At 31.7% G+C, this 72,089-nt stretch overlaps 6 protein-coding genes and 1 non-coding gene across 33 annotated transcripts; 4 read left to right on the top strand and 3 right to left on the bottom strand.

The window, feature by feature from the left end:
- Window positions 1–24,149: 24,149 nt before the first annotated feature.
- On the top strand, window positions 24,150–26,220 carry LOC137817340 (exocyst complex component EXO70H1-like). The gene has a single exon (XM_068620628.1). It carries the CDS (start codon window positions 24,285–24,287, stop codon window positions 26,064–26,066), a length of 1,782 nt encoding a protein of 593 aa, XP_068476729.1. The 5' UTR covers window positions 24,150–24,284; the 3' UTR covers window positions 26,067–26,220.
- A 2,401-nt stretch (window positions 26,221–28,621) lies between these two features.
- LOC137817339 (large ribosomal subunit protein eL37x-like) lies at window positions 28,622–29,440 on the top strand. The gene is made up of 4 exons (XM_068620627.1): window positions 28,622–28,759; window positions 28,838–28,973; window positions 29,042–29,143; window positions 29,224–29,440. Exons 1-4 carry the CDS (start codon window positions 28,757–28,759, stop codon window positions 29,268–29,270), a joined length of 288 nt encoding a protein of 95 aa, XP_068476728.1. The 5' UTR covers window positions 28,622–28,756; the 3' UTR covers window positions 29,271–29,440.
- Window positions 29,441–35,471: 6,031 nt separating this feature from the next.
- On the bottom strand, window positions 35,472–36,253 carry LOC137817338 (large ribosomal subunit protein eL37x-like). Its single transcript, XM_068620626.1, has 4 exons — window positions 36,159–36,253; window positions 35,945–36,080; window positions 35,774–35,875; window positions 35,472–35,692 (listed from the first exon to the last, which is right to left on the bottom strand). The coding sequence occupies exons 1-4, from the start codon at window positions 36,159–36,161 to the stop codon at window positions 35,646–35,648; spliced, it is 288 nt and encodes a 95-aa protein (XP_068476727.1). The 5' UTR covers window positions 36,162–36,253; the 3' UTR covers window positions 35,472–35,645.
- Window positions 36,254–47,041: 10,788 nt separating this feature from the next.
- On the top strand, window positions 47,042–49,191 carry LOC137817332 (3-ketoacyl-CoA synthase 12-like). Its single transcript, XM_068620594.1, has one exon. It carries the CDS (start codon window positions 47,285–47,287, stop codon window positions 48,704–48,706), a length of 1,422 nt encoding a protein of 473 aa, XP_068476695.1. The 5' UTR covers window positions 47,042–47,284; the 3' UTR covers window positions 48,707–49,191.
- An 8,918-nt stretch (window positions 49,192–58,109) lies between these two features.
- Window positions 58,110–69,467, top strand: LOC137817334 (probable NOT transcription complex subunit VIP2). Of its 27 annotated transcripts, XM_068620613.1 has the most exons (17): window positions 58,202–58,349; window positions 58,479–58,657; window positions 59,010–59,148; window positions 61,459–61,531; window positions 61,645–61,826; window positions 61,962–62,010; window positions 62,125–62,337; window positions 63,777–63,986; window positions 64,068–64,169; window positions 65,132–65,220; window positions 65,338–65,532; window positions 65,715–66,134; window positions 66,216–66,268; window positions 66,353–66,394; window positions 66,694–66,838; window positions 66,963–67,052; window positions 68,334–69,467. In XM_068620613.1, the coding sequence occupies exons 3-16, from the start codon at window positions 59,131–59,133 to the stop codon at window positions 67,026–67,028; spliced, it is 1,857 nt and encodes a 618-aa protein (XP_068476714.1). In that variant the 5' UTR covers window positions 58,202–58,349; window positions 58,479–58,657; window positions 59,010–59,130; the 3' UTR covers window positions 67,029–67,052; window positions 68,334–69,467. The 27 variants fall into 27 exon arrangements, with proteins under 27 accessions (XP_068476720.1, XP_068476715.1, XP_068476697.1 ...); XM_068620612.1 differs by lacking the exon at window positions 58,479–58,657 and having other exon boundaries at window positions 58,192–58,349; XM_068620611.1 differs by lacking the exon at window positions 68,334–69,467 and having other exon boundaries at window positions 66,963–67,555.
- On the bottom strand, window positions 61,487–61,570 carry LOC137817344 (small nucleolar RNA snoR35). Its single transcript, XR_011081952.1, has one exon. It is a non-coding gene; the product is annotated as a small nucleolar RNA snoR35 (small nucleolar RNA).
- On the bottom strand, window positions 68,375–71,514 carry LOC137817337 (ankyrin repeat-containing protein At5g02620-like). The gene is made up of 5 exons (XM_068620625.1): window positions 71,380–71,514; window positions 71,059–71,156; window positions 70,249–70,818; window positions 69,752–70,161; window positions 68,375–69,343 (listed from the first exon to the last, which is right to left on the bottom strand). The coding sequence occupies exons 3-5, from the start codon at window positions 70,583–70,585 to the stop codon at window positions 68,453–68,455; spliced, it is 1,638 nt and encodes a 545-aa protein (XP_068476726.1). The 5' UTR covers window positions 70,586–70,818; window positions 71,059–71,156; window positions 71,380–71,514; the 3' UTR covers window positions 68,375–68,452.
- Window positions 71,515–72,089: the final 575 nt, after the last annotated feature.

The following is a 72,089-nucleotide window of genomic DNA, read 5'->3' as shown; positions in this document are numbered from 1 at the left end:
TAAAATTAATTATAATATTCATAAGTCAATCAAAACTAGTTAATGTGTAGACACAAAAGAAACTACTCTTTGAAGCTTTGATTTCATTCATAGTTTCTTCCATAATTTCAATGCTTATGTGAGTTCACCATGGGATATATTAAGGACAGGCAGTTGGTGATGCAGACTATAATGTCCAACAGACAGGCAATCATTTCTAAATGAAAATTCTATAATCATGATATGATAATATACAATAACTTTTTTTTATTTAATTGTGATGATTAGTTCTAAGTTATGTTTGATTTACTGGAGAGTTCCATTAGACAATTTCACTGTATAATGGAATTGAGTAAATATTGTTTATTAGAAATCGTTTAGTAATATTAAAATGATAATCTATAATGTATATTGTTCTAACAGTCTTAAACAATTTACTTAAATGATTTTGTATTCCAATCCTTAGATTTTATGTATATAGAGATAGTTAATGTAATGATATTTTATATATTGTTGTTTGTCTATAAAATCTTTCAATATTAATAAAAATGTTTTCTTTCAATATATTTTATATTTTCTTATTTCATTATTGTTGTGAATCCAACAATTGACTCTATCGGTGGAAATTAGAAAAAGAAAGTCAAGAAGTTGAAGATATGACTATCAAGTTTGATATTGAGAAGTTTATTATTATATATGGATACATTTAAAGACATGTTGTAGTTTGCGAAGGAATACCATTATTTTTTAGGAAATGCAAACTTCAATAGGGACTTTATAAGGAGCCTCAGAAGTTTCAAGAATCTAAAGAGAATAATTGGTTGAGTCTAAATATGTTGAAGTCAAAGGAAAACAAAAAAATTGAGTTTAAGTGAAAGAAGTTAAATCAATATTCATTAGATGATCTAACACAAGCTACCACAAGAAATGTCACTTCAAGTCGAGTTATCCATATAAGAGGAATGAGAAAGGCAATAAATCTCAGTTCAAGAAAGAGTATGTTGATGTTGTTATAGCGTTTGATAGTTATGAGTCTGCAGGAATGTTGGTGGCATCTAATTCTGATACACAGAGGACAGACTCAAGATGTACTTATCACAAGTATCATACGAATGAGTTCTTTGAGATCTTAGAAACTGAAAAAATTTAGGATGGTTCTTCTTGGAAACAATACAACCTATAAGATACAAGACATAAGGTTATCAAATTAAAAATGTTAGAAGATCGTGTAAGAAGTGAACTTTAAACCTAACTCAACCTCATAAAATCAGCTTATAAGGTGAGGTTTGCACCCACTTATATACAATGAAATGTCCTCATCTCTAGTCGATGTGGGATCTTCAACACACCCCCCTCACACCGAGGCTACCAACTCGTGCGTGGAGATATATGTTATGGGTGGTCCGAGATAGCGGGTGACCTGATGAACCCAACAAATTCTCGCTAAGATGGGCTCGAAAATGACTCTGATACCATATAAGAAGATGGTACATCGACTAGAGATGAGGACATTTCATTGTATATAAGTGGGTGCAAACTTCACCTTATAAGTTTGTTTTATGAGGTTGATTAGGCTTAAAGTCCACTTCTTAAATATGGTATCAGAGCATCGATCTTGGTGTGACAGCCTCTCCATTTTTATCCGCTAAATAAGACATCATGTCTGGCAAAGAAGACACCAGTAACGAGTCCGATAGAAATCTCGTACAAGGCTTCACTACCGAGCAAAATTCAGCAATTGGCAAAGGCTATTTACTCGCTCAATAATAACGGTAAAAGTGTCATGTAGCGCTGCAGGTTTGCTTGCCCATAACTCGTCTATTAATTATGCTTTTACAAAACCATGGATTTTGGATAGCGGAGCAAACAATCATATTGGCATCTGATTCACAATTTTTCACACACACTTCATCATCATTTATTCCAAATGTTAATCTGCTCACAAACTCAACTGCACCCATCTCATCTACGGGCACAATTAAATTCAATGACAAATCACTCTAAAAATGTTCTTTGCGTTCATTTTTTAATTTAAATCTCATGTTCGTTAGTAAGATAACCAGATCACTAAATTGTTATGTCGTTTTTACTCCACATGGTTGTGTTTTGCAAGACTTGGCTACGGGAAGGATGATTGGCCCGGGTAAACAACACGGAGGCTTAACTACATGTCCCCTCTTACAAACCAAGCCCACGCATCTCAAATTTCGAATGACCCTAATTTATGGCACAAGCGCCTCGGACATCCTTCTTCGGCGTAGTATTTTTCCCAAAGCTAAACAAACAAGGCTACCCTTTCCTTTAAGCACAATAAAATCTCATTCTCCATGACATTTGGGGTCCTCATAAAACCCCAACTCATTTTGGAAAAAGTTTTTTTCTCACTATAGTCGATGACTATACTAGATGTACTTGGTTATTTCTTATGAATAACAAGTCTGAACCCAACATCTCTTAGAATCATTCATTACTTTTGCACAAAATCAATTTCAGGCATCTATTAAACCATCCGCGTTGACAACGGATTGAAATTTTTTTCTATGTGTAACTTTTTTCTCAAAAGGGTATTGAATGTTAACACACTTGTGTCTACACTGAGTAGTAGAACGCAAACATAGACATTGTTGTTTCACCTAAGCAAAAAAATTTGATCCACGCGTTCCACAGTGCATCTTCATTGGTTATACTCTCAATAAAAAAACAAACAAATTATTTGATATAGATGCATGCACTTTTTTACAAGTAAGGATGTCATCTTCCATGAAAGTGTTTTCCCATTCTGCCAACAGTCTTAGACGCAATCCTTACCTCCATTACAAGGTATTTTGCCCACTATTGACATTGACTTACCCACTCATGTCCAACATTCACTCAATCAACCTTCTTCTCCTACTCGTCACAATGCACCTGAACCTCCATCAAACCAACATTCTTCTCCTACTCGTCATAATGCACCTGAACCTCCAGCAGACCTACCTTATTCTCCCATGCCAAGAAGTCTAGCACCCATTACCGAAACTTCTCCAATCGACATTTCTGTTTGACGATCCAGTCGCCCATCAACCCCACCTTCCTAGCTTCAAGACTACGTAACGGGATCCCAAGCCAATCATTTAACCACTGCCCAAGACCGGCCGAATGGAACCAGACATCATATGCATAATTTTCTTTCTAATTCACGATTTTCTTCTACACATAGTGCATATCTTGCTAACATCACAACCACCAAAGAACCTCACACTATGCTCAAGCTATCCTTTATCCAAATTGGCAAAAAGCAATGGACGAAGAGTTTTCTGCCTTATTGCTAAATCAAACGTGGACCTTGACACCGTTACCCGGTGGGCAGAAACCCATCAGATGCAAATGGGTCTATAAAATAAAGTACAACTCAAATATCAGCGCCGACAGATATAAGACGCTCTTTGTCGCAAAGAAGTACACTCAAATTGAAGGTGTCGACTATTCTGAAACTTTTTCACCAACAACAAAATTAAACAACTTTGAGGTGTCTCCTCACCATTGCAGCAACCAGTATTTGGTTTACTCACCAGCTAGATGTGCAAAATGTCTTTTAACATGGCACATTGCATGAAATTATTTACATGGATTTGCCACCCGGGGCATCATCGACAGGGAGAACATTGTATGTCGACTCAACAAATCCCTTTATGGTCTCAAACAAGCATCCTGAACATGGTTTTCAACATCTTCTCATGTGATTAAGACAAACTACTCTGTATTCACGAGACAAATAACTCATCATTTACTGCATTTTGATTTATGTGGACGATATTCTTTTGACAGGAAATGATTTGACATAAATCCAGTGTGTTAAAGACTGTCTATTACAACAATTTCTCATTAAAGATCTTGGAGACTTAAAATATTTTCTAGTGATTGAATTTTCCCGTTCCAAAGCTGGTATTTACATGTCACAAAGAAAATATGCACTTGATATTTTGCAGAATACAAGACTCACAGGTGCTCGTCCAGACAAATTTTCAATGGAGCAATACCTAAAACTCACACCAGACGATGGAGAGTTATTAAAGGATCCAGTCAAATACATGCAACTTGTGGGACGACTGATATACCTCACGGTTACTCGGCCTGACATAGCATTTTCGATTTGGACCCTAAGTCAATATATACAGGTTCCACGGAAACCTCATTGGGATGCCGCAATTCTAGTCCTAAAGTACATCAAAGGATCATCGGGACAAGGATTGCTATTGCCATCCGAGAACAATCTGACAATGATAGCTTATTGCGACTCATACTGGGAGGTTGTCAGACAACTCGGAGATCAGTATCTGGGTATTGCATTTTTCTTGGTTCTTCTATCATCTCATGAAAGTAAAAAAAAAAAAACCGAAAGCAGAATACCGCGCGATGACCAATACTTGTTTGGAGATAGTTTGGTTGCGATATCTGTTACAGGATTTAAATGTGTCATATAACTTGTCAGCTCAACTTTTCTGTGACAATCAAGCGACATTACATATAGCAGCAAACCCAATATTTCATGAACGCACAAAACACATTGAAATAGACTGCCACATTGTGCGAGAAAAATTACAAGCCGGGATAATCAATCATTCATATGTACTGACACAGTATCAGCTCACAGATATTTTACGAAGTCATTAGGCAATGAACAATTTTGACGCTACGACACAAGTTGGGTTCATGATCTTCACCTACCAACTTTAAACTTGAGGGGAGTATTAAGGAAATAATAATTATCAAATTATACATAATTATTGTATGCAATATTGTACGCAATTATATGCAATTAATTTAATAATGATAGAATTCATGATTAGCGGATTATACCTAATTAGCGGATTATACCTAATTAGCTTGTAACTTGGAGTTTTTCCTACTAATTTTGTTTAATTATGTATTACTCGATAATACCTTAATTTAATTACTTAAAATAAATACAAAGAACCAATATTCATAATTTGTATCTAAGTTCTAAATTTTTCAATAACCTATAATGCATTTTGAATACAAATTTATGCAACCTATAATGCATTTTGAATACAAATTTATGCTCCTGAACTAATTAATATAGGAATGTCTAATTTGATCAGCATGGAGATATGAAATAATTGGAAAGATATAATCTACCCTATTTGCATGGAAGTTTCACATAATTGTGTACTTTTTCGATGTTCATCGGATGAATGTCATCCTTTTCTATGTAACACAAGTGAGTTACATTCAAATTGCTTTGAACGTTTTAAATGAACAAAACGTCGAATGCAAATTCCATAAATAGAGAGTCAACGAGAAAAAACGTAATTGTGATGAGGAACATTGTACTTTTATTGGAAGTTACTCTGAGCTACAACACATGCTCAACTGGAATACCACAATGTTTTATACCAGATTATGATGCAATTAACCCCTTAGGAATGACATTCATTTTAACATGTGGTTAGTATTGTTCCTTTTTTTTTTCTTCAATTTTATTATTTCTGTGCTTGTCTTTCTGTTTAATATATATGAGATTTTAAGGAATTGTTAAGTATGTATGTGAACCCATCTAATGTTAGCCTTATACAGGGGTATTTAGGGTATTCATCAGCTATAGTTAGTTTCTGAATATACTGTATTGTTGTATTCTATAAATATACCCTTAGTGGTATATTTTCAAATAATACAGAATTACTGTTTTTTGCTTCTTAAAACTCTGTTTCTTCTTCTCTGTTTTCCTTACATGGTATCTGATAGCTGTCGTTTTGCTGTCAAATTAATATGATTCTAGCGTAGACTTGTCTAACACTAGAGAGATGATAGTATAATTGTGGACAAATGTCCCCAAGTCGTCTCCCAACGAATCCAATAGTAAAATCAATTGACCAGGGTTTAAAATCTATCTGCAAGCAATAAAAGTTAGCAATAACAATAAAGAGAAAAAGGGGGTTTGAGATAGTTGTGCATAAAATATAAAAGAGATTAAAATAGAAAATAAAAAGCGGTTGATCCCCAAGTTCTTCCACCATTGAATTCTTCACAGGTTCTCTAAAGATTAATCTTTTCTCAATCCTCCAACAGAGCTAAACCAGATTGAACATGCGCCGATCTGATTCAACTGAAACTCACCAGTAAAGCATGCGTCTACTAGTTTAATCAATACCCATTTGTTCCATGTGTATACTCCATGGGAATGCTTACTCCTCTCCCTTGAATCATGCGCCCAAGAAATTAATTAGAACATGCGAACTAATAAGAACCAAAGTTTAAGATAAGGAAGACTCTATCAATCATGCGTTCAAGTACAACCTCTCACAAAACCAGTTTTCCAGGAGATTAGACAATAAAAACAACTGCTATAGAGAATTAAAAATCGAAACTTTTATTGAACAAAACCTCAGAACTCAATGGGGATTACAAAAGAATCAACCAAAAGGTTTAGCCTTCCATGCGGAGGCAAACAAAAGAATTACTAAGAAGAAAATAACTAAGAAAATCCTATGAAGCTCTCCCCTTTTATCCTTGATGCTTGTGTCCTTTTATAGGCTTTTCTGCTCCAAGGATCTTGGGAAAATATTGCAGTTTAGATTTTGTAAACAATTTTACTTTCCATAATTCTTTTTATTTTGCAGAAGATTTGCTTCCAATTCTGTTTCTGGAATCTTGTAGCTTTTATTTTCTCTTTTTCTCCTCAGAATATTTTTTCTGTTTTGGTTCAAGAAGCACTTGGACTTTTGCATATTTGGCCATTCACAAAGGTAGATGTTCCTTGGATAATTTACTCTAAAAGACAAAATTAACAATAATAATAGTTAAGGCCCAAATAAACCCAATTATAAGAATATTAATTAAACAATGGATTTATTTATTATTATAGTCCAATAATCTATGAATAAGGCTAGTGAGTGTGAATAATATATGCTCATCAAATACCCCCACACTTATCCTTTTGCACTCCCGGGCAAAACATTCTAAGGTTTAAAAGAAAAGAAAAAAAATGCAAATAACAAATAGAAATTCTAAGAATTCATAATGAAAGACATGATATAATTTCAAGAAATCAAGGAATCAAGAAAATGTGAATGAAAATTCCTATATTTTAATATACAAGCAGTAATTAAAATCGAAGGTTGAATCAAAATTGACAGAACTTTACTGGACACTCTCCTACTCTCAAGTGTTTAGGGTTTGTATTTACACTCAGCACCCATGTAGACAACACTACCATATGCTTACAGACTCTAATATTCATAACAATCGAAAAAAAAACATGCAATCAAAGATCAAGAGGTCTTCATAAGGGATGTAATGAGGCTAAGGTAAAGGTAGGTAAAAAGTGGGAAATAGGCTTAAAACCATAGAAAAACAAGGAGCAATAGAGCATAGGTCTAAAAAACAAGTGTAAGTATTATGACAATTCAACTCCTCTTTTTATTTCAAGATATCATTTTTTTTCATATAGTAGACAGTCAATCCAATGTATTAGAGGATCCAGTCTTATTTTCTTTATTTTGCTTTACTTTTCTTTTTCTTGTTGTATTCCTTTTTTTTCTACCCCTTTCTTTTTTTTCCTTTAAAACTGAAGAGGTAAATTATGAAAATGAGATACACCCCCACACTTATTCAAAATCTATTCCCAAATGATTTCAAAGTCCTTTATCTTCTAAGGTAGGGACAACATGGTTTTTCTGTTTTGAGGCTTGTAATGAGGGTTAAAATAAGAAAAAGGCCATAGGCTCAAGGGCTAACAATGGATTATCATAAAGGTAGGCTAATATGGCTAGTGGGTTAATTTAAACAAAGAATGCCTCAATCATATCAATTCATGCACGTAAATCACAATTGTAAAACAAAGAATCAAGCTAGTTCTAGAGTATAAGCAATCATGAGTGAAAACACACTAAAAGAGTATTAAATGATATATCAATTAAGGCTCAAAACTCCTAGGGACATTCTATCAAAAGATTCAACCCAAATTTTCTATAACCAACTCATTTATCAATTTTTAAGAAATCCAAAAAATATCAAGAAACCAAGATTTTCAAGAATTATAAAACATGTCAGCCATTAGACAATCCTAAAAGCTTATTTATTTTAACAGAACAAAAAAAAAATATAATAAAAAACAAAAAGTATAATCCTAAACTATGATTCTCCTCCCCACACTTAAATCATTACATTGTCCTCAATGTAAATCACAAATAAATGTGTATAATAAAGTGAGGAGAAGTACTCCCTCATTCAGCTTGAGGAGTGGCAGTCGCAGCTGTTTCAACATCCCCTCTACAGTATAAGCCAAGACTCTTCATCCACAGTGGTGTAACACTATTAGCTGGGAGCATCTAACAAAGCATGCAGTACCTTGGTAAACTATGTAACAAAATATTATGATGAAGAGCCTTGAAATAGTGGATGGAACTGGGGTAGGTCTGGAGGGCGTGTGAAATGGTACAGTTTCTTCCATGAATGGATGATGGTACTTTCTAGAGTATAGATGGAAGACAAAAATTTATTCATCATAGACGATCTGATATGGTTAGCTGTTTGAGGATCGTCTAAGGGTGGTCTAAGGCTAGACAGTCTAGCTAGGGTAGACGGTCTAGTTGGGGTGGGAGATGGAATGAAATGTAAGTTAGGAGGTGGTGGTGGCTGGTAAAGGCTGCTTTCAAACGTTCCAATTATGATAGAAGGTGTAGCCAGTGGAGATGATGGAATGAGTGATATGGGCTTCACCTTAAATAGTGGAGGTTGTACTCTTTGAAGCTTTAAGGATGGAAGAATAATATCATCTTTTCTCCACTAGCAGTGTCTACTTGAAGGATGGGTAACATTGCTCTTCCTCTTCTTGTATTACCTCCAAAACTATGTCAGAGCCATCTGCTAGTGCACAATCTTTTTCAGTAGATTCGCAAGTATAGCAGCATCAACAACTTCTCTATCAAGACCTGCATCACAAGAGTTAGTGCATTCTATCTCAACATCTGTACATTTAATTGGATTGGAGAAGTTAAAATCTCCTAGAAACTCAAACACATTTTCATCCTCAGTGTTTATGTGATGCACTAAATGATCTTCACATGTCACAACTTTTAATTCCTCATGATTTAGCAATGATTTCTCCTCCATCAGTAGAGGTTGGACAGTAGCATTCAATGGTGTAGCAATCTTAGGTTCAGCTAGCTCAGCTTCATGCAAATCATTCGGATTAACTTTAAACAGTTGATATGCCCCACTTCTTTTCGAGAGTGTCTATGGCAGAGGTAGGTGCTTCAAGGTTAGACATTCCATCAGTGTCTGGATCAAGAGTTATATCTGGATCATGAGGTGATTTCATCTCTTGAACATAATCTGCAATCTCTCCAATCATTTGATCAGTTTTCTCTCTTCTTGCTATAACATCAGCCTCCTTTTGCATTAGAATTTTTTTAGCCTCCCATTCTTGATCATATTTCATGTTCATCTCCTCCATCCGCCTCACCAACTCTCTAAAGTTGGTTCTTCCTTTTGAATTGCAATTTTTAGCCGCCCATTCTTGATCATATTTCATGTTGACCTCCTTTATTTGCCTTGGTTCTTCCTTTTGAATTGATTTTTCAGCCGCCATTCTTGAAATTTTGTGTTACTCTCCGTCATTTTCCTCATCAACTCCTCTAAAGTTGGTTCTTCAAGATTACGAGGAGTATTATCAGTTTGCACAAATGGTTGAAAAGATGTTGCTTTCATCAAAATAGTTTTGCTGATAATATGGTTGTTGTTGAGGTTGCTCATAAGACTGTTGACAATATGGATTATAACGTTGAGGCTGCTGAAAGTGAGGTTCACATTGCTGCAGAGGTTGTTCATATTGCTGATAATATGAATTATAATGTTGAGGCGGTTGAAAGTAGGGTTCACATTGCTGCAAAGGCTGCTCACATTGTTGATAATATGAATTATAATTTTGAGGCTGTTGAAAGTAGGGTTCACATTGTTGTAAAAGCTGCTTATAAAACTGTGAAGATTGCTGCAAATATGGCTCACAATGATTATCATAATTGTAAATTTGTTCAGCTAATTTCCGTTCCATTTTAGAATTGAAAACAGGGGAGATATGTAATGGACACCAACACCTATTAGACGCCTCAGAGCAAACTTTTTTTTTTAATTGAAAAGCAAACCAAGTAAACTCCCAGGAAAGAGAGGTGAGTCACAAGCGGACAAACTTAAAAACCAAGTCTTTCCTAGCCAGAGTCTTCCCTGAATTGCTTTCAATTTAAAAACTTAAAGAGTAGCAACTGAAGTGTCTACCCTAAATGCAAAATCCTATAAAAATAAAAACTAATGCAAATGCTACACTTAATGCTTTAAAAAAAATAGTTAGAGAGAAAAAAAGAAAAGAAAAAAAAATATTATGTAAAAATAAATAAAATATAGAAAATAAAAACAGTAAACAAAAACAAAAATAGAAATAAATAAAGATGACAAAACAAAACAAAAGAAAAAACAAAAAAAAAAAATAAAAAAAAAAAAAAAAAAAAAAATAAAAAAAAAAAAAAATAAAAAAAAAAAAAAAAAAAAAAAAAAAAAAAAAAAAAAAAAAAAAAAAAAAAACAAAAAAAAAAAAAAAAAAAAAAAAAAAAAAAAAAAAAAAAAAAAAAAAAAAAAAAAAAAAAAAAAAAATAAAACAAAAAAAAAAACAAAAAAAATAAAAAAAAAGAAAATAAAAACAAATCAAAATAAAATAAAATAACAGATATCCTAAATATTAGATTTTTTATTTTTTTTATTTTATTTTTCGTTTTTTATTGCTATAATAAATAAATAAAAACTAAAGGAAGAAAATAAAGGTTAAATATGCAGAAAAAAAAATTGGGAAAAAAAAATTATGCAGATAAGAAAGAAAAACCTGATAACCAAAATCAAATTGGAATTCCCCGGCAACGGCGCCAAATTTGATAGTGTCGTTTTGCTGTCAAATTAATATGATTCTAGCGTAGACTTGTCTAACACTAGAGAGATGATAGTATAATTGTGGACAAATGTCCCCAAGTCGTCTCCCAACGAATCCAATAGTAAAATCAATTGATCAGGGTTTAAAATCTATCTGCAAGCAATAAAAGTTAGCAATAACAATAAAGATAAAAAGGGGGTTTGAGATAGTTGTGCAAAAATATAAAAGAGATTAAAATAGCAAAATAAAAAGCGGTTGATCCCAAGTTCTTCCACCATTGAATTCTTCACAGGTTCTCTAAAGATTAATCTTTTCTCAATCCTCCAACAGAGCTAAACCAGATTGAACATGCGCCGATCTGATTCAACTGAAACTCACAGTAAAGCATGCGTCTACTGTTTAATCAATACCCACTTTGTTCCATGCGTATACTCCATGGGAATGCTTACCTCCTCTCCCTTGAATCATGCGCCCAAGAAATTAATTAGAACAATGCGAACTAACTAAGAAACCAAAGTTTAAGATAAGGAAGACTCTCAATCATGCGTTCAAGTACAACCTCTCACAAAAACCAGTTTTCCAGGAGATTAGACAATAAAAACAACTGCTATAGAGAATTAAAAATCGAAACTTTTATTGAACAAAACCTCAGAACTCAATGGGGAATTACAAAAGAATCAACCAAAAAGGTTTAGCCTTCCATGCGGAGGCAAAACAAAAGAATTACTAAGAAGAAAATAAACTAAGAAAACCCTATGAAGCTCTCCCCCTTGATGCTTGTGTCCTTTTATAGGCTTTTCTGCTCCAAGGATCTTGGGAAAATATTGCAGTTTAGATTTTGTAAACAATTTTACTTTCCATAATTCTTTTTATTTTGCAGAAGATTTGCTTCCAATTCTGTTTCTGGAATCTTGTAGCTTTTATTTTCTCTTTCTTCTCCTCAGAATTTTTTCTGTTTTGGTTCAAGAAGCAACTTGGACTTTTGCATATTTGGCCCATTCACAAAGGTAGATGCTTCCTCTGGATAATTTACTCTAAAAAGACAAAATTAACAATAATAATAGTTAAGGCCCAAATAAACCCAATTATAAGAATATTAATTAAAACAATGGATTTATTTATTATTATAGTCCTAATCTATGAATAAGGCTAGTGAGTGTGAATAAATATATGCTCATCAGTATCCAGAGCTAATTTTTTTTTCTTCAGCCATGTCTTCCGCTACTACGTCTTCTTCTTCTACATCTTCCACCATCAATTCTTCATCTTCCTCTTTTCCCATGGGGTCTCTTCTACCACATCAGTTCACTATTCCCATCACCCTAAAACTGGATAATGACAATTTTCTTCTTTGGAAGCAGCAAGTTCTGGCTACAATTAGGGGTCTTAATCTTGAACATTTTCTTGACGGTAGTGGTGTCCCTGATCGGTACCTACCGTCCACCACTGGTCAACCTCACAAACCTAACGATGCCTATCTTCATTATACCCAACAAGATCACTTGATTGTTGCCTGGCTCCTTGCGTCAATGACGTCCACTGTTCTTACGAAGATGGTTGGTCTCGAGAAATCCACTGACATTTGGAAACGCCTCTGCACTTCATACGCATCTCGTACCAGGGCCACAATCAAGAAACTGAAGCTTCTTCTCAAAATCCCCAAAAATGATAAGTCTGTATCCACTTATCTTCTGGATATAAAGAAAACGGTAGATAATTTGGCAGCGGTGGGTGCTGATATCTCCACTGAGGAACACATCGAAGCGATTCTTAATGGGCTCTCCGATGAGTATGATGGTTTCATTACATCAATTTTATCACGCACAGATCCATATAGTGTTGATGATCTTGAAGCCTTGCTACTTGCTCAAGAAGAGCGTTTTGAAAAGCACAAAACGCAATCGTCTCTTCTCCAGGCCAATACTGTTTCGGGAAATATCAATGTTACAAACCCTACAAATTCTCGTTCTCGGTTTAACCCTAATTCTTCTCGTGGTGGCCGTATGCCTTCAAGAAACCATGGTTCTTCTCGCTCCAATCGCTTTACCAATACTCGTATTCCCAACAACAATGCTTCAAATTTCAATATGCCTTGGCACACCGTTAAACATCCGTGCCAGATTTGTGGCAAAATTGGTCATACAACGCTTCGTTGTTGGCACAGGTATGATCCATCTGAACAACATTCCTTCACTGCTAACATGTCTCAATTTCCTTCTCACCCAGATGAACAATTCTCAATTCTTGGAGCACCATCCACTGTATCTGATCCTCTGTGGTACCCTGATAGTGGGGCATCTCATCATATCACAAATGATTCAGAAGTCTTTCTAAATAAATCCTCTTATCAAGGTGCTGATCAAGTTCGAATTGGTAATGGTACAGGTATGCGTATTGCACATATTGGTACTGCGAAATATACTTCATCACACACTAATACGGCTTTTATCTTACGAAATCTTCTTCATGTTCCTCACATCACAAAGAACTTACTTAGTGTTTCTCAGTTTGCCAAAGATAATAATGTCTACTTTGAATTTTTTCCTAACGATTGTTATGTGAAACATCAGGTAACCAAACAGACTCTGCTTCACGGAACTGTTAAAGATGGCATCTATGTGTTTCCTGAGCCTCTTCTTTCTGTTTCTGCTAATGCAAACAACACTGTTCTTAAATCTGTAAATTATGATATACAGCTTTGGCATGCTAGACTAGGCCATTGTAACTACAATATTGTTAAAACAGTTTTACAAAACTGTAATATTCAATTTGATGGTTGCAAACAGTTTTGTGATGCATGTGTATTTGGCAAAGCTACTCAAATGCCTTTTAAAGCCTCAACTACTGTTTATAATTCTCCTTTGCAATTGATCTATATTGATATTTGGGGTCCTGCACCCATTCTTTCTTCCACTGGAGCATGCTATTATATCTCTTTTCTTGATGCTTTTTCTAAGTATACATGGTTGTATGTCTTACATAGTAAATCTCAGGCTTTCTCTATTTTTAAACAGTTTAAGTCTTTAGTTGAAAATCAAACTGGTAAGCGTCTTCAGGCTATACAAACTGATAATGCTAAAGAATTTTTATGTTTTAAATCTTTCCTGCATGAGCATGGTATTCACCATAGATTAACATGTGCTTACACTCATGAACAAAATGGTGCCATAGAACGTAAACATAGGCATGTGGTTGATACTGGTTTAACCATTCTTGCTGCTGCTGTTTTACCTTTAAAATTCTGGGCTGAAGCGTTTCATGCTGTTGTTCATATTATTAATATTTTACCTACCTCTGTGCTTAACAATAAAAATCCATATGAAACTTTATTTGGTATTAAACCTGATTATGCTCACTTAAAACCTTTTGGTTGTGCATGTTATCCTCTTCTACGTCCATATCATAAGAATAAATTCAATTTTCGCTCTACATGTTGTGTTTTTCTTGGGTATAGTTTACAAAACAAAGGCTATATGTGTTTATCTAATACTGGAAAATTATATGTATCTCGCCATGTTGTTTTTAATGAAAAATTATTTCCTTACTCTCTCCCTGAGTACAATTTTAACATCTCTTCTGATTCTGTGGATTTTTCTTCTCATACTCCTTCTATGCTTATGCTTTTACCTGCTCCTTCTCATAACACTTTACCTGTTCCAGCACCAGTTTCACACACTACACCACCTATATCTCCAGAACCTGTTTTTCCTTCTTCTATTATTAATGAGGTTTCCCCTGATTCTCCTATAATGGAAAATGCTCATCCTATGATAACTCGGTCCAAAGCTGGAGTGTTTAAACCTAAGACTTATACAACTACTGTCTCTTATGCTCATGAACCAGTCTCTCTTAAAGCTGCCTTATCATCCTCATCTTGGTTACCAGCTATGCAAGATGAATATCGAGCTCTTCTTCAAAATAGAACATGGAGTCTCACTTCTCTGCCCTCTGGTGCTAAAGTTGTGGGTTGCAAATGGATTTTCAAAAACAAGTTCAATGCGGATGGCACTTTTCAACGACATAAAGCACGGTTAGTGGCAAAAGGCTTCACTCAATCTCCAGGTTTGGACTATAATGAAACTTTTAGTCCTGTTGTCAAACCTATTACCATTAGAGTTGTGTTATCTCATGCTGTTTCGAACAATTGGCCTGTACATCAAATTGATGTAAATAATGCCTTTTTGAATGGAGATCTCACAGAAGATGTCTACATGAATCAACCACCAGGTTTTGAATCCTCTGATCCTACTCTTGTTTGTAAGTTACATAAAGCTATATATGGTTTAAAACAGGCACCACGATCCTGGTTTACTAAGCTAAGTTGTACTCTTGAAGATCTTGGTTTCCATTCTACAAAAAGTGATACTTCTCTGTTTATTCAGTTTACTAATACTTCTACGATATTTGTGCTCATTTATGTGGATGATATAATCATCACTGGATCATCTATGCATGCCATTAAATCTATTATTTCTCATTTAGGTTCCAGATTTGCTCTTAAGGATCTCGGTCCGCTGCATTATTTTCTTGGCATTGAAGTTTCAAAGGTTGCCGATGGAAGTCTTCACCTTTCTCAGACTAAATATATTAATGATCTTTTGCGACGTACTGATATGACCACTGCAAAAGCTCAACCAACCCCTATGTTGTCTACTCTTCGCCTTCAACAGGATGGCTCACTGCTGTTTCCGATGCTACTCTATATCGATCTGTGGTAGGAGCTTTACAATATATTCTCATCACTCGACCCGATTTATCTTATGCAGTGAACAAAGCATGTCAGTTCATGCATAACCCACAAGATCATCATTGGAAAGCAGTCAAAAGAATTCTACGCTACCTTGCTGGTACCACCAATCACGGCCTCCTTATCAAACGCAATTCTCATTTCTCCATCCTTGGTTTTGCTGATGCAGACTGGGGCACAGATCTGGATGATAGAAAATCAACAACAGGATATGCGGTTTTCCTTGGTTCAAACATTATCTCATGGAGTTCTCATAAACAAAAAGTTGTGTCACGGAGCAGTACAGAAGTTGAGTATAGAAGCATTGCGGCAGTCTTAGCAGATATTATATGGCTTCTGGCCTTACTCAATGAGCTACACATTCCCCCTTCATTGCCTAAGATTTTTTCTGATAATTTGGGAGCTGTTCTCTTAAGTGCTAACCCAATTATGCACTCCAGGACCAAACACTTTCAACTAGATATGCATTTTGTTCGAGACTATGTTCAAAAGAAGAAAGTGTCTTTGGTTCACCTTCCTGCACGATATCAAGTAGCTGATGTGCTTACCAAACCCCTCTCTAAGTCAGCTTTTACTCATTTCAGAGATAAACTTATGGTAGTCATTAATCCCACCATAAGTTTAAGGAGGGATGTTAAGTATGTATGTGAACCCATCTAATGTTAGCCTTATACAGGGGTATTTAGGGTATTCATCAGCTATAGTTAGTTTTCTGAATATACTGTATTGTTGTATTCTATAAATATACCCTTAGTGGTATATTTTCAAATAATACAGAATTACTGTTTTTTGCTTCTTAAAACTCTGTTTCTTCTTCTCTGTTTTCCTTACAAAAAAGATTAATAAATCCTATGAACGTAGGGACATAATATATGAAATGGTGAGACATAAGAAATTGAGCTTGCGTATTTATAGTTCCCTCCCCCACTTGTTAAGTGTTAAAAACTATATATAATAACTTAACTTGGAAATTCTTATTAAACATCAACAACAGGTAAATAAAATTATATAAGCTTACTTGTAAATTTAATCTGTATATATGTATGTTCTGTCTAAAATAAATTATATTTGGTTAATATACGATTTATTGAAATTTAATGATGTACATAACATTTATAAAAGGAGAGATATGAAAAAGAAAAACACGAGGATGGATAAGAGTGATTCAAAATTAAACATTGATTATTACTTGGTTCAATGAAAAATTAGTTATATATATATTTTATAATAAAAAAAATAATTTAATCATATCTCTCTTTTATTTTTTATATATATAAACATATATAATAGTTATATTAAATGAAAATATTTTTGTGTAATTCTTCAATAATAACAGGATTTTTAATATATTTGTTTTTGATAGGTGTTTTTATTTTTTAATTTTATATCTCTTTCAATTTATTTCTAAGTGTTCTAGGAAGAATAAACATGTTTTTTAATATTTAAAAAAAATAACTATTCACTTTATTATAATTTTTAAAAAGGCATGTAGAAAGTATTATATATTTCAAAATATAATTTAAATACACAAATTACATCAAATACATATAAATATTTACAAAAGAAAAAACAAGATTTATTTTTCGTTCTAATAAAGAAGCGGAAAAAGGAATGAAAGAAGATTCATGAGAAGAACAAAGATGAAGAGAAAACTAAAGCACTTAAATGAAAAAGGTTGACACTTGAAAAGTTTTTTAAAGCTCGGACTTGCTAACGCTCAGACTTGGAGCAAGTAGAAGTAGATGGAAATATAAAAAAGTTCGAAATGGACTCCTAATTATAGATTTTTTAAAACGAAGGAACGAAATGTTGTCTTTTTTGACATCGTTAGATTCGTTTAAATCAAAGGGAGCACAACGTTCAAACTCGAATGGACATGGTCTGATAGACAATTAGATCTCTTCAATCAAAAAGTGCAAAACTCAAACGACGCGTTGAGTGACGCATATCCTATTTCTGACACAACATTTAATGCGTCAAAGTCACTTCATACCTTGAAGTGCTCAACAGTTACATCTAGACTCTTCTGAAATAAGCTTCATCGAGCTTGGGGGCAAGTATATCGATCGAGGTCGAGTGAGCCGTGTCACTTGGTCTCAATTAACCAACCGACCAGGTGATCAACTACATTAAAGAACAAATTGATAATAAATGACAAGTAAGGAAACATCCTATAAACTCGAGGCACACCTCCGCCAAATCCAAGTGACACCCCGAAAAATCAGCTAACACTGATTCACTAAAGATAGGCTCCAGATATGCCTTCCTACAAATTCGAGTGACACCCTAAGAAATCAACTAACACTGATTTATTGAAGATATGCTTCAGATGTACTTTCCTACAAATCTGGGTGACACCCTGAGAAATCAGCTAACACTGATTTATTGAAGATATGCGCCAGATATGACCTATCAATCAAATAACCCATTGTCAAACACGGTAAATAAGGAGTAAGGTACACTTTTATCAGTTTTACATCATACACTTTCAATACAAAGTACGTATTAGATTGTGGGAGAACCTTATGCAGGTTTACTCCCCACTGACCGCTAAGGAGTTGAAGGGTTGAAGTCTGAAGGAGTGGAAGAACTGAAGAACTAAAGTATAAGGAAGCACGACTGAAAACACGAGTATTAGGAGAGCAACCGACACCAACAACCATTATTACAACCAAACTTAGGTATTATTTAGGCTCACTTTGTCTATACAAGTACACTAACTAAAAAATAATGCAATCGAACAAATTAAAAGAAAAATTGAAAAAAAAAATATAAAGATGATGGAAAAATGGTATAACTCCACATTCATAATTATTTATCTATTATTTTTATACTATTTCCACATTTAGGAGAAAGAGGAGAAAATTATAAGTAATGAAAGAAAGATGACAATGAAATGATAAAGCAAGTGGGGAAAAATAATAGTTGACTATTAGTGTATTTGTATCCATTAGATAACTTATTATGAACCCAAGTGTAATGAAGCACACATTCTTGACCACGTAGCTCCAAATAGGTACAAAATGAGAAGGAGCTACACAATAGGAACAAAATTCCTTAAAGGAGTGAAATGGTCCAATTCAATTAACACCAAAACCTTAATTACCATCTTTTACTATACCAAATTCCATTTTTTAAATATGTATAACACTCTCATCCTATCTCTTCTCCAAATTCAAGTTCTCAGTCAACTATTCCAACTGTTTTTTTTTTTGTAGTTTCAAATATCATTTTATATATTTTATTTATTTATAAAATAGTAACAATAAAAAGAGAGTATGACTCTAGGGTTGGTACACAACAAAGACTCATTTATTCCTTCTTTCCACTATTTTTTTTCCTAAATAATAATCTTGAACAGTTTTATTTTCACATACAAAACAATAAAAATAATTAATTTTTAGAAGCAATAGAAGAAGATGAAATAGTATAAGAATAAATATAATAACACCACTCTCTTATATTCCCAAATTTTAAAGTATTTGATTTTCACTTTTCATATTTAGAGAAGTATATACAGTTTCTAATGTTGTTAATATGAACAGTTTCATATTAACCCCTTATCACCATTGTTGTTGTGCTTGTCTTTCAAACCTAGCTACTGAACTCAAATTGTATAGATCATAATTATAAGTACCACTTGACACTATTTATTGAATAGAATAAATTATTCCAATCTTCTTTAATTTTACACTTCTCACACTAAACCTCCCAATTTTTTTAAATTTGCCCAAAATCTCTCTTATTTTATAAATATTTTACACATTATTTTTGTATAAAAGCAATTTCACAATAAAAAAGCATATTATAATTTTTTTAAAAAGATAAAAAAAATGTAATCAGGTATAAAAAATAGTAAATAGTCATTAAAAAAGAGAGAGAAGATATAGAAATATAAATTAATGTACATCCAATTTAAAAAATAATAAAAGAAGTCGTGTTTATTCAAAGGAGTCTAACAATTTATTAAATGTTTGTTCAATTCCATTAATTATTTGCGAACCATTTTGATGTTAACAACATTTAGGTTTAAAAGGTGTTTAATCTTGGTTCTGGTCATCCATTCTAAATTTAATTAAACATATCAACATTATATATTATATGAACAAGACAATTATTAATAAAATTTAAGTTTAAAATAAAAAATAATTAATTATTATATTGATTAAATTATATACTGTTTTAAAAATTAAAAAAAAATTATTAATATATAAATTAATTGGTAGCTAATTAAATATTAATTTAAAATATTTATTAATAAAAACTAATTTAAATATTATTTTTTTAAAATTTTTAAAATAATATTTAACTTAATTAATATAACGAATAGTTTTTTTCTATCATTAAAAATAGTTTTTATTTAATGTTTTTTAATAATATATATTATATATTTTTAACATATTTTTTTATACGTTATCCGTCCACTTGTGTCTAAAATTATATATTTATAACGGATGCTATTCTATTACAATAAAAATAAATAAATTTATTAAATTATTAATAAGATTCAACGAACTAATATTTCAAAAAATATTTTTAAGAAATAAATAATAAAACATTAACTCACATGATTTAGTATTTATTGATTTTTTCTTAAATTATTTTTAAATAATCCCTATTTATTCTTTACTACTAATTAATAATCTTTTAATTTTTATTAAATTTATGTTAACTTTATTTTTTATCATTTAAATATAGATGTTTTCATTTTTTAATATTTCAAAAACTATTAATTATATATATTTTATATAAAATATAAAGAGTTTGTATAATATTTAAGAATAAGAAAAAAATATGGTATTTGGTGAAAATCTATAATAAGAAAAATTTTGTGCATGTATTCTAAATAAAATAGTTTTTAATAAAAAAGAAAATAGATGAGATGTTAGAGTAATTTATTTTGATAAATCATCACTTCCAAAGGATTTGAAAATATTAAATCATGATAATAATATTATGATAGTTTAAGTGAAATTGAAATAGAGTTTGAGATGAAGAGGTTTTATATTTTGTAATGGAAAAAAATAGAGATTTCACAAAAGTGGTCAACCATTTTTGAGTAAAAGGTAACCATCAACAAAAATAATTAATATGTAACAAATATAGTGATGCAATATTTTACATAAAATAATAATAATAATAATATGCAACAGCTATGATGTAGTAAAATAAAATACTATACAATAATACAACCAAAGGAGGATGGTAACATCCAAACGATAAGTTCCATTCTGACTGCTTCATAACATTATTATTCATATAAATCTTATCTCTCTTCCTACTAATATCAATTCATTTTTCTATGCATTCTAAATTTTATAATATGATTGAAATGTAGTTGTCCTTAAGTGGGAAATACTGAGTCCTAAACATATTCAAAACAAAAATAATAATAAACCCGACGGCACTTTCCTTTTTATAAATATTATTTTACTCAAATTTTGCAACATCTTAGTTATGCAAAAAGAAAAAAAAAATATAATTTGAATTATGTTCTCTCATAAGTTTGGTTGACTTCTCTCTTATAATTACGAGGTGGACTTTAAGTCTAAGTCAACCCCATAAAATGTGGGATCTCCAACACACCTCTCACGCTGAGACTGCCAACTCGTGCATAAATTACGAAGTGGACTTTAAGCCTAACTCAACCCCATAAAACCGACTCATAGGGTTGAGGTTTGCACCCACTTATATACAATGAAATGCTCTAATATCTAGTCGATGTGGGATCTCCAACACTTATCTTAAATACATATGACACTACAATACTCGTAACCATTCCAAATCAAATAAAAATACTCATTTACTTCAATTTATATATTCAAAACTTTGAAATTTCTAGATATTATGCAAAAGAACTGATGGAAAATTATACATGTAGATTTATAAACACATATAAATCTTGAAATATATATCTTTCTTTTAATTAGAATAGTGAAAGATGTGGAACAAAGATATTATAATTTATTTAGTATGAAATTATGTATCTTTTAATAAATATAATAATTATATTTATGTTTAAGATGTATGAAATTAATTTTTATTTTTATTTTTTTCATTTTAGTGTAATAAACAAACAGACTCGTTCAGATGTAGTTACATGTGATGTATTAGATGAAAAACATTATTTTTGTTGGTATTATTAACTCTTAGACATAGGTAACACATATAAACATAATATTATTTCTATTTTATTACCTTTATGATCTTGTGAGTAAGATGTTCTAGGTCTTTATTTCTATTATAACTTTACGTCGAATAGTATTCTAATTTGACGTAAAATAATTTTTTTATGTCAAATATTTGTTCGAACGAGAATATTAAAAGTTGTAAAAAGTCATAACTAATAGATGTAAAAACCTCTTTTACATTAGTAAATGTTTTGTCTTAATAATGATTATCATATTTGAGTGTCACTCCAACCATCAACACAATCCAATAATAAAAAAACTCATTTTTAACTTATCTAACATATTTTAATAATCATATTAAAATTAATTTCTATTCGAAATTATATATATAAAATAATTCAAGCTAAATATAAATAGTCAACACTTAAATTAAGTTAAAAATAACATAAACAAAGTCAACCACACTATATCACCAATAACTCTACAGTTCCAAATTTAGAAAAATATTAATTCAACTTCACAATATTCAACATATAAGTACATCTAAATCATCTCCCCAATTACTAGTAGGTTGCTTGGTTCAATATCTAAAAACTTACAAAGTAATATCTAAAAACTTACAAGGTAAGGTAGAAAATAATTTCCAAAACTTAACTTATAAAATCAACAAATGCACTTGTTGAGATAATAGAAACTTCTTATTGCTGAGTTGACTTAGATACATTAAGTATGAAAATCCCAGATATTGAGAGAAGAAGAAAAATATTAATAAAATCAACTCCAAATTAAAAACTTAGAACTTACCTTTATCAATATCATAATTAACCTACCTAACTTATCTAATAGTGAAAAAGATGAACAATTAATCAATCAAAAGTATAAAAAGTTCAGGAATTTAAAGAGATAAAACGTATAATTAATAAATAATATATTTTTTAAAATACATTTTTATTTCCATTTAACGTAATTCTATTATCAGAACTTGATTAGTTATTTAACGTATATTAAAATAATATTTTCACTTGATACCCAAACATATATTTTTAAACTTACTTCTTTGAATGATTATTATTTGAAAAAAAAAATCCTTTTAAGCTTCAATCTTTTTTATATGAAAAATATTAAAACATGAAATTTACTAACTATAGTCATCTTAATAAGCTAGATGTAAAGGAAGATGTATAAGGCTTGGGAACTTAGAGTACATATATATTATTAAAAAACTAAAAGAAATGTAGTTTACTATAAAATAAAGGTTTTTTCTGATGTTCAATTCCCTAGTACTTAAATATTGAAAGTACGTGTTATATAATCGTGTCTTCATTTTTCTCTAATTTTAATAATAATGGTGGAGTTGATATTAATATTTGTTTTCGAGTGGAATTAAAGATCAAGTTAAAGATTGTTTTCTTAATGTGGATCGGTTTTGAGTTAAGATCAAATGAAATATTATTTTTTTACTTGATCAGTTATTTTTTCTTTCTTATTTTTAAAATAGTAGTTGTATTCTCATTTAACTCTCTTCCTTCTTATTTTCATGGACTCTAAGTTCAGATGATACCTATAAAAAAAACACTATAATACTTAATTGAAATTTTGATATTTGACACTTGATTATTAATATGAGATACCCGGTTCTAGAAATTTTTGTCTATTTATATGATTATCATGAGTCATTTGTTATTGGACCAAATTAGAGTTTTGGATTATGATTAAGAGTATATTACCTAATGTTTTATTATTGATTACTCTTATTAATTTTCTATTTGGACATAAGGAATTTGATTCTGTGGATGGGCTATGATTGGATAGTGCAATACTTTTTTGCTAACTTTCACTACAATAAAAAAAATTATTTAAACACTGTACAATAGTTTTAACATTTGTATTATTATTTTTCTCTCTTTCATATGACAAATTAACGAGTGAACTTTTTACTCTACCTATTAAAAATTACAAAGTAGTTTTGATATGAATTAATTATTTTATTTGTATTTAATATTCTTAACTTATTGTGAAATCTAAGAAAAATGGAAAGTTTGTGTATAAATAGATACATTTATTGAGTCATTAATAATATAACTACACAACCTTCTTAATTTGTTTAATTTTATGAATATGAGGTATTTTATTAACTATATATTTGTTTAATTGATATTATGATGAAATGTGGATAAATATCCGATGTTGGGACGCTTTAGAAATTAATTAGAAAGCAAAAATGGGAATTGTGAACCAGGAGATGCCCTTCCTCCCAGGTCATTACATTAGGTAAGAAGAAAAAAAGAAAAACAATATTCACGTTTCTGTTTCGACAGTTCTACCGCGTTTGGTTTGCATATCGCTATCCTCATGCCTTTACTTCCCTCGTGTTCATTCACATCTATAAATACGCGCCAAGCTCAACTCAAGACCACCAAAACACGAAGCCAAACGCCAAAAACGAATCAAAAAAGCAAACTGGTTTATTCGTTCCAGTGGCGTTTGGCTTTCCCGTTTCTCAACTGAAATGCCGAAAGTGGGACTCAAAAGGTTGTTCTTCAAAACATCACCATCGCCATCTTCCGCAAAGACCTTCTCCAACTCGTTAATGGACGAAAACATTGAAACTGCTCGCTCTATCATTTCCAAATGGGACCTTATTACCCCTTGTCACAAAACTCCTTCTCTCTCTCTGTCTCCTGCAATGGTTCCTCTTTTCACCAACACGCGTCACGATGCCAAACAGTACCTGAAGGCCGTTACGAGTCTGCAGTCCACTATGCAGAACCTCGTCGCACTCGATTCCTCCTCCGATAGCATCGTTCAATCCCAATTCCTAATGAAACTTGCCATGAAGAGACTCCAGACCGAATTCTACCGGATTTTAAGCGAAAACAGGGACAATCTCGATCCTGAATCCGTCACTTCTACCGATCGGCAGAGCAGCAGTGTCTCCGAAGACGATGATAGTTTATCCGAGGAGGAGTTCCGTTTCTCCGGCGGCACGGTATCCACTGTCGTGATGGCGGATTTGAAATCCATTGTGGAGTGTATGGTTTCCGCGGGATACAGCAAAGAGTGCATCAAGATTTACGTCATGATGAGAAAATCGATCGTCGATGAGGCGCTGTATCGTTTAGGAGTGGAGAAGCTGAGTTTCTCTCAGGTTCAGAAGATGGACTGGGAGGTTCTGGAGTCGAAGATTAAGTGCTGGGTGAACTCCGTCAGGGTTGCCGTCCGAACTCTGTTTCACGGCGAGAGATTGCTCTGCGACTACATCTTCGGTTCGTCGGAGAGGAAGATCGCGGAGTCGTGTTTTGCCGCGATTTGCAGAGATGGCGCGGTGACGCTGTTCGGGTTTCCGGAGAACGTGGTGAAGGGAAAGAAAACGCCAGAGAAAATGTTCAGGACGCTGGACTTATACAACGCGATCTCTAGAAACCGGCCACAAATCGAATCCATCTTCTCGTCGGAATCAACCTTCTCCATCAGATTGCAGGTGTGCGCTTCTCAGGCGAGGCTCGGCGAGGCCATTCGGACTATGTTAATCAACTTTGAATGCGCGATTCAGAAGGAATCCTCGAAGATTCCCGTGCCTGGAGGTGGAATCCACCCGCTCACGCGCTACGTCATGAACTACATCGCGTTCCTCGGCGATTACAATGACGCGCTCCCCGAGATAGTCGCCGACTGGCCGCAGAATCCATTGCCGGAGTCTTACTACCGCAGTTCCCATGGCGAGGGAAAGAATCGCTCGTCGGAGTTAGCTGAACGGATCGCATGGCTGATATTGGTGCTCCTCTGCAAACTCGACGCCAAAGCAGAACTGTACAAGGAGGTTGCGCTCTCTTACCTGTTTCTCGCAAACAACATGCAATACGTCGTCGTAAAAGTGCGAACCTCGAACCTCAAGTGCATCCTCGGCGAGCATTGGTTATCGAAACACGAACCGAAGGTGAAAGAGTACGTTTCCAAGTACGAGAGCGTTGCCTGGGGTAAGGTTTTCACGACACTCCCTGAAAATCTGACGGCGGAGCAAGCGAGGGTGATTTTCGAGAATTTCAAGATCGCAGTCCGTGAAGCGTGCAGGGCACAGTTCTCGTGGGTTGTACCCGACCCGAATCTTCATGCCGAAATAAAAGCATCCATAACCGATAAGTTAGAACCAATATACAAAGTGTTTTTTGAGAAATATCAATTCGGGTCGGATGCGGATTTCAGGTTAGAAAATGATCTCTCGGTTATTTTATCGGGTTGTGTTTCATCGTCGCAGACTACTCCTTCTCCGCTTTGCTTGAAACACCGGTGATGTTGGAGACGCCGTTCGGCCCACACTTGTTTTTTTTGTTTTTTTGTTAACGGTAAAGACAAGTATGTGGCTGGAGTGGAATCTTATTTATTTTATTTTACTTTTTCCAATTTAAGGAATAAGTGATAAATGAATAATACCCCCCATTTTCTAATTTAAACTCTCTTTTTTTAAATGCTAATTGTTTTTTTTATAAGTAAATGGCAACGAAAAATCATATTTACGTGGAAAAATAATAATATAAAAAAGTCTAATTTATTAACAACATTAAGATATTTGTTACTTTAAAACCCTTACCAATTTATTGCAACCATGATTAAACTATATCAAAATATATGACTTAATTTTTTGTCAATAAAATATAGAGGTTAAATATTAATGAGTAAGTAGTTAAGGTTACAGATATTTATTTTTGAAGTAAACCACGGAGTTTGAACCTTAAAAATAAAATAAAATATTTTTAAAGGATTCTTAAAACTAATTTGTCACATGTATATATATATATATATACATGCTAATATAATATATAAATTTCTATAAAATTATTTCACATTATTTTACTTTATTTATTGTATTTTAAGAAATTATTTTTAATTTGACTATATAATTTAATAAAAACTTATCTTTATTTGTATAACTTATTAGTGGTTATGAGGAGTTTATGTTCTGACTACATTAAAACATTGTAGTTAAAGATATAAGAGTATAAAGTGAAATTGACAAAAACACATAAGTGCAACTATAATTTATCTAATATTTATATGATTAATTTTAATAAATATGTATATTCTCTTTCTTAATTTCTGTAAGTGCATTAAGTATAACAAAAGGGTGGTATTTATTAGGACACAAGATTGAATAAGGTTTTTATACTTTGTTAAAAACTGAAAATATAAATCAATATAAAAAACAAAATTGAATTTTAACCTTCTGCAGTGATGAATAATAATGGTGATGAAATAAAAGGGACAAAAAGATGGAGAAATTGACACTTTCTCTTCTTTAATTATGTCAACAAAACTCTGAGAAAAAAAAAATCAGAACATTTCTCCCCTCAAGACTTTAATCTCTTCCAAATTATGATTTTATATTTTAAAACAATTAACTTTGTTCAGATATATCTAAAAATATGTTTAGTTAAATTTTTCATATTTTAAAAGTATTTTTTGAATTTGAAGTAAACAAAAAATTTATAATGGAAATTAAAAAAAAAAAACAACTTCTCTTATTTCCATAAGAACATAATTTACTCTAATAAACATAAATATAAATATTCTGACTTTATACTGTAGAAGAGTTTTTTTTTCCACAGCTTGTTTAATTGGTTTAGAATTTGTGAAAAGTTACTCTGAAAATTTAATAAGGCAATAGGGATGGGTGTACCTAACAGTTCCATTTTGCTTGGGGTAGGAGGGATTAGTTTAAATTAAAATAATTAAATAACATTATTAAATTAAAATAAATTAGGTAACTTGATGCAGTTTAATGATTATTAATTTGATTTGACTCCAACGATGTGTTTTAATTTACAAGGCATCTGTAACTTGATGCAGTTTAATGATACAACCTGTTCTAACTTAGCAAATCCAAGGCACCTGTGTTTTCTCATTTTTGTATCATTCTTTGTGTCTGATTGTTGTTCTCATTGTCCCCTCTTTTGTTGACAGATTTATTAACGAGAGAATGGATCAAGTTCGTGCAGACAAGAATGGATCAAGTTCAGTCACCTCAAACAAAGACAATGAGTCATGATAAGTTCCTCTGCGGTAGATTCCTGTAACAAGTTGAGATTCAATTCATTTAGACAGGAATTACCTGAAGGAAAAATATAGATCTCTAGCACATTGCTCATACAATTGCCGAAGGTGAATCATCTGCATATACGTGCATACCATACGTGTGATATGAGTGTCGATATTCGATATGTGTATTTGACACCGACATGTCATTTAAGAGAAGTGTCATAGAAGATAGAAATCACTCAGCAATTGAGCTCTCAAACCTAGACACACCTCCTTGATTGAGAGATTGATAGAAACTGTTATCAAATTTCTTCTTGAATAGGCGTTGGGACCTAGAGAATGATTCTTCTATTACTCCCTTCGTTCGGTCGCTGTCACTATTGAGAAGACACTCCGACGATCAAGTCAATAAGGATGTCGGCACTCGGTTGTAGATAATGACGTACCTGATTTTTGGAATTTGTGTTATTTATATTACTTTAATGGTCATTCGTTGGTGGACTGGACTAGGAGGCTGGTTCGTGTTTAGAGTTGTGCTAAACAACCCTTAATTATAAATTAACTCTGCTGACTTTGTCAACCCATAACACGCTGTCATGAATCGGTCGACCACAAGTCATCACGTGATCTTCTCGTTGTGGTCGAGTTCCTGACCGACTCATTAAGTCTGTCGTGCCAGTACAAAATCAATTTGAATCGAATAGGGTTCGAAAGGAAAACCTGCGAATTATGGCGCTCCTTCTTCAGCTACCATTTTCATTTGTCTTACGAGTCAAACACTATTCGTTTCATTTTCTATTTCTAATAACTTCACCCTCTTTATTTGTTTTTGACACCGCTATATGTTTGGGCCGAAGGCCCAAACTAAAATTAACATTACGCACTGTGCCTGCACATATATAAATGCTCTCCTTCTGCAACAATTAGGGTTTGTGCTCTGCTGCTACAATGGTATCGTCTCTTTTCGCTGACTTTCTATAACCTGATACAATCTGATTCTGATGGTGTTTGGATTTTGCATGAGTGTAGGGGAAGGGAACAGGGAGTTTCGGTAAGAGGAGAAACAAGACCCACACCCTCTGCGTGAGATGTGGCCGTCGCAGCTTCCACCTCCAGAAGAGTCGGTGTTCGGCGTGTGCTTTCCCAGCAGCGCGCACTAGAAAATGTAACTGTTATACTTTTTAAAATAAGCGTTTGTTTGAGGATTCGGTTTTGACTCGTTGATGGTTTCAGATAACTGGAGCGTGAAGGCCATTAGGAGAAAGACCACTGGAACTGGAAGGATGAGGTACTTGCGTCACGTGCCTCGCAGATTCAAGAGCGGCTTCAGAGAGGGTACTATCGGTTAATTGTTAGAGTATTTTAATTTTGGGCATTGATTTCGGGTTTTTGTTAACGTGGGGATTTTGAATCAGGTACCGAGGCTGCACCCAGGAAGAGGGGAGCTGCTGCCAATGCCTAAGCTTTGGAAGGTAGCAATTTTTCTGGATCATTGAATTGTAGGAGTTCAGGCTTTGGTGTTGTGCGAAACCCTGTGGAACATTTTTTTTTGCTGTCATTTTAATCTCATTTGATATATATGGATTGTATTTTAACTTGAGGATGATGCTAAGGAATTTTGGTTTGATATTTTTTCTCACGTCTATATTTTAGTTTACAACTCAGGCCTTACTTTTGGTATTGTGGTTCGTAGTGAAATATAATTAACTAGTTTTGGTGATTATGCTCATGGGGTAGTTTGGATTATGGCCTTGGCTTTGATTTTGTTCTTACATACATTGGTTTTAGTATTGGGGTTCGCAATGAAATATAATTAACTAGTTTTGGTAATTATGCTAATGAGGTAGTTTGGATTACTGCCTTTACTTAGGTTTTAGTTATTTGACTGGAATATGTCTGCCCTAGTATAAACAATCCTGAAACAAATCGCTTTCCTGATGTAAAGTAATGTTTGAAGTTTTGGTTGCGTGAAGTAGCAGATATTCTGGACTAGGTTTCACTTGTATACATTAGGTATTCATGTGGTTGGTTTTGTGGTATTCTGGAAAGTTCCTGTTTTTGTCCTTCCTATTATCTGTTTAGCTTGACCGAGTTTCGGTTGAATTCTCTATAGGAGATTTTGAGATTAAAATATGCCACTATTTTGATGATTTATCAAAATGTCATTTGGTTTGTGGTTATAATCTCAAATGGCTTGCCTGTTAGTAATCATCGCTTCTCAATCTCCACCTATAAAACTATAGGAGATATACGTAATTTTTTCGAAATAAGATTATAGATGTTTTAAGAAGTGTTTCTTTATTTTATTTATGTTTTTCTTTCTCTAGTAACTAACAATGGCAATGTATAATGCCAAACTATGTCTACCATATTTGCGATTTTAATACCATTTCCTTGAGTTATCTAAAATTGATTTTTTATCCTAATATTATGGTATCCTTTTTTTTTCATTTGTTTTACTACTTTAAATGTTCTTAGTATGGTCCTATTTTTTAAAAAAACTTAGTTCAGTTCTTTTCGTCTGATGGATGACGAAGGTGTTATAATAATGTCATGTGTTATAACAAGGAATAATATGTCAACGTGAGCAAGTCTTAATGCTATAAAATTTATAATGCTTTAGAATTTATGTTGCCACTGTTTCGCGTCCCTACAAATTCAGTGCCTCTTTTAGCTAGATTATATATATATAGATGCTAGCACAATTATTTTTTACGATAGGTTACTCTTCAGTTTAGCAGTGTAAAAAAATAAGGCAAATTCTTCGTGTATCTCCATCCTTTCTCCAAGCACCTCTAAACTTTTTTTAATTTCAACAATATCAGAATGTAGTGTCTTTTTTTTATTTAGGGTTTAGGGTTGGTAGTTGATGGTAAACGTTGGTAGTTCTGGTAACTTTTTTTTTAGTGTTTTTACCAGTGTTTTTTTTTTTCATTTTTTGAAAGTCATAAAGTCTAGAAAGAGAGGTGTAGAAATAATGTGCAAAATTAAAAAAAAAAGTATTTTCACTCTGAAAAAGACTAATACAAACTCTTACACAGTCCTCAAATAATAAAATTATTTTCTTAAATATTGCGGCGGTAAAAAAGTGAAAGTAAAGAGATTAAAGTATTTAAAGAATTGAGATTATTTAAAAATTGAGATTATGTCATCGTCATTTAGGTTACTTTAAATTTTTAAAAGGTTAAACTATTTTTTCATATTAATATGAAGGTGCAAAAATAAAAGTATGAAGAAAGAATTTGCCATATAAAGTGGGTGAAGTTATGTTACCGCAACGAAAAGGGAAAACAATAGAAATAGAAAATAAAAATAATAAAAGAAAGAAGTAAGTTGTTTCTTCTTGCACCCTAATCAACCTCATATTTTGGGTTTTATCGTCGTTTTTCTCTCTCCCTGCTTTCTCATTCTATCTCTGCTCGCACTGTCTCTCCTTATGAGCCCCTCCTTCACTCCCTCCAGCCTCACCGGTGAGAAAGTCATCATCATCGTTTCAGCCACCAACCCTTTCACTCTGTTTTATTATATACACTTAGCGAGAAGAATGTCTTTTGATACCATACCGGTATGGATAATAGGGGTGAGTAATGTTGATCCACATCGATACACGATGCTTACTTCACTCTTGGTTGTCTTGTTTTTAAGTCTTTTTTTCTCTTCGCGTGCCTCGGTCGGCCGGCGGGAGTACCTGCGATTGCACTCCGACGCTCAAGTCAACAATGATGCTTAGTGAGAATTCTCCGATCACATGAAAAACGTACCTTTTTTTCCTTTCAGAAGTCTCTTTAGTAGGTTGACTTGGGCCTTGACCGTGTAGGCTAAACAACTGATGGCTAGAGACATGCTTAGTGACCTTTGAGTTGTGCCTGATGGTTTCCTGAAATCCAGAGAATGTTCCAGAGAATGTATTTAACTTTTTCAACAGAGGTTATAACTGCTCGTTCCACATGTAGCCACGTTCTTTATTTAATTAAGTCATTTAACGTAAATCTTTCGATCGTCCGGTGCCGACCTGTACAGATATATCTAGGACATGAATTATATATAACGAATGGATCGTGACAAGTGGGCATATATCTCTTACTAATAAAGATGTTGTGTTCTTTGGGGCTAAAGGTAAAGTGGGAGAGGTGAAACTTTCTCTTGAAATTGAAAATGTGTAGTTTTTCTTATTCTGTAGTTCGTTTTAGTGTAGAGCCAAATGGTCAATCCTGGTTCCAGTGTCCTCAAAAGCCGGTTTTGCAATTATAGATCAATGATGTGAAATCTTTAGGTTTCGTTCTTAATCAAGGCTTAGGAAAACGGATCACAAGATTGCACGTAACACGATGTATGGTTAGTTGTTTTTCTTCACAGTATGATAGGGGGTTGCCATTGGAAGTGTTCATAAATTGTACTGTAACATTAGTTTAGTTTTTATGCAACAGAGTTAGAAATGTAGTTGAATTTGTTAGTGATTAATTTTAACGATGGTTAATAATTATTTTATTATATTTAAGTTTCTCATGTTTTTTGTAAGGCTATATTTTTCTTGATTTGTTTTGTAGATGCTAATGGAAACAATTTCTTTGCGAAAAACAAAAAATATAACATTAATTTTAATGTCATATCTTTTGTTCTTCACAATGAAATTGTTTCCATCAACAGCTACAAAACAAACTAAAACAACCTAACCTTACACAAAAATATAAGAGAGAGAAATTTTCATATAATAAAATAATTATCAATCATCGTTAAAATTAAGCACAATAAATTCAACTACATTTCAACATAACAACTGCATTTCAATATAATACTACTTCATATAAACTAAACTAATATTACAGTTTATGTCCTCTTCTAATTGCAAATCTCAATCATATTGTGAAGAAAAAATACTAACCATACAACGTTTATATGTGACACATAAATAAAATGAACAATACCTGATTTTTTAGATAACATTTTCTTGGTTTGTTTTGTAGGTGTTGATGGAAACAATTTCTTTGCGAAGAACAAAAGTTATAATAATGTCATATCTTTTGTTCTTCGCAATGAATTTGTTTCCATCAACAACTACAAAACAAACCAAGAAAAAACCTTACACAAAAATATTTTCTTAAGAGTAGCCGAAGCGATCTACATTGTCAAAAGCATTTACAAGAATCATGAGATCATAACCCTCACCTGTGTATTCAACACCAACGACATGCGATCTTCAATGTTTTCTCTCTCTACTCCGTTTGGAAAAAAACTCAGTAAAAATGAAAGAGAATAGATCAAAAACAAAAAATTACACAAAATATTCAAATGTATACTCGCATAATATTGACACAAAAACGCATAGAGGGAGAATGAAAAAGAGAAAAGAAAAGTGCACAAATATACGAAAAAACAAATTTGCAAAGAAAAGAAAGAAAAAATGATAGATGAATAAATATAATGATAAATAATATATAATCATAACAATTGTAACAAAGAAGTTGGGTAAAGTGAAGAAAAGAATGTGCATACCTAAGAAGAATGAAAAAATTCTTTTTGTTGAAAGCATGAAACTTTCTTCTTTTTTTCTGTATCTTTTTTGTTATGGAGAGAAGTTTTTGGATGGTGTAAGTGATTTTTCTCAACCATTATAAAAGAAATGAAGAATGGAATTTGAAGAAAAATGTTTGGTTGAATAAGAATGGAGTTGGGATGATACAACAAAAAATTAAGAATAAGAATGGAGTTTGAAGAAAAATGTTCAATTAAGTAAGTGAAAAAGAGGAATGACTCCATACAATTTACAATTAATCCCCAATTCATAATTAAAAAATTTAAAATTTCAAAAAATTAAATTTCAAAATTCAAATTTAAATTTCATATTTCAAATTTTAAAATTCAAAATTTATAATTCAAATTTAAAATTTTAAAATTTTAAATCTAAAATAAAGAAGACACAAAATATCTCCTTTTATATATTTTTAAAACAATAAAATAAAATATAAGGATAAAATTAAAATAAAATGATATTAACATATAAATCTCTTTATATATAGGGATAGATATACAAAGAAAGTCATTTGAAAATTTAGAAAAAAATCTCTTCAATTTTTTATATAAAGTCACAACTAAAGATTATCAATGTTTGTTACATGATTACACCATTTTAACATAAATTAGTGACAAACTGAGTTGTTAGATCAATGAAGAAAAAGAGATAAACAATTGTCCCAATGGAGTTGCGACAATTAAAGTTTTTGAAAATTGAAATAATATCTACAGTTTACTTGGATAACTTGCACTTAAATATGAATCTTATTAAAGCCTTTCTAACACGCGCGCGCGCGCACACACATATATATATAAAATCTTCAGAGTTAACAATTGATAAAGTTAACTCATCATATCAATCTTTTTAGCGTGTAGGCCTTCGTATTTTTAACAGTCGCCGAGTTTAAGCGACCCAAAAAACATTGGCAACATATATATTCAAAATAATTATAAATTTTATGGCGATCAATTTGTCTAAAGAACTATACAACTCAATTTGTTAAAAAAAAATAACAATAGAACTTTTAAAGTAGCAAGAGCAAGGTGAAAACTAAAAATACCGTAAGTATTAAGATTAAAAAAAACCTATTTAACGTAACATAAGAAACCATATACATTGCCATTGTCAATTATTAGAGAGAGAAAAACATAAAAAATTGAAGAATCTCTTATTTATCCTTCCATCACCTTTCTTGAGAAATTAAGTATAACTCTTATAATTTAATAGTGGAGATTGAGAAGCAATGAATACTACAATAGGTTAGGGTACAAATATTTCAAGAAAAAGTAAGATGAATTTAAGAGGATAATTATGACTGTTGCTTCTTCTTGTTTCTTGTGGATACTGTTATAATGGCATAATTATTTGGGCAAGCAACCCAACAATGACTATGAACAACGCAATTTCTTAAATTGTGTCCAACAACTAGGGATTATTAAGAGTAAATTTTTCAGCATTTGTAGAATTTTACCTGCGAAATTGATTAGGAAAAGCAAAAAATATTCGTATAGCTAAATTATATCTACTACAGACTTGCATATTCTAAAAATTCTTCTATCATGGAAACATTATAGAGTGAGACATGGTTGTGGGGAATTTCGAACATTCACGGTTTTGTTATCTCTCTCGTACCTATTGAGATGACTTGATGCATTTCTTGTTGAAACTATTCTAGCCAGCTTGGATGTCAAGCCATTTAGATTGCATAACAACAAACCGATAACCTTTTGATAAATCCTATAAATAGTGGCATATTTTAATCTTCAATAGTCAAACTAAAAAGATAACTTCAAATCAGATTCTTGGAAGGAAAAAAACAAGAAACTATCAAGAATACCAGAAAACCCACCACATGAATGGCCAATGAATACAACCACAAGAGAGACCCCAGTCTAAAATATCTGTTCATTGACGCAACCAAAACTTCAAACATAACTTGACATCAGGAAGGAGATTTGAATCAGGATTGTTTATACTGGGGAAGACATTCCATTCAAATAACTAAAACCTATGTAAGTATGAACAAAATGTAAGCCAAGGCCATAATCAAAACTACCTTATTAGTATAATTACCATAAACTAGTTAATTATAACTCATTGCGAACCACAAATCCAAAAATGAGGCCTGAGTAGGACACTACAATATAGAAGTAAAGAAACTATCAAACCAAAATTCCTTATCATCCTCAAGTTGAAATAGAAATCCATATATATCAAATGAGATTAAAACGACAGAAAGAAAAAATGTTCCACAGGGTTTCGCACAACAAAGAAGCCTTAACTCCTACAATTCAATGATCCAGGAAAATTGCTACCTTCCAAAGCTTAGGCATTGGTAGCCGCTCCCCTCTTTCTGGGTGCAGCCTCGGTACCTGATTCAAAATGACAACGTTAACAAGAACCCAAAATCAATGCCCAAAAATTAAAATACTCAAATAATTAATCGACAGTACCCTCTCTGAAGCCGCTCTTGAATCTGCGAGGCACGTGACGCAGGTACCTCATCCTTCCAGTTCCAGTGGTCTTTCGCCTAATGGCCTTCACGCTCCAGTTATCTGAAACCCTCAACGAGTCAAAACCGAATCTTCAAACAAACGCTTATTTTAAAAAAGTATAACAGTTACATTTTCTTGTGCGCGCTGCTGGGAAAGCACACGCCGAACACCGACTCTTCTGGAGGTGGAAGCTGCGACGGCCACATCTCACGCAGAGGGTGTGGGTCTTGTTTCTCCTCTTACCGAAACTCCCTGTTCCCTTTCCCTACACTCATTCAAAATCCAAACACCATCAGAATCACATTACATCAGGTTATAGAGAATAAGCGAAAAAAGACGATACCATTGTAGCAGCAGAGAAGAAACCCTAAATGTTGCAGAAGGAGAGGATTTATATATGTGCCGGCACAGTGGGTTAGGTTATTTTTGTTTTGGGCCTTTGGCCCAATTATAAAGTGGCGTCAAAAAAATAAATAAAAGGTGAAGTTAATAGAAATACGGGTGCGATAAGAACTTATGGTTATGACAACACATGGCATGCAAAAATAATTTTCTTAGCACGTTAAATTCTTAGTCTCATTCGTGCTTGGATCATAATAATTTTCTGCATTTGTTTAGTTATTTGTGCCAGAAAATATTCAAATATTCTGTATTGATAAATATATGTGTATATATGATTTATAAGCAATTCTTATCTGATTGAGAGAAGCAAACTTTCGTCTACATTAGTGTGTTTTCTACAATAAACTTATAAAAATGAAACTCTATGGTATGATTTAAAGACACAGTCCTTTGGCAGAGACACGTTTGGGCAAGAGTTGTATATGAACTTAGGCATGGGGTCCTGGAGAAATAAATTTCTGACATCCATTCGAGTGAACGATCAACAATCCTTGGATAATAACCAATTTCATTGTCTGTGGATTTAACATTGTGTGTTGCATCCTCTCACAAAATAACTATGTCTTCAATACATTATGCATTAGATGTCATGTCAAAACATAACTAAATTCATTATTAATTTATTATATATATACTCAGTCCATTTTTCATTCTACGTTATACATTATTTATATCATATATTTCAAATTTTACATATCATAATGTACATCATCAATCACAAAATAACTCATACATTCGTATATCAAATTTATTATTTAAAATTATATTTTTTAATTCACCAATCATCCTACTATAATAATATTAATGTTACTATAAGAAAATCATCAAATAGAAACTAATTTTAAAGACAAAAAATAACTATTTTTTTTGACTAAATTAAAGATCATTTTAGAGACTAGACAAATTATTAGTACCTAAATCAGTTTCTAATATTGATAAATAATTTCTAAATTATTATCTAATTAAGTACCAAGGTTTTAACTACCAAATATTTAGATTTTGAATTTGGTAAAAAAACTTTGATAGCTAATTAAATACCAATTTATAAACTATTTATCATAATATAAACTAATTTAGAAACCAATAATTTGTTTATTTTTTAAAATGATCTCTAATTTAGTCATAGTAACTAATGATTTATGATCTTTAAAATCGATTTTTATTTAATAATTTTCTTATAGTGTGTAATATAAATATATCAGTTTAGTGAATCATATACAAATTTAGTATTTAGAAACATTTTAAAATATGTTATTTAAAATATAAAATATATTCTCTTTACTTATGTTTTTTGAGTCTATTTTTTCAGCTAAAGGTTTGCCCGCCTGATGATTTTTTTAGTTGTAAAAAAAACAAAACTCTCGTATTTGTATTGAATGAATTTTGCTGCAAAAAAATAAAATGATAGGGACTAAACATCATGAGTTTTCAAATATGACAATCTTCAACCAATTTGACCCACTTGCGCATTATACATATTAATTGTAAACAAATACAAATAATTTATTATATCTATCACTTTCAACAATTCCACATCTCATTCCTATAATACATTATTAACTAGAATCAATATCACAAATATCTCAAAAATCATCATCAAACATATTATTCATATAAAAAAATTAAAACACTTTGAATATTTTCCAACAAAACATATTCTCTACAAAAAAAACTCATACATATTCCGATCAAGCCACATCCACAACCTATAGAATTTATCCTAAGGTTCTATCAAATTATAACTAGTTTTCCTTATCTATTCCATTTGTTAAACCAAACATGAACTCTCAACTTCATTGCTTTAAGAGAAAGGTTAAACTTATAAATAAAATATTTTGATCAACACTCTAATGCTACAAGAAAATCATAAAATAGAAATTAATTTTAGAGACAAAAAATAATTAGTTGGTGTAGTAACTAAATTATAAATCATTTTAGAGACTGAAAAAAAAATGATTTCTAAATTAGTTTCTATTATTGTTAAATTATTTATAAATTGGTATCTAATCACTAACCAAAGTTTTAACTAAGAAGGTTTACATAAGTTTGTGTAAACAATAAGAAAAAAAAAGTTTTTGTTGACACTGTCCACACAGTAAATAACACGGTTCAACAACCCTTTATAATAATATTATAAAAGTTTAGATTAAAAATTAAAATGAAAATAATTAGAATATTAATGTATCTGTTTGTTAGGTATATGTTTGTACTGTTTATAGTGTCAAAGTATCATGGTCCAAACAATAAATGCATGATAAATAGTTGTTGTAAAAAAATACATTTAGCAGTAATTAATAAGATACAGGGTTTGTTTTCAATTATAACATTCAAACGAATTTTCGGTTTTTAATTAATTCAAATAGAGACCAAATATAATTTTAGATTTTTTATAGATAAAAGTTAAACCAAAATTCGTTGATTTAGATACTTTCATAGTTTTAAAGCTTAAAATATATTCATATATTTATAGAAAACGTGTAGAAAGTACATTTTGCACCCCAAAAAGAAATCTATTTTCTCTATCCATGTAGACAAATAAGAGCTTACATTATTTTTAAAAGTAATTCTACAAGAATTTAAATTAGAATATAATCACTTAAAAGAAAGGAAAGTAAAATATAAAGTGGCTTTCTTAAAGTTATTTTTGAAAATGACATGATTACTTTTCATATATATATATATATATATATATATATATATATAAATTTCATATCCAATTAGAGTTGACTTTTTTTTAATATTTGATTGATATTAGATGTGATAATCAATTTTTTTTTTATTAAGAGAGAATACGTACCCTACAAAAAATTATTAAATAGTAACTAAATTTAGGGCAAAAAATAATTAGACACTATATTAACTAAATTAGATACTAATTTAAAAATTAAAAAATTAATAGTATCTAATGTTGGTTTATATTATTAATAAAATATTATAAAATAGTTTCTAAATTGGTATTTAAATTATCTACCAAAGTTTTAACTGCTTAGTATAGAATGACTATGTGTTAACTGAGGTGGAATACTAAAGAATAGTTGGAACATTTCTGAAGTATCATCTTTTAATTTATTTATTCATTACAGATAAAAAAGAATATTTAATTTTCTTCATAATTTTTATATGATTCATGGTTTTTTCGAGATGTTGCAAAGAAAAGTGTCTTCTATTACTTTTAAAGTATTTGAATACATCTGTCATTTGTTATGACTTGTAGGTTGGAGAAGAAAGTAATAATTTAAAGAAGTTTCATCCAATAGTTCGGCTATGGCTAGAAAAAAATTAAATGTGTTTGTTATGTAAAATGTACTTGGAGAACACTAAAACTGAAATTGACCCACCACTTTGATTACTTCTGTGTGTGTTGTTGGATGCTGCACCAACTTCACGTTTTCATCCACCATGCAACTCACAACACAACACCCATTCAATTCCAATGCAACTTGCATAAAATCCACAAATCAATAGATATATATGCCACCAACAAAGGATATATATGCCACCAACAACTGTGTTCTTTCATTTAACTACATGTTCATCTTAAACCAATCAAGTAGGAGATAAAGCATATGGAGTAGATTAATATGTTATATGTATCTACATGCTTAGGAGGGATATTTGGTCTGATTTTTTGTAGGGGTATGAGAGGCTCAAACACCAATTTTTGTAGGTTTGTTTTGATTTTTTAGGGGTATGAGAGGTTGAAAGATATTTTTTTAGGTGTTTTTTTAGGTGTTTTTGAGATTTTATATATTTTTTAGGTGTTTTTGAGATTTTATATATTTTTCCTTTCTATTTTGTAGTAAGGTTGAAGTATTTTTAAAATGTTTTTATCTATTCATTCTTTCTTCAATGATAATTTTAAAAAAGGTAGGAAATAATGATAATTATTATATTTATATTTAGTGTATTTTTACGAAGTTTTGTTCTTTTCTAGCTTTTATAATTTTACAAATTATTTTCAAATTTTATGAATTTAGATGATAAAACTAAAAATAATGTGTATGGATACAAAAACACACACAATGGTGTAAGAAAATAAACATATAACTACGGAAACTAAATGATTCATTAAACTTTTCATAAAATTAACATTAAATTGTCGTGTGAAGTTTTTACTTGTTGCAAAAATACCCACCAAAGCATTTTTTTTAGGTATTTTTTTTTTTTGAGAAAAAACATCATGGGACTAAATCATTTTCAGAAACATCTTCTTTAGAGATAATTTTGTTTAAAAATAGGGTTAAGCACTAAATGAGTTTTAAATGAACCTTGATTTAATTAGCCCATGTGCAGAATCAAGCTTTGCATGAACATCAGCACATTTATTCCCACCACGTAAAGTAAGTTAGAGAATATTAAAAGGATAATTCCATTTTTTGCCATGAAAGTGAGAGATGCCTAACTTCCTCTCATTTTAAGTCTAATCACAAAAAAAAGGGTAAAATATTAGTTATATTTTTGTAGTAATTGTATCAATCCTTAGTTGTACGACATGGAAAAGTTAAACACTAACACAACTAAAAAGGGAAAAAGAAAATGCTAATTTGAAGTTTTGTACGTGACAGACATAAGTATCTCTTTCTTATTCTACGTATTCACAAGTTGCATTATCTTACTAATAGTAGTATGATAATGTATTATAAAATAAACAGCGTACGTGACAGAATTAACAAAAATTCATCGAAAATTATAAAATTTTAGGAATCTCATTAAATAGTTTTGTATCGTTTCGTTGAAGATCTCACGTCAATAAAAGATAAAGATATTTCATATATAATATATAAGCAAGTGTAAATCTCACTTTATTGTGATGGAAAAAACGTACGCGGAAGCAACACACAATCATGAATCAACTGTAGAAAGATAAACGACACAAGATTTACGTGGTTCAGTTGCTAACTATAACCTACGACCACACATGTAACTATTAGGTTTTCATTTTATCCTGTTGCACACCAATTACAAGTACAATAAGTATAATGATCTCTTTAAATAAATATTATAAAAGAGACACAATGATTAACTCACTCACTAAACATGGTGTCTAGTCAGCCCAACCCAATTGGTTCTAGTTTCATATCCAACGCAATTTTTTAAATTAGGTTAGGTTTCTCATATATAATATATAAATGAGTGTAAATCTCACCTTATAAACCAAATTTTTAAGATTAAACTAGGTTTAAAGTTTACTTTTTAATATGTATTATAATCAAGTCTACCATAAAGAGAGTATATTGAACTTATGGTATGAGGTAGATGTGTTAGAAATTTCACATTGACTAAATATAAGAACATTTTATATTGTGTAAATAAAAATCTTCTTTTATAAACCAATTTTATAAGTTTTAGTAAATCTCCACCGAAGAATCATTATTCACTTGAGGCCATGTTGATGCTTGGCAATGTACCACTCTATGATTACTATTATTAGCAATGGCAAAAGCAAAATAGTAGCATATATACCTATGGATTGATGCATACATAAAACTAAAGTGGTTCATTATCATTTATTCATGGCAGACAGCAACATGGAAACTTCGACGAAACGAGGAGGTTAATTACAGCATTATCTCACTCATTAATTTGGCCGAAAGTGTTTGGTGTTCTTCTTCGGCTTCAAGAAATTTCCATAGCCTACTACCAAATTTTACACTTAATATAATCACCCATGATTCTGTTATAATGTAAGAATCTTATGGAATATGATAAAGCCAAAGAGTGTAGAGACTTCTCTACTGAATTATTGAGTTAGTTGTTCTAATGAAGAATTTGGTTTATGTATTTATGGTTCTCTTATCTTATCACAGTTTTAATTAGGTTTGTCTTGGTGGAGAGTCGACAACTCCTTGATTTTTCTCTCATCTTCCTTCATTTCTTTATTTTTAACAACATCATTTTGATTTGATTTATTTTAATAATTTCTTCAAAGATTGATCCTGATATTATATTAGTTTATATTTGTCAGTGAACCATTCTACTAATTGCAGCAGAAATGTTTGGTAAGACAGTGTATGATGTTGTGTTGCTATTTTTCACTCAAAATTGTATTATTTCTGGTTAACATCATATCCTTTATTCCTAACTCTGATAATGTTAGGATTGTTGATTTAGAATTTTCACTTTAAAATTATTAGGAAGGTTTTGGTTAATAGGTTTAATAGGTTGAGTAACATATCTCTAAAAATCATTTATAATAATCAAAATGTCAAAGGTTGTGATATAAGAGATATGAATTTGTTACATAAAAAATCTAGAAAAAGTGATGTCGCCACTAACATTTCTTATTGATGTACTTAAATGTTTTGGGTTTAACAATTGTCTATGTACTTGGATTTTTAGTATCCTTAAATATGTTAAACTCTCCATTATGGTTAACATGGGTTAGTTGCTTAGTTTGAATGTTTTAGAGATTTAAGGTGATGACACATAATGTATATATTTATAATTTTATTTTACATTGAAAACAATTTCAATGTGTTTTCTTTTCAGTTTTTAAATATTTTCCTTTTAATTATAAATTATGTTGCAACTATGATGCTCATTTCACTACAAGAAAATTATTAAATAATACTTAAATTTAGAGAAAAAAATAATTAGTCATTATATTGACTAAATTAGATACTATTTTAGAGATTAAAAAATATTTGGTATCTAAAGTGGTTTCTATTATTAATAAAAATGTATAAAATGGTTTTTAAATTAGTATCTAAACTAGCTATTAAGATTTTAGCTACTAGTATTTTATATTCTAAATTAGTCTATAAAAGATTAAGAGACTAATTTAAAATATAAAATAGTAAGTAGTTAAAACATTGGTAGTTAATAATTAGATACCAATTTAAAAATTATTTTATAAATTTTTAATAATAACATAAACTACTTTAAATACCAATATTTTTTTAGTTTATAAAATATCTCTAATTTAGTTAAATAGTAACTAATTATTTTGATCTTATAATTAATTTTTATTTAGTTTGGTTAAAATAATGGATTGTGGGAGTGATTTGAAAAATGTTGCAACTACTAATCATCAATGAAATTGCCTAAAAATGTGGGTGGAGGGAGTATATGTTGTTGAAGATTTATGGTGAAGTTGATTGTGGAGTTGACCATGAATATCTACACATGGTTTAAAATGTCATATATGCATTATGTTCTACTTTCTTATTAATCATTATAACGAAATTAATAAAAAGTTCGCATTAAGTCCTAACAAAAATAAAACACATGTTTTCTTGTCTACATATAGTGTCAATATTCCATCACAATTTCAATTTTAAAAGAGAGTTTCAATATTTCATTACAATTTTAATTTTAAAACACATCTTAATAGGAGGAACAAAAGATATATAAATTGTTTTTAAGCTCGACTCCTAAATGATATGAGACTATATTAGTGTACCGGATAATGACAAAAATTAAAGAACCATATTGATAAATTGCGAGAAGTAATGAAATAAGAAAAACGTATTAAACCTAGTATTTAAAAAGGATATTTAAATATTCTACTTCGTTTCTTTTTCTTACTAGGGAGATAGGATCTAGAGAACTGTTGATTGGATTCGTCTTCTTCCTTCCTTCAGGCAGACTATTAGAGCTTCAATGTGGTCTTTCTCACCTTAACATTATTTCTTCAGGTCTCGGTCACCCTATTTCAGGTGAAAGTCGAATGGGGGTATCTGCAGAAGGCATTCCGACGCTCAAGTCAGCAAAAGGGGTATTCGGCACTCGGAGGTGTACAGTGATGAGGACGTACCTTGTTCTTGGAATACGCGTTATTTATATTATTTTAATGGACTTACCTTATTGGACTGGATTAGTGGAGTGGATCACACCTATGAGCATATTACCTAGTTTTTAATGGTAGTTTAACTTTTTTGATCTTGATTTGAGCGTTAATAGTTTAAGTGTGTCAGTCGACTTACACGGACATACTAAACTCGGTCAGTTCGATCAAAGATACCAAATTATAAGATACCAAATTATAGAAGTACACTTACTTTGTGAAGAGTTGTCTTCGTTTTTCTTATACACGTTGACTTCAACGTTAGAACCAAACTTCTTTGTGTAATAATTATTCGGCTCAAGCTTAGACTATTTTCCTTAACATGCTGGGCCTTCTGTTGACTTTATGTATAAAAACTTATCCATGCATTAAATTGTGAAGGACATATTAGGTGTGCATCGATTAAAGTATTAAGTGCTGTGTTGATTTAGTCAGTTAGGAAATTTATAGGATAAAAAAGGTGTTCCAAAATGGAGTGAAGATTTTTCCAGGAAGTTTCCAAAAACAATAGTTAATATTTCTACTGGAAATCAATTTGGAGAGTGTAATTCAGTTGGTTGGGACTATGAGTTTTTGGTTAATATTTTTTAGACTTTTCGATAATTAAGTTGATAAAAACATAATAATATTATGTTATTTAGTAGTGTAAGAGTTTAAGAATATGGGATAGTTTTTATTAAATAAAAATGTATAAATTTGCATGACTCGTTTCTCTTTTAAAGGCAGTTTTTAGACTAGACGATAGAAAGTTTGTCCATATTCTAAAGATAGTAACAAACTATTAATATTTTACTTCTCAAAGAAAATGAATCAAGTCTAGGTGCTATATGTGTTCGTCCTAGTTCATATAAAATACGAGACACATTGGGAAGATAATGTGTAATTCCAAAACCATTGAATTCAAGTTGTTTCTTCTTTTTGCTTTCTTTTGTTTACTTTTCCTTTCCGTTTTCAGTGGAACATGCACTTTTGTCATAGACTGCAAAAAGATGCACTGTAAACTTATCAATTTGTCGATCATATTGCGAAAAACCATACTTTCAGATCATTTTTTGAAATTGTCTAGTGATGAGAGATCAATATTAGAGGATGATTTTGTTATGATTTTTATTGATAACGAGTTATCAACAAATCATATATAAATATCACAGTAAATTATTTTTTTTATCATAATATTACACTTTATACTGAAGTTGACTTCCTTTAAAAAAATGAAGGTTTGACTTAACTTGTAATAAGATCCAATAGTTGCATTGACACAAAGGTTTTTTAGTTTTATACGTTGTTGTTGATCTTCTTTCTTTGGCTGAGTACAAGTTCCCTTATGTTATGTTACATCTTGAAAATGAGATTACTTTTATCTCCTTAATATTATAAAATAATTTTTAAAGTGGTTATTATAGAAAATGACAGTTTTATTGTATATAGTAATAATAATAATATGCAATTAGATAATAGTTTATTATTTTTTACTCTATAACACTGTTAAGGTTTGGAAAAATAGGTATCCCCCATATACTATCACATTAATTACTTTCTAAGTTTAATATGCTTTATAGTTAAATCTATTAATTCAAGTGTATGACTAAGACCTACTTGTCTATCTGCATGACATTTTTAAGAGTGTATGACAATAATAAAAATCATTGATTTCATTTAAGTTTATGTGCAGTTGTGTGTTAAATTTAATCAGTACACAATATATTAGAACTTATCTGTGTTTGATAAGTTTATGTATGTAATATCTTTTACATTAACTAAAAGAATATGTGTTTTAATAATTATAAATATGTTAAAAAAAATTTAAAATTGATTTAACTGATAGTAATATTAAATATATTTTAATAATTATATAAGTCGACTCTAATAATATTAAATATATTTTAAAAACAAAAATATTAGAGTTGGTTTAGTTGATTATAATAATATTAAATATAATTTTATTTTTAAATTTTGTAAAAATCATGTGTATTAAAGTCGTTCAAGCCGTTATTGATATTTTTAGTATTTATTTTAAGTTAATGTGATTAAGTTGATGTTAATTTATATGATATGAATGTGATGTATGTCACAACTAATAGGAACCATCTCTTATTTTTTATCAAAAAATTTGAATTTGAATATGACAAATCTATTCATTTACAATATTCTTATCTTACTTTTTATATAAATCTCTTCAAATTCGTCTCCTTAATCCACATTCATCTTGTTCACGCAGATTCTTCTCTTTAACACACATCTTATTCATCCATATTTATCTCATTCAACCACAATCATCTCATTTATTCACACTCATTTCATTCATCCACACTCTATCTTTCATCCATGTACATATCTTTCATTCACTCCTCATCATCTCATTTATTCATACTTATCTCCTTCATTCACACTCATCTTCTTCGTTCATATTAATCTCCTTCATCCACACTCATTTCTTTCATTCAGTACAATTTTTTCCATGTTTTATTTTATTTTTATTAAAGATGGAGATGTTATACGAAAAACTTCTTTTAAAAAATATATTTTATTTAGTGTCGATTAACCGAAATTATCTATTAATAAATAATTACAATTTTATCATTTTTTATTCGATGAAACCCAAAGTTACATTCATAATCATCCTGTTATGAGTTTAGTCAACAATACTGGTATATGTCATTGCGATTCGACCCAAACACTATAATGTGTGGTTATGAGAGTCGTTTTCTGATCAACATAAAATGGGTACCAGTGGTGAATTAGCATAGGTTATTTCTTCTCATTTGCGTTGATTTTTGGGCTTCTCTAAAGTTGATTTTTCTTGTTATGATTATGTTTATGAATATATCTTCTTTCTTAAATGTGGATAATCCTATGGCAACCCTACTACATGCAATGTGTCATTTCGTTTGTTGTAGCAAGTTGCTTGTTACAGCCTAGACTAGCTGGCGTTGTAATTTAATATAGAGAACATTTGGAAGAAATTGAAACTTACTCACCAGAAAACTCTTCCTAACATGCTCAAAGTGTGACTATTGTGCTTGCTTTCTTTCTAGAAACAAAGGTTGACACGAAAGCTTCCAAGAGATAATGCTGTACAAATGCTAATGCTAATTAATATCAATACCAATATTATTACTATTCTTATTGAGTATTGACATTTTGATCTTAGGTACTACCAAACTCATTCTCTCATCACTCTCACCCTTGTTATAAAGTACTACCAGTTTTTGAATTTCAAACCCATCAAATTCTTCTGAGTCTTGCGTTCACTTCCTCTCCTCTTCCTCTCTCTCTCTCTGATGGAGTTCCTCATATTACTTTATGGTGCAACAACACTGTACTTGTGTTTCCTGATCTGGAAATTGTTTGATCAGAGAAGGGACCAAGAGTGTTACATATTGGAGTACCAACTGTACAAGCCAAAGGATGAAAGTAAGCTTGGAACTGAATGTTGTGGCAGGATCATAGAGAGGAACAAGCATTTGGGTCTGAATGAGTACAAGTTCCTCCTCAAAGCCATTGTGAACTCTGGCATTGGTGAGGAAACTTATGCCCCAAGCAACGTCATCGAGGGTCGTGAGGCAACTCCAACACTGAACGATGGTGTCACAGAAATGGAGGAGTTTTTTAATGACAGCATTGCCAAGCTCCTTGCAAGGTCAGGCATTTCCCCCTCACAGATCGATGTGCTTGTGGTGAATGTCTCTATGTTCTCCATTGCTCCTTCCTTGACTTCAAGAATCATAAACCACTACAAAATGAGGGAGGACGTAAAGGCTTACAACCTCACTGGGATGGGTTGCAGTGCTAGCCTCATTTCATTGGACATCATTAGGAGCGTTTTCAAGTCACAAAAGAACAAGTTTGCTCTTTTGGTGACTTCTGAGTCTCTCAGTCCAAACTGGTATAATGGCAACGACAGATCAATGATTCTCGCCAACTGTTTGTTCCGGAGTGGTGGGTGTGTCATACTTTTGACAAACAAAAGATCCTTGAAGAACAGGGCCATGTTGAGGCTCAAGTGTTTGGTGAGGACTCATCATGGGGCAAGAGAAGATGCCTATAGTTGCTGCAGTCAGAAGGAAGATGAGGAAGGGAGGCTTGGGTTTTACCTTGCCAAAAACCTTCCCAAGGCAGCTACAAGAGCCTTTGTTGATAATTTAAGGGTGTTGTCACCCAAGGTTTTGCCAACCAGGGAGTTGCTAAGGTTTATGGTTGTGTTCCTCATCAAAAAACTGAGACAACCTAGTTCCTCCCTTAAGTCTTCAAGTGTTGGATCTAATAAATCCAACAAATCTCCTTTGAACTTCAAGACTGGGATTGAACATTTTTGCCTCCACACAGGAGGAAAAGCTGTGATTGATGGCATTGGAATGAGCTTAGATCTGTGTGAATATGACCTTGAGCCAGCAAGAATGACACTCCACAGGTTTGGGAACACTTCTGCTAGTAGCCTGTGGTACGTGCTGGGTTACATGGAGGCCAAAAAGAGGCTCATGAAGGGTGACAGAGTACTGATGATAAGCTTTGGTGCTGGCTTTAAATGCAACAGTTGTTTGTGGGAGGTAATGAAGGATCTGAGGGATCGTCCTAATGTGTGGAACGAATGCATTGATGACTACCCACCAGACTCCTTGGCCAACCCTTTCATGGAGAAGTTTGGTTGGATCAATGATGTTCAAGAAGCAAGCAACTTCAAATTTCCAGCTTCTTTCAAGTAAGGTTACATATTGTTCAGAAATTCTATAATATCTTCAGAAACTTAAGAGTTTTGATACTGTTATTCTTAAGAAACATTCTTCCATATGTCAAACTCACACAACTACTCACAAAAAAGAAAACGGTATCAAAACTCCTATATTCTTGGATACTATAGCATTTTTTTAAGAGAAAAATGAATGAAAAAAAAGAGAGAAAGAAACACCAGAGTTTAATATTTCCTATCTGGATTAATTTTTTGGTAAACTATACTTATTATTGATGAATCCCTGAAGGGTTCATTACCCAATAAGGTGTGCCCTGTGGCCTAGCATGGTGTTATGGTTTCCTTTCCCTAGTTTGATTTGTTTTGATAGGATGTGATATGATAATACTTTTTTTTTGTGACAAAATATTGTACTTATTTGAAGTTAATGTTGTTACTATTCCCTGTATCCCTTTTGTTCCTCAAACATGGTCGGAAATTGGAAGGATGGTTGGAAAATAAGTTTTGTGGGGTTGTGCATGGATTCTACCTTTTTATATTTATTTTAAAGCTTAACCAAGATATGTTAATGGGTCATTATTTTAGGGTCACAACTCAATGCAACTTTACATTCAATCCTCCGTTTCCGTCGTTGTCAATTTACTCTAGAATCATAATCCGTTTCTCTTCCGTTCTGTTAAATAAATTCCTTTAAAGCTTTTCATAACTTCAAGATATAGGTAAATTAAGGACATTGTGAAGTTAACTATTAACAAACATTAACATCATGGTTGAATCTAATCACAACGGCCTACGAAAAGTTAATGACATAATTATACTAGTAATCAATATATTATTGAAACAAATAGTTGTACTGGAGAGTCATGTGAAGTGAAACACACTTTGTCCAGTGTTTTATAGTAAATAATGTCATGGCTTACACATAATAAGAAAGATGATTTATGATTTGAGTGTGAAAGATATGAATGGGGAATTTGAATTGGAAACAAAAAGTTATTGTGAATTCTACAAGGCAGTTCCATCTCCCCTGTCATGGTAAAAGTAATCTGACACAAAAAAAAAGGAAACTCTTTCGTGCATATCAGAAGAAAGGGTCCCCACCACCATCAATATGATAGGTTGAATTTAGGGTAAAGTAGTAAACGGTTGGCCATTGGTGATGACACATGCTTGCAAAATTCAAAATTCATACAAAAATTAATTTTTTACCTACATTTTATTAAAAGATTCTTTTTTATTTATAATTTAGTAAAAAATTATTCTATTTTTTTAAGTTAAGATAACAAAACATATGTTAATTATTTGTTATATCAATTTATGAAGCTTTTGGATATTGTTAGGTAGGATATTGTTAGGTCATCGATCTGATCTGATGTTTAGTTATTTATGGGTCGTTTTCCGACCTTTGTATCTAACATTATGAGGGAGCACTGGTCAATGGATTTCAATTAATTAGACTTAATCATGCTTAACGACTCAATTAAGACAAAATGATGACTAAAAGTGGAGAGGTTACAATTCGATCTATATATGTCTGATTACAAAAATGACATTATTTAACATATGATTTAATCATCATCTAATAAACAACATAGGAAGTACTCTCAACTCCTATTTCATATTATACTCATTATATTTAGCATCAGTGTCATCAGAGGAGGAGTCTCTCTCGTTCTCAAAAGTTTGAATCACCTGAAGGGAGACCACCACTAGGAGTTCATCCAGATTCCGACCTACCTTGAATTGGCTAGAATATATATATTGGACCATATAATAATATTGAAAACTAATATTGTTTTATTATACTATTATAAAAAAATTTGTTAATTGGTTATATATAAGAAAAGAAAGTTATGAAAATAGCATTTCTCAATATAAATATAAATTATAATGCAGCTTCCAATTTGTAAGAATAGTTTGTCTGTCCCTGAAAAGTTGGGAATTTTTTGCAATTAAACCCTAGTTTCAAGAAACAATGACGAAACCTTATCCCAGCATCACTGGACTAAATCAAGGAGAAGCAGTGAACGATTTCAAGTATTGGTTCCTCGATTGGTACTAGGTTTTGGGATTGCAAGATCTGGGCCATTCTTAATTTCATGGATATGAAATAAATTTAATTGAAAAGGAAAAGGAAAAGGAAGAACTTGGCGTTTTGTTTAATGGCAAGTGAAAATATGTTGAGCATGGAATGAATGTGGAATTGGTGAGGAATTAATAGTGGAGTGTTTGAAAGGGGTGCAGTGTTGAGAAACGAAAGAGTATGATTCATAAATGTAGTGCTTGGGATTTTTGTTACGAAACATTCAGAAATGGAAAAACCATGTGATGGAGCTCTGTGGGAACAGATTGACAGCTACTACAGCAGCAACCTGCAACAAGAAAACGTGCCATAAATTTGCACCACTTTATAAGAATTTACTGTCATCCTTCAAAGGGAAAGGTAGGGTTAAAGTACACTTTTCAAACAAATACTTTCACTTTTTATAACTTACACTTCCCTGTCCAATCAATTATTATGTAAGATAATCTATATCTTCTATATATCAAAATAAAAATATTCTCTATTATTATTATTATTATTGTATATATATATTAATTAAGTGTAAGTACTTCTTATAAATCAATTATTATTAATAAACAAGTCAATAAATAAAGTATGTTTAATTATCTTTTATTATATTTTAATATATTATTTATATTTTGATTTTAAATTTATTAACATAATATTATTAGGGATTATATTATTTATGATTTTTTTAAAGTACATATAAAAAATTTACATGTATATAAGTTATATTTGACATGAGATCCTCTGAGGTTTTTTTACTTCTATGTTTAGATGTCCATTTCATGATTCAGACCCATGTATTTCGACATAGCATAGTTTTTATTCTTCTTTTTCACATGACACTATCTGGCATCAGAAAATCAGACAAAATTTGGTTTTGGAGAACCGAATTTTGAGATTTATTAAATAATATGAAGAAATTTTTTGAGAATAAATATAAAAATAATTAATTGAAAACAATTGTATGAAGGAAATATTAAAATTAATTTTTTTTTTTAAAAAAATTATATTTAGTAAGTGTGTATGATTTAATTATCTAGAGAAGTAAAAGTGAGATAAATAAATTTTTAGAAATAGATATATTTAAAAGAAATGTGAATAAGCAAAAATTTTAAAGAATTAGAAGAAAGTAATGGAATGCATGTTATATAATTGAATTGATTGAGTTAAAAAAATATACATTATTTTTTAAAGAAAAGTGTATGTAGTATATTTACTTTAGAGAAAGATATTAAACAAGTAATTATGTAGGTTTATTTTAAATGTAAAATAATAATATGGGTAGGTATTTGTTTAAGTACAAAATTTTATTTAGGAAATATCAAAAATTAAAAATATAATTGGTTAAAATTTGAAGTTGATAAATTAATTTTGATACAGTGAATATTTTAGGTAATGTATAATAGAGTTTTATGCACATATAGATATATAGAAAAATATAAATTGTATGTGAAGTTAAAAATTGTAATATTTTATTTTGAAGAAATTGAAGTTTAAAAAACACATTATAGATAAGGTTAACTTCTGGAACTTTCTTTCTTCACAAAGATAATAACTTTTACATATTGACTACAACAAGTAAAGAAACATATCTGTCTATAAAAACTAAAAAAAAGTTTAACTTTTATAATTTTCAAAGCAGGTAAAAGATGACAACCAATAAACGTGTCACAAACAATAAAAAAAAACAATAATTATAATTAATCACCAATCAATTACTCTACGATATTATTATAAAATGTTTCATAATATAATAGCGCCATGAAATGATAGATGTGAAATTATCATGAGTCATACATAAATAAATGCTCACGAGAATAATTGAAAAACAACAATGGAAATTTTAATGCTCCCCTTCAAGCATCCAACACAGGGAAAGAGGGGTAGAAATGAAAAAAAAATGCAAGATAAAATAAGAAAAAAGAAAAAATAAGTGGAAACGAGATAAAAAATAATTAATATTATATATACGAAAAATATTGTTTTTACAACTGTATAATTAAAAACGTCAGTTTATAATCTTTTTAAAAAAAATCAATTTTTTCACATGAACTCATATTTTAGTATGTAATTTGTTTAAGTGTATAAAAGATAATATTTTATGTTTGAGTAGAATAGTGAATTTTTGTTTCAGTAAGTAGTTTGAGAGTGAAAAGCATTAAAAGTAGCAATTATGGAGGGAGAGAGAGTCAACTGCACATCAGCGAAAACGCGTGACTCCAACTTGCAACAAAGTCACATGGGTGTTCATTGCCCCATCTAAATTAGTAAATGATAAATAACTAGCTACACCCTTCTTTTTGGCCCAGCTAAGTAATCACGGAAAGTGTAAGCACTTTTTAAAATGTTTCAAGTCAAATGTCTAAAATAATTTAGGGTTTATAACATTTATATATTTAGTTTTTAATATAATAAGGAAAAAACAGTCTTGGTATTACAAGGAAAGATTTGTTTAAACTTTGATAATGAATAATATAGTTGAGTGTGCATTGTGTCATATGTGTTTATTAATGGAAAAATTAATATTAGTATGTAATTAATATTGAAAGAGATACCTAAAGATCAAAATACATGTTGAAATATATTTTTTTTAAGTTATTAAAACATAAATTTTAAGTCTAATCCAATTTTATAAACTGTTTTATAAAGTGAAATTTGTATCCATTAATATATTATTAAATATTTATCCATGGTAGGAAACAATAATAGAAAAAGTTTATTTGACATTAATTTTTTTTTCACTTTCACTTTACAACCCCTCTTAATTATAAAATATTATGTTTTCTTAATAAAAAATAATATAAACAAAATTTTAAAATAAAATAATAACATATTTAATTGTTAAGTGAATATGAATGAGACTTGTTAGTGAGAAAAATATTTATGATATATTTTGACATCTAACTTTTTTTTCTACATTCACTTAACATTCAACAATATTATTATTTTAATTATTTTTTATATTATTTAATTATAAATTTATCCTTTATTATATATATATTTTTTCTAAAATCATAAATGTATACAACTGTAAAAGTATCAAAGTATGGTTTTTCTAATATTTACATGATAGGTGTAACAAATAAAATATTTTAGGTTCTTGAGTTGGGAAAAGATAAAGTCAAAATGAGAAAAAAATGGTGTGATATAAATAAAAAGTTAAATTAATTTTTATTTCTTACTAAAACAAAAACTAAACATTCTCTTTCAAATTCTCTTCCATCTTCTCTAATGGATAATCTTATATGTTTTTTTCTTTTATCAATAAATTGTCACCTGTAAGATAGCTAAAGAAAATTGGAGAATAATCATCTTTAAGTTTTTCTTTGTCAATCATCTTTCTTTTTTTCTCCAAATTTAATTATTCTCGTAAGAGACACATGTGGATTTGTTAAGAGGTATATCATATGAGTTGGAACTTATTTGATATATTTATTGGTTAAACTTATTTGTGCATATACATATACATGTAATGTAAATTAAATTAAGATAATTTTCCATTTCTTAACGCGTCATTTAATTTTGATAAATATTAAAACATAAAATTAAATATAATAAAGAATAAAAAAATATAATAAACGTGTAATAACAAAAGATTAAGATATTTTTTTTAGATTCCATATTCTCACGCGTTAATTTCATTATCTTTTATTAATAAATCACAAAATCATTCTTTACTAGTTTCTCAATTGTTACGATTTAATTTTTTAATAGTACCTAGGTTAGAAGATATGAATATGAAGGAGACGTGGTCCCAATATTCATTTTATCTTACAAGAATGTTGTTTGTTTCTATATTGTTTAAACGAGTATAAATATTTGATTTTGATGGTTTAATATTTAAGTGTTGTTTTTGTATGTTAAATGGAATTTTGAATGTTGTGGATTGCGTTTTAAATGATATTATATGATGGAAATAATATGAAATTTAATTCATACATCTGCAATAATGTATAGATTAATGTTTGTTGGTGCATTAAGTATTGATGCTTGTATAGTAACAAAGATCACTGATATTTACTGATGATCTAAGTCACATAAATTAAGATATTAGGTGGTGAGAAACTTATGGACGAGTTTATGCACACCGTGACATATGTGAGATGCACATCTTGAGTTGTATTGAACTTATCCTAATATTTTATCTTGAATTTACCGGTAATCTTTGGATTAAGTGTTACTTTTTAGTAACACTTACTTAATACAAGTCTTCCGAAAGACGTCAATTGTTATTCTATTTGTTGAATATCCTGGATGTGTAGGTCTATGTGAGATTTATGTGATTGTTTTATGTTAGGATTTGAAGAAGATTGAATAATTGAGAAATTGATCAATGTAATTTGATTTTCTCTTTTGATTTAATTGTATATATTATAAAATTTTATTTTCACTAGCTTACCCTTACTCTTCTTATTGTGTTGTGAACTACGATGACTGCACTATGTACACGAGCAGATGATCATACAAGTGTCAGAAGTTCTGGAAGATTTTAAGATGTTGTTTTGAACCTTATATTGTAAATATTTATATTTCTATAAGTTATAATCTTGTAATAGGAATACTGTGAAAACCTCTAAATTTGTATAAAGATCGGGACAACTTGTATGGTAATAGTTATATGTATTTTTTGATGTTACAAATTATATACTCATTTTTATTGTATTAGCGATAATAATGATATATATTGAGTATATTATTTTTTATCTTAAAATTTTTTGGTCAAAATCGACCAATATTCCCGTATTTATCTTCCACACGATCATATTATATATCTCAAATGTTTTTCAAACAAAAAAAAACTATTAAACTATTTATCATTATATAATTATAAATATATCAAAATAAAATCATAGAACAATCACCACATTATAATATAATTAAATTATATATGACAAGTTTAAAACCAAAAAAAAAAAAAAGTCTCAAACACCATTCTGAATTAAAAGTTATGGTATGATATTACTTGGATGATTAAAGTTAATAATTTAATTCAAATTCCATCACCAAGTCCATCATATCTCAATTCACAAATTTCATACTAACAACGTTATACCCTATCATCGAAACCATGGCAGTTGCACATATAGTTCTCATGGACGCCTAAGTTTCTAATATTTGAAATCAATGTATAATTTTAAACAATTATGACAATTTTAAGTTTTGGCTCATCAATTCACATGTAATAATCCAAAAAATTCATCATTGTTTCAGTTCTCAAAGCTCGGTAAAAAAACTAAAACTGTAATTTTGGTTCATCAACTTCAAAACACAAGAACCTGTCTGAACCAAACTATTAAATAAAAAACTCAATTATCTGTCTAATCTTTGTATTAAAGATCAAAAAGTCAATGTACGAGATTTTAAAAAAGTTTATCATGGTTCAAAATTTTCTTTAAACGATTCAATGTAGTTTTTTTTTTCGTTAGATTGTTTTCATTAAAACTGATTTTGCTACTACATATTGAGTTACACATGTTATTATTATATTGAATCATTTAAAAAAAAATTGAAACCTTTATTTTAAATTGTTTTTAAAAAGTTGGAACCACATTATTATTTTTTTAAATTAAAATCAAATTAGACTAAAAAAACATTAAATCTTTTAAAATATGAAAATTAAATTAAATTTTTATACTTAATATAAAGATTAAAGTGGTAATTAAGTCTAAATAAAATCCAAGTCAATCTATAACTTTCTACGTACAAACGCTTCAATCAAAATCAATTTGTCACATATAAGCTAGTTTATAAGTTTAGGCAAAACTAATTTCCCTTATACTAGTTTTTTTTTTCTTTTTAAGGAGAATTTTGAAAAGATTATTAGAGCACAACACCAATTGAACTCTTTGATCACTTTAATGTCTTTAATCCTAATAAAAAAACTCTAAAATAGGCTCAACTTATTTTAAGATTTCCCATTCCGAAACTGTCCTATGCAATTGATCATGGTAAATTAGTTAAAACAAATTCTCCCTACACCCAATCAAATATGGTTGACATCCTATTACTTTTGTGAAAATATTAAACTAACCTTAATAAAATGAAAATTAAGGTTTTTTGTAGTCTCTTAGTTTTCCCTGCACCCAACACATTGCAGTCCCTTCGTTTTCAATCTTTCTGCCGCTTTCTTCTTTGTGTCGTTTTCCATTCAGTAGCGGCGCTTACCTGTGACGAAGACCAACCTAACAACGACATCGATTGTGGTGGTGGTGGTCAGTGCGGCATCGCCTGTGACAAAGTTGGACGACGAGAGAGAAGAAAAACCACCATCACACTAAAACGGCACGTCCACCACCACACTAAAACCACCTACGCAGCTCAAACCAGCACCAACCAAAGAGAAGAGGAAAACCAAGTTTCTTTGTGCACCCTACACCTTTTTCAAAATAAAGAAGACAAGGACAAAATTGAGTTTTACAAAGTTCGTCGGGTGCAGGAAGCAATTGATTGGGTGCAGGAAGCAATTGCCACTAGTTAAAGGCGGAGAAGTGAAATAAAATAATTATTACTTAAAAAACCTCAAAATTTAACCATCCACACCCCTCTTAACTTCTTGCAAGACGAGGTGCGAAAGGAGGAGAATTGAGTGAAAGTAGTGTTTGAAGGTAAAGTATGAATAGTAATAAGAAGAGAGTTTTTTTTTGTAAGGTAAGAAGGGAAGGTTCTCTCTTTGTACTACCTCTTAAATACTAAGCGCGCACACCCTTCTCTAAACATTGTACTTTGCATCATTAAATAAATTAAAATTGAGTGTAAATTAAATTTAATTCTAAATTCTAAATTATGTCATATTCGTATTTATTACATAAAATACAATCCTAAAAAAGGAATATTAGTTATACAATTTATCTTATTATTAGTTGTTTGTCATCTATTTCAATCTTTATAAGTGGATTTATTCATTTAAAATATTTAATATTTATTAAAAGATATAAATTAGACGAGGACGTTTCGGTAAAAAAAATAAAAGTAAAATATTTGAAAGAATTGTCCTAAAAAGACAAATATATTACTTAAAATAGTCCTTACCATATGTGGGAACAAAGGTAATACACACAGTTTTTTTTTAAACGCTCTAATTATAATTTGGAAAAATTAATTTTCAGACTTCATGAATTTGTTTTAATTAGAAGACTTTTATACTTGTATACTTATATAAATATACTAAATACGCTTATAAAACGAGTCTAATTTCTATATATTATTAATTATTATTAAATTTGTACTCTAGCAGTTAATCAAATTATAACTTTTAATATAATTATCTAAAAATTAACAAAAATTTGTTATATAATTTATGATTTTTAGATGCATACTTACATATACCTATACGTATGTATATACATACGTTCCGTTGAGAAGAGTAATAAGATAGTGAAACTATTATCGATACTCTCTCTATTACACTTTATCGTCTCTCAACCCAACCCAACCCAACCCAAGCCAACAACTAGTTAGATTAGAGGGAAGCTTTTGTATTCTACTTGCAACTCTTTCTCTCTCTCTCTCTGCATCTTTTTATTGTTCCGATTTAGGGCACCCAAACTCGGTCCTTGACTCAACCTTATCGCTCATCTTTCTTCTTCGGGTACTCTCTCCTCCATTTATTCTCTTCGCGCTTCTTAATTCCAAACTTCGATCCACTTAATCGTTTCCTTCATACGATCTTCCTTCACCGTCTCTGCTTAACGTCGGAATCACTGATTAATCATGTTAGGTTTCTCGGAGGCACTTGATTTTGTGGTTCCGCACTTTTCTAGTGTGGTTTATTATTTTTCACTTCGAATTCTGAACGGAATGAGGACTGTGAAATTCGACGGTTGATCAATTTATGTGGAAATGGTTTCATTTGTGGTTGATTACTAGGGAGCAGTACATGAAATTCTGTTGAATTTGGTATCAATTGACGCTGTTTATAATCGCTCTTAATTTTATCGCGATGTCGTTCGTCATTTGTGCGCAACCTGTTTAAACTACATTTTCTTCTTTGCAATTTTATTGTCTGTGCTATATAGATTCGACGTTTTTAGGTTGGTTTAATGTTTGGCTTCTAGAGTCTGCACATCCTTAGACTGCTGAAAGGGAATAAACATATGTTATGTATGATAACCTAAGAGTTAAGGCTTAATGTGACAATGAAATTCACTGTGTGAACTGTTGTGCTTACTTTGTTATGTAGTTGGATTTGTCCTTTCAACTGAATCATATGGCTTTTGATGTTGTTTTATTGGCATTTTGTTCTACCCAGGTTGTTGATTGGTTTAGGAGAGGAACTTTACATTGTTCACACATCTGTTGCTGAATAAAAAAGGGGCGGGTGTTTTTCAGCACAGTGATGAATGTTGGCTTGACGTTCTGAAATCCATGCAATGTCGAGCTTACTTAATGTAATTACTTAGTCCTGCAAAGCAAGAGGCTATGTTCAATAGTCTATCTCACTCTTAACTCAGTTTGCATTGTCATAGATTACCAAGTTGTTATAATTGAGGATTTTGATTCATCTTCATTGAATACGTGGCTTATATGATTGGCTGTGGGTGATTTTTTCCTCTGACATCAACTTTTAGTTTGAAGTTCTTGCTTGCATATTTTCATTACATCAAGTTTAATCTCCTTGTCATTTCTGATCCTTGATCTTTGGTACACGATATCATGATTGTATGATTTGAATTGTTTAGGCAATTACAGAGTGACTTCTAGGCTAAAATGTGCTGTTAAACAACGTGACATGTTGTAAGATTATTGTGCTTCACAGTGGTGTGTATACTAGAATGTCTTTAGTGATTATAATGTTTCTCGAACATTTTGATTGTTAGAGATCTCACATCAATTAGAAATATGGTCAAATTATAGTATATAAGTAGGTGAAAACCCAACCTTGCAAGCTAATTTTGTATGTTGAGTGAAGCCTAAATTCACATTTTAAGATGGAATCAATATTTGTCCTAACAAGGTTTTTGGGGCTTATCATACCACCCATTGTTGGGTCACTATCAAACTTCCCACTAATATCTAGTTTCATGCTTGAGATAATCAATTATTGATATGCTTGAGATATTCAATTCTTGATATGAGGGAGCGTGTTGAAGATCTCACATTAACTAGATATGTGACCAAATTATAGTAAATATAACTGGGTGCTTATCATACCAAGGTTTTTGGGGCTTATCATACCACCCATTGTTGGGTCACTATCAAACTTCCCACTAATATCTAGTTTCATGCTTGAGATAATCAATTATTGATATGCTTGAGATATTCAATTCTTGATATGAGGGAGCGTGTTGAAGATCTCACATTAACTAGATATGTGACCAAATTATAGTAAATATAACTGGGTGCAAATCCACTTTGCAAACTAGTTTTGTAAGATTGAGTTAGGTCTAAATTCACTTTCTAAGATTGATAAATCATAATTTGGATGTTTTAGATGTATCCGATTATCAAAGTAGCTTCAATTCAAATATTAACTTATTTAGTTAGAGCAGAACTGGGGTGATGTAGAACAATAGATCTAGATTCCTCCTTTGAGATCAACAATAAGCTTGGAGTACCATTCTGAGCTAGAGTCTGACTACGATTCAGATGCTTTATGAGGAAAAGGAAATATCAAATATGAATAAACTACATTTTGGAATCCAAAAATATGTGTAACTAAAGATTAAAAGTTCTTGATAAATCCTAATAAAATAAAAACTTAAACTAACGTACCCCAATGCCAAATGGCTTCTTACCACCTAAAGTTTTGAGGAAGGGTCAATGTAAGTTGCCTCCCCCTTGCATATGGAAATATTTCTAGATTCAAATTGATAACCATCAATACACAACTTTATTGTCTGTGCCTGGGCTCACCCTTTAATAAAATATAATCCTAATTTTCCTTATATATGAATTCCTTGCTGAATCCAAGTAGGAAATCTTAGCTTGATAATGTTTTACTAAGAACATAAAATTAATTTTAAGCAACTCTTTGGTCCCTAAAATATATGGTTGTTTTTTGTTTTGTTTCTCTTAATATTTTTTCCTGCTGTAGTCCTGATAATTCTTTTTGTTTCATTTTAGTCCCTGATGCACCCTATGTAATAGGGACTAAAAGGCTATTTAAGCCTAATCTCTAAATAACATACTATTTAAATATGTTTCTGTTTTCTGCGATTAGAGCATCCAAGCATTGGGAAAACTCAGTGTGTGTGTATATTGAGTGAAAATCAACTTTATATTGCCTTAAACTGAACATTTAATCCTTGCTATATGTTGGCTGCTACTTAGACTCATTCAATGTTGTAAATATCCTGGATTTTTTCAACCCTCTGTCATATTAAACTTGTGAAGGCAGGCCCACTATGTGGTGTTATGGGTCACAATGGTGTTTTTATATGTTGAATTTTGGCCTTCTCCATTAGTCTGCTATCTGCCATTGATAACCTCAGACTCATTATATTTACACTTGTACTTTTTATAATGAGTGCTAACCATTCTGTCCATGCAATTTACTGGCAATTGCCACTTAAAAAGTGAAATTTCTGTCTCTTGTTTAATGTTTCATACCTTATGCATGTTGAATACACATTGAATGAGAAAAACATTTTGTAAGTTGTCGTACTATTATTGATATTGTTCTTGTTTCATGTTAAGAAATTGATTCCCATTTCTGGAACGTATCTGTCTTCGAAGTAAATTTTAATTTCTGTTTGCAGTCTTCTCTGAACGGGTCTGCTTCAAATCTTCCAGATGGTGCTGCTGGGCGCTCCTTTGCTACGTCATTTTCTGGTCAGTCTGGTGTAGCCTCCCCAGTTTTTCATCACTCTGGTGGGAAAATTTTGCTAGAGTCAATCTTTTTCCTCCTCTCCTTTAGTTATATAATTGTCATGTTCTTGCTGCAGGTTCTATTCAGGGATTGCACAACATTCACGGGAGCTATAATGTACCCAATATGCCCAGTTCACTTACATCAAGAAACTCAACGTTAAATAGTGTTCCTTCTGGGGGAGGAGTTCAACAACCTTCAGCAAGCCTTTCAAGTGGAAGATTTGCGTCAAATAATCTACCCGTTGCTCTGTCACAGGTGAATGCATTTGTGTTTGAACATCTTGAGAGTAGTACCTGAAGTTCTGAGCCAATTTAACTCTCCTGCCTGTCATTTGTTTTCTGCTGTTGTGTAACATGAATGTTTTTATTTGTCTATACATCGTATTTGCAGCTATCTCATGGAAGCTCCCATGGACATTCAGGAGTCAACAGTAGAGGAGGTATAAGTGTTATAGGAAATCCTGGATTTAATAGTAGCACAAATGGAGTTGCTGGTCCTATTCCTGGGATTCTTCCAACTTCTGCTGCAATTGGTAATCGAAATGCTGTTCCAGGATTGGGAGTATCCCCAATTTTGGGAAATGCAGGTCCTCGAATCACCAGTTCGATGGGAAACATGGTTGGTGGGGGGAACATTGGGAGGATAAGCTCTGGAGGATTGTCTGTTCCTGGCCTTGCTTCTCGTATAAATTTAGGTGGAAATGCTGGCTCTGGTGGTTTAGGCGTGCAAGGACAGAATCGATTGATGAGTGGTGTTCTTTCGCAAGGTATGTTTTGGTAGTCACAAGAGCATTGAATTGGTGTGTAAATCTTTTTTCCTAAGAAATACCTGATTGTGTTTAGTTGAGATTTGCTTCAAAAGGGTTAGAATTTTGATATTAAAGCTATGCAAACTTTGTATATTATTATTTCTTAGCTATATAATTACTTCATATCGACCAAAATATATTAGCTATAAGGATGAATTTTTCATATACTAATTTGATGATCATAAATACAATTTTCTTTTTATCTACTTTATATAATTAGATGACAAGTTGTTTCAGCACCTTGAAATCAGTTATTTGCGACATTCATTGGTCAACATAATGTTTCTTCAGCTATGACCATTGAACATTATTTTCTTTGTATATACTTGTAATAAGGATTAAAGAATAGTATCTTATCCAACCCTCCAGTTTTATTCATCGGGAACAATGAAATGCAGAATTTTGTTATTCAAATACTTTTTTCCTCCCTTTATAATAATTTTTATTTCTTCCTATATTTTTTAAAGTGAACTAAATGCTGTCATTGGAACACAGAGTTTGGTCCCAAAACTTCCTTGATGTGATCTCTGTGAGAGCGGATGGTATGTGGTGATTATGAAGCAAGGGGGCCAATAAACAAAAGGCACCCATAATTTCATTACAAATAAAGAGTATAAATCTGGTCAAGTTTAGTAGTATAGTATCCATTATTTTCATCGTTATTCAGCACATGGCAGGTGTCATTGTGCTGCTTTGTGTATCACTTACTTCCTTCCCATTGAATGTCCAATGAAACAATTATCTTGTCTGTTTGGACAAACGTAAGCCTACCTCTTGATACAATTTGAGTTGACACATCAATATGAGTTGTTCCACACTAATATTATTAAAAAATTAAATTTTGACTTTTAGAGAAGTCAACTCAAATAGAAGGTGAAGTACCTTTCTCAATAGATATGACTTCATATTCTTATTTTGGGGTTTTTTTAAAGTGATAAAGTTCTAATACTGCATAATATAATATCTCTTCATTATTATAAGAGAAAGGTGGATATTATCAATTTAGTTCTTTTGTTATGTTACTCTTACTTCATTTCATCTGTTTTGTTAGAGTGTTGTTGTTGTGTCTGGTGTTTGTGCAGTGGTCCTGTTCTTCATAGGTTGCTTGTCTACTGCTCTACTTATTTTGAATTTGTTTTCTCTTTTATGTCACAGTATGTGTTGCTGTGGTTTTTGAATGTTATATGTTGGTCTGTCTTTAAAATAGCAAAATGTACTAGAGATAGAGATACCTATTGAAGAACTGTTTATTTTTTAGAATTATATAAATTGTTGGATTTAATCGTTTATTTGTTTGATGTGATGAACATTAGGTTTTTAATTCCCTTTAATATTGAGTTTATTTGATGTGTAGATTAAATGTGCTACTTTGTGGTGACAACCACTTTTTGATTCAGGATCTCCACAGGTAATTTCAATGCTAGGAAATTCCTATCCTAGTGCTGGAGGTCCACTTTCACAAAGTCATGTTCAAACAGTAAATAACTTGAACTCTATGGGGATGCTGAATGATGTGAATTCTGGTGACAGTTCACCTTTTGATATCAATGACTTCCCTCAACTGACCACTCATCCTAGTTCTGCTGGTGGGCCTCAAGGACAGTTGGGTGTGTGAAGGAAAATGTTGTTTTGCTTGATACATTGCTCACCTTCCACAAAAAAAGAATAATGTAAACTATAAATTTCAGGTTCTTTACGAAAACAGGGTCTTGGAGTTAGTCCCATTGTCCAACAAAACCAAGAGTTTAGTATTCAAAAGGAAGACTTCCCAGCTTTACCAGGATTCAAAGGTGTTGTATGTACATTGTTTGGTTAATATGTGTGAGCTTATGCATTCAGTTGGAAATTTAGCCAGCTTAATCATATTATTTTCTTGTTTTGGAGATTACAAGAACGAAAGCCTTATTTCACTAGGTGAAGTTGGCTATATGAATCACACAATGCCATCTATCTAGATTAAAGACCAATTTTCAGAGATATTATTCACCTTGAGATCTCTCTTTAACAACTTTTTCTAGTGTCCTTTTTTGTCTCCTTCCCTTCTTCATATGACTAAAACCATACAATGTGCTTTCAATGACCTTCTTTTAACCTGTCCAAACAACCTTAACCAATTTTCTGCCATCTTTCCCTCAATTGATGCCATAATATTATTTGTTCTGTCATTTTGTTTTCTGTCTTTCTTGTATGACCACATCCATTTTTAACATTCTCATTTCTTGGACCCATCTTTTTCTTGGCTCCTTAGAGTCCAAATTTATTATCAGAGTATAGGTAGAGGAATTGTGATACTTGTATAATGAAATTTATGCTGCTTCTTGTGGAAGTGCTTCTGGATGTTTGCATGTACATTTACTTTTTATGTGTAGCATCATTAGGGTTTTGCACGAGGTTCTTTACATGGTGCATTCTGCATCCATGTTTTGTTCTCATGTTCTTCTGGTTGATTTTTATATGAATAAGGGCTCTTTTCTTTGTGTTTGGTATATATGTGTGACCAGTCATACATTTAGTGAGGATGCTTCAATGGTTCTTATTGTTGTTTGTATGTGATGACATATTCCAATGATATCTTTAAGTTTGCACTACGAATCTTTGATTGCTTGTCGGGAATCACGTCTTAGTTTTCTGTGTGTGATGTCATATTCTAATTATTTTTGGTCAAATTTGTTTATGAACTGAGAACTGTAAATGAGTAGAGGTTAGTCAGTTGGCTTCATCATTTGTTTTTGACCATGGTATTTGTACACAGGTGGTACTGCCGATTTTGCAATGGATATGTACCAGAAAGAACAACTTCATGATAACACTGTGTCAATGATGCAATCTCAGCATTTCTCCGTGAGTTTTATGTTGCAAAAAATGGAGTTATCTTCTCCTTATACATTTCCATGTGTTTATAATATAATATTAATGGATCAAAATCCATTCTCAATCTTGATTGCCTTCAATCTACAGCAGATGGGGAGATCTTCTGGTTTCAGTTTGGGGGGATCATATCCGTCACATCGTACACAGCAGCAGCAGCAACAGCAGCATACCCCTTCGGTCAGTGGTAATGGGGTCTCCTTTTCATCTGTAAACAATCAAGATCTTCTCCATTTGCATGGAACAGATATGTTTCCATCTTCACACTCAACTTATCATTCCCAGGTCAGTTAATTTTCTACTTAGAAAAATTAGGCACCTGCTTTTGTGTGGCTATACATCATGAGTCTTTTAATTATTATGTACATGAAACACTGAAATGAGTGTAAGGGCCCATTTGAACTGAAATTCAGTATTTCCACCAAAGCAAGTCCTGACATTCTTGTGACTTTTGGTTTTTGGTTTAGACCAGTGGACCTCCTGGCATTGGACTAAGGCCTCTAAATTCTCCAAATACTGGTATGGGTTCATATGACCAGCTTATTCAGCAGTATCAACAGCAGCAGAACCAGTCCCAGTTCCGCCTTCAGCAAATGTCAGCTGCAAATCAGTCTTTTAGGGATCAGGGCATGAAATCTATGCAAAGTGTGCAATCTAGTCCAGATCCATTTGGTGCACTTGGCTTGTTCAGTGTAGTCCATATAAGTGATCCTGACCTGAAATATCTTGCTCATGGGATTGATCTCACAACACTTGGTTTGAATTTGAATTCATCAGAAAATCTTTACAAAACTTTTCGATCTCCATGGTCTGATGAACCGGCCAAGGGCGATCCAGAGTTCAGTGTGCTACAATGTTATTATGCTAAACAGCCGCCTGCCCTACATGTGAATGTTCTTTATTTTGCTTTATCATTTAATTGCCCTTAGCATTTTGTTCTTTATTGAGGCCAAGTTTGTGTTATGCAGCAAGGTTATTTTTTGAAGTTTTCGGTGGAAACATTGTTTTACATATTTTACAGGTGCTTTTTGAAATCTGATCTTGTTTGCATTCACATTTGACTTGCTTGATATTATAATCAAGGAAAATTGTTCTTTTATTTCAGCATGCCCAAGGATGAAGCACAACTATATGCAGCAAATGAACTGTATGCATTCTACCCTTCTTGTTTGGTGTTGTTTTTGGATGATTTATTCTTAGTTCTGAATTACTTTAGGATTATTACATTTAGGGGATTCTTGGCAACAATATTTTCAATTTGGCAATATTGAACTGTATGTGCTGTTTTTTAAGTTATACCGCATTGACGACTCTTTGGAAATTACTAATCATTGTTCGATCTGATTAATCTGGGATTTGACTTATTTTGTCTGGAGTATTTAAATTGATTTGTGTTTCGTTTTATCGGAGCAATAATTGTTAACGAGGCAGGGTTGTTGCTTGCAGTTACAAACGAGGTTGGTTTTATCATAAAGAACATCGTTTTTGGTTTATAAGAGTTCCCAACATGGAGCCGCTTGTCAAAACAAATACATACGAGAGAGGATCTTACCACTGTTTTGATCCAACTACCTTTGAAACAGTCCGGAAGGTTTGCTTTTGTACTTGTATACTGCACGAATGGACACATTCATGCGCCTAAAGTTGGATGTGAAATCATTTTTTTCCGGTATAATTCTGTCTCGTTAGGCCTCTAATGGACTGCCTTCTTGCAGGATAATTTTGTTCTTCATTATGAGTTGGTGGAAAAGAGACCGTCTTTGCCTCAACCTCAACGTTAAGGAGGAAAAAAGAAAACCTTAAATGTAAAGTTTTTACTTGTGAATTTAGTTTGTAGGACGCAAGTCATTTCTCATCATTAGTGATCCTTCAATTTGGCGTTGATCTTACATTCTCTTCAATCTTGATGCACTGAGAAATGTTATCCTTTTCCCCCCCAGCCATAATACAGTTAAAATAATGGACGTTAGGATAACCTGGCTGTCTGAAAGTGGCAGATATGGATGGCCCAATGCACACAGAAATACACCCCAAATAGATTGGATGCGGTGTCTAGTATTAGTTCTTTACAGCATACATGAACATTCAACTCTTGAAGGGGAGTTCTTTTTAAAGATAAAATTAAAAGGCATTAGTTTTGTTAAAATTTACTCCTACGATTTATGATTATGCTTTACCTTTCATTCTAAAGTGAACTATTCACTTTAAGAGAAACACCGGGAATATAATCTGTGATTCTTTCAAATAGTCTACAATATTGTTGAATTATATGGAATCTTATGAGTAATACAGGTTTCACTTTGTATAAGTGTTTGACTCGTAGTTTAATTTTTAATATATTTGTCAATTGTAGTGATTTGAAAATAATTGAGAGTTTTACTAGCATAAAAAGGCTCTTACTAAATAAAGCCAAACACTCAACAAATAGCCCTTCCAATGTGTGCTTTCTTCAACTGAAGATGATAAATTTATTGGTGTGTATTAACAGAACGTGATACATAAAATTGCAAGGTGGTTGAATCAAACCATGAGGTTATAACATGAAAGGATTGACACCTAATGTCAATCTGTCATTATTCATTTCCCTCTTAAAAAATTTAGCTCCCAAATATACTGTGCCAATTGAATTTAATGGAAAATAGGCTAGGGGTTAAGGAAAGTGATTTTGACTTGAAGTAATTTTGAATTCGTTAGTAACACGTTTTTTAACGTATACTTACCATAATAATTAAATTCATTAAAAACAAAAAAAGGATAAAATGAGTGGTGCTAACAATTTTCATATATTAAACGCCGATCAAAACTAAAAGAATATAGTTTCATTTGGTTGTTTATTTTTGTTAGGCCACTCAGTCGTTGTATCTAACTGATAGTGATTGCTTTAACTGTAAAAAAAGCTCCATTTCAGAGACAAACTCGTCGGAATTGGATTATCTGTTATCATATGGAACGGATTAATTAAACTATATATGCTTTGTTTCCATAGTCAAATTCACTTCCCATTTTCATTGTTTTTAGGAAGGAGACTATTTACTGTTATGATTTATTTAGTACGTTATTAATATTAGCCATTTCTTGTTCTTCAGATACACATTTGGAAGTTCCACTTTAGTTGGATATAGCTCCATTTGGCCCGGTGCTTTTAAATTGGAAAGCGAAAGAAAGCAAGAGCTAAATAGGAACAGACTGAGTAAGTTGGTTCTATCTAAATCGCATACATTTTCTTATAATACTCACTGTTTAATAGCTCAGAATCTGAAAAGGCCGACACTGAAAAAGACTTAGACCTGCTGTGCAATGAAGATTTTCGAACGTTCTTCAAATTTGAGGCCTCAATGCGATGCCTAATGACCCAGTAACACATAGTCCCCAAGGTCGTAGCCATTATGGTTGTTCCTATAATGGACACTCCTATGGCCAGCCACTTCTCTTCCTTCCCCACCACTACAAATGACAGTGCCAAGAAGGCCACGGAAATGAGAACACAAGCCAGCCACATTAGCTTGTTTATCACTGCCATCATCTGCTTCTTTGCTTTGCTTTCTATGACAACAACCGAGGTTTGCACCACCACCACCGCCAAAGAGATAAACAGTGCAACGGAATCAAACACAAAGAAAATGATGAAAGAGACTTCTGGGGCTATGTTTGCCTCACCAAGGGACATCCCTGGAGGAATATCATGTGGGTCATCAACGAATTGGCCAGGAACTGTGAAAATAGCCGCAAAGGCCACGGTGGCAATTAGGACTGCCACCACGGTTGTGGAGTTTATTGCATTGTTGAGCCCTTCGGCGTGCATTTTGTTAATACGTTTGGCAATGCCCTGAACCCGTTTTCTGGTTTGGCGTGTGTGTTCCAACTGGTGGTGGACCTCGTGCTTTATATCACTCACCGTCTGTTTCAACTCACGGGCTGTAGTAGCCGTTGTGCCCTGAGGGGGCTTTATAGTCCTCGCACTCTGAACACCATATTCCAAAAGAATGGCTTTCACATCATTGTTCCCCGTTTTCTCAGCAGTGTCTAATGCTGTTTCACCAGACCTATTCACTGCACTTGTTATAGTTTCCTTCTGTTCTAAAAGCAACTTTACAATCTGCAGAAACAAGTTTATTCAGATAAACATATGTTGGCCTCTCACTCTGCATATACAATTTATTTGAGGAATATCAATGTAAAAGGTTTTTCCAATGTTATTCAATCACTACTAATCATGAATAATAGATGTATTGAATTTTACAACAATTGTTACATTGCAAAGCATACAAGCAACCATTTCTGATTAGTTGTCTTAATAAATCATTCAAGCTGATAGCTGGAGCAATTAGTAGATAATTCTTTCAAACATGGAAAGACAAATCACACACACACACAAAAAAAACATTCATCCAGAGCTGGGGTGATGATCTAAATTACTATCCACTTGACATCACAACATTATACATACATGAAGCCTACAGAAAATTTTAGTTGAAATTATGGCAAGCGGTGGCCTAGTTTTTACCTTACTCCTGCCCTTCCTGGTTGCTATATGCAATGCTGTGTTTCCCTTACTGTCAACCATGTTTATTGATGAGGGATCTGCTTTTATCAACTCCTCCACCATCTCAAGCTTCTGCCCTTTAGCTGCCATGTGAAGTGCTGTCTGGCCCTTCTTATCGGTCCGGGTGGCAACCCCAGGCTCCTTCTCAAGAATTGCTTTCACAACTACCACATGTCCATTTCTCGCAGCAGAATGCAGAGCTGTTTTCCCATTACTTCTAGCAATGGTTGCCAGACTACTTCCTGCTTCCAATAGGAACTTCACTATTTCAGTGTGCCCTTGTATTGCAGCTGTGTGCAAAGCTGTGGTGTTGGATGGATCCACAGTCATTGACAACTCAGGATGACTTTCCATGAGAACCTTCATTACATCTACAACAAAGCAAAGAGAAGTGAGGTTTCCTTTTAAATCAAATCAAACAAGCAGATATTGAAATAAAGCCTAACCAACCACATTACCTAAATCCCCTTGTTTGGCAGCAATGTGCAATGCATCAAAACCATTTCTAGCTTTAATTCCAGCATCAGCAAGATCATAATACTGAATCATCTCCCTAACTACATCAATGTAACCATATTCAGCAGCAATATAAAGGAGCGTTTCTCCATCTTGATTCTGCTTGGATAATAATTCATGCAATTCAGCCTCATCAGTTCCCAAAATGGCATCCTTCAGCACATCCAAATTCCCTGCTCTTGCTGCAAAATGCAAAGGTGTATCGTCCCTTTTTCCGGTCAATTGTTTTGTCATTTTTTTCCTATGGGTGTTTATTGCCTGCAGCGCTGGTCTTTCCATATTGGCTTCTTCACCTACCTATTAAATTCTACTCTGTCGATGCTAGTTATCAGTATATCAACAAAACCTTCTTTCTTTCGTTCCTCCAAAATCCCAGATCAAAGCTAGCGTCTTTCATTCCACGGCAACTCAACGGGGAGGATCATCCAATCAATGTCAAATATACATATTTTTATAAACTTCTTATCTCTTCTATCTTTCACAAAAGTTAGATATTTCCGTTCTTCCTGTGTCTGTTCACAAAAGAAAAAAAAAAGGTTAAAAACATTGTTCCTAGATATGTTTTCCCACTGCATTATCATTGTGTTTAAAGAGAGAGATTCTAAAGAACCAAAGCAACCCCACACCCCAGGATTTGAAAAAATACAAAAAAAAAAAAAAGAAGCAATTATTGTTTTGTTGAAGCATTCCTTAAATCATCATTTATGTGAACGAAAAAAGAAGGAAAAAAAAAGGTTGAAAATGAAATTTACTTGGGGTTGAAGGAAGAAGCAGGACCCTCAACGCGAAAGCCATGGAAATGTAAGATTTGAGGGAGGCTTTCAGAAAGGCATGAGCCTAGAAGCACACGCTGCAAGGAACATTAACTCAGGATATGATTTGTGTATATCTAATAATAATAATAACTGGGATAGCAAAAGTGATATGAGAAAGTAAATAAATATTATGGAATGAGAGAAAGACGTTAGAAGCATTGGGATTAAGAAATGAAAGATGAAAAGCAGGTGAAAGCAACAATGTATAACAAGAGTTTTATGGCAATCTAAATCACAGAGAGATCCTAATAGACGCACCAAGTTCATCCTTAATTGCAAAGGTTGTGATGAGGAGATTCCTCCACAAACTCAATAGATGATCAAATACGCATCAAAGGAACATAAGGGAGAGAGATGAAGTGGTCACCAATGAAGAAAAACGGAAATAACAGAACCACGCGCAATTTCATTTTTGGTGGCGCCACTCAAGAACATATACATATTGTTTGCATCATTTTTCTTCATAACTACTTCAAAAAAATTATATAAAATGAAATAAATAAATATTTTCGTAAATTATGAACAAGAATTTTAGAGGATTTAAATAATATAACTTTTACAAATTAACTTATTTTTAACCTGTACAAAACTTAATTTTAATTTGTTTCTAATAAAGAAACTTGTGTAAAAGTTCAATGTAACTACATTTATAATTAGTTTCATTCGATCCTATACACAAGCTCCAATTATTTTTCCTTTTTCTTGGGTCAACGGACTGTTCTTCTGGTTTTTTTAGTATATACGACTTTCTTATTTACATTTTTCCTCCTTTCCATATATATATATATATATGCAAAAGTTTATAAGAGATAAAAATTATCTTATTGAGATTTGAATATGTAACAACTAAGATTTAAACATTTTTATGTATATACGCACTAAAACTTGTATTAAAGATTTTATATAACTAAAAATAATTTTTAATAAATGATAGAGACAATCTTCATTTTATCAATTTGATTTTGTAA

Source organism: Phaseolus vulgaris, unplaced genomic scaffold (assembly GCF_000499845.2).
Source record: "Phaseolus vulgaris cultivar G19833 unplaced genomic scaffold, P. vulgaris v2.0 scaffold_30, whole genome shotgun sequence".
NCBI classification, from domain to species: domain Eukaryota; kingdom Viridiplantae; phylum Streptophyta; class Magnoliopsida; order Fabales; family Fabaceae; genus Phaseolus; species Phaseolus vulgaris.
This window is presented reverse-complemented; position numbering and strand designations above follow the sequence as displayed.

What these genes read in the sequence shown, in the direction of transcription:
- LOC137817340 (XM_068620628.1), top strand. Translation starts at nt 24,285, where the DNA reads ATGCCGAAAGTGGGACTCAAAAGGTTGTTCTTCAAAACATCACCATCG.
- LOC137817339 (XM_068620627.1), top strand. An exon ending in AGCAGCGCGCACTAGAAAAT is followed by an intron (nt 28,974 to 29,041) that starts GTAACTGTTATA and finishes TGATGGTTTCAG; the next exon opens with ATAACTGGAGCGTGAAGGCC. An exon ending in CAAGAGCGGCTTCAGAGAGG is followed by an intron (nt 29,144 to 29,223) that starts GTACTATCGGTT and finishes ATTTTGAATCAG; the next exon opens with GTACCGAGGCTGCACCCAGG.
- LOC137817338 (XM_068620626.1), bottom strand. An exon ending in AGCAGCGCGCACAAGAAAAT is followed by an intron (nt 35,876 to 35,944) that starts GTAACTGTTATA and finishes TGAGGGTTTCAG; the next exon opens with ATAACTGGAGCGTGAAGGCC. An exon ending in CAAGAGCGGCTTCAGAGAGG is followed by an intron (nt 35,693 to 35,773) that starts GTACTGTCGATT and finishes ATTTTGAATCAG; the next exon opens with GTACCGAGGCTGCACCCAGA.
- LOC137817332 (XM_068620594.1), top strand. Translation starts at nt 47,285, where the DNA reads ATGGAGTTCCTCATATTACTTTATGGTGCAACAACACTGTACTTGTGT.
- LOC137817334 (XM_068620598.1), top strand. An exon ending in CTATATGCAGCAAATGAACT is followed by an intron (nt 66,395 to 66,693) that starts GTATGCATTCTA and finishes TGTTGCTTGCAG; the next exon opens with TTACAAACGAGGTTGGTTTT. An exon ending in CCTTTGAAACAGTCCGGAAG is followed by an intron (nt 66,839 to 66,962) that starts GTTTGCTTTTGT and finishes GCCTTCTTGCAG; the next exon opens with GATAATTTTGTTCTTCATTA.
- LOC137817337 (XM_068620625.1), bottom strand. Translation starts at nt 70,585, where the DNA reads ATGGAAAGACCAGCGCTGCAGGCAATAAACACCCATAGGAAAAAAATG. An exon ending in TGCCAAACAAGGGGATTTAG is followed by an intron (nt 70,162 to 70,248) that starts GTAATGTGGTTG and finishes GCTTTGTTGTAG; the next exon opens with ATGTAATGAAGGTTCTCATG. An exon ending in CCAGGAAGGGCAGGAGTAAG is followed by an intron (nt 69,344 to 69,751) that starts GTAAAAACTAGG and finishes TTGTTTCTGCAG; the next exon opens with ATTGTAAAGTTGCTTTTAGA.